We start from the raw sequence: 61048 nt of genomic DNA on the forward strand, positions 1-61048 counted from the left end.
AATGATTTTGGGATATCATCGGAATCGACCATGCAACAACGATATCGGAATAGATCATCGGACATCGACCATCTCACAATCACTCAAGTAAAAGACTCCATCAAATATTAATTTCACACAATCAATGATTTCGGAATTGAACCTCGAACATCGGCTTTCTCACAATCACTCAAATAAAAGAGTTTATCAAATATCAATTTCATACAATCAACGATTCCAGAATTGATCTTCGCACATCGGTCTTTTCACAATCACTCAAGTAAAAGAGCTTACCAAAATATCATTTTACTCACTCAACGATACCAGATCATCACCGGGTATCGGCCATGCATCATGAATAGGAGAGAATGCGTGCAATGCATATGTCAATCAATCAATTTCAATATTGCAAGTACCACAATGGGGTACACCAACAACGTATCATATCACAATACCAATAGTGGGTATGCCGACAATATACCAATAACTCACGTACCAACAATGGGTACACCAACAATATATCCAAGTACAAATACCATCAACGGGTATGTCAATTCTATCCCAATCAGGATGATAAAATGGAATTCAATATCTACCAACTACGCATGGCATCAAGTCAGCACAATAGAACAACTGAAGCACACATAATAGGGTGGCTAGTCCCAACACACATCAATGCCAAACCTAAGGCAATATCCAACTCGACTTCATATCCGAAGGTTCACATGATGTCTCCAATATTATAATCTAAATATGTGCTTCACTATACGAAGTCTAACTAAAGGTAAACCATAACCTACCTGCATTGCCGAACCGCAACACCAACAACTCACTCATTTGCCTTGCCCTTCCGCTGAACTTTAGAACCAAAGTAGTCTAAGCATAATCGAATTCTATATTATAATTCATGAAGAATGATACTAATATTGCTATGATTTCAATTGGGTCAATTCTAACCCTAGAAATTGGAGAAAACGGGCCCACAAGGGCAAAACGGAAAATTTGGGGGTAAAATACCAAATTAAGTACTAGATAATCATAACCCAACCACCAATTGTTGATTTAACTCAAGAATTAGCCTAATTTATGATTTCAAGCAAAAACCCCAAATTGGGTACAAACCCTAAGTCCTTAACTCCGAAATTCAATGCTAAAAGTGGAAGATATATGTTTATTAAGCTTAGATTAGTCAATATCTAATATAAACATCACCAATTAATCATTAATAATCCTAGGGAAAATGTTGTTCCAAAACCCTCTTATATCATGTCCGGCCATTAAGGCTCGGTGTTATCATCATTAGCCTGCGTCCAGGCCTCCCGCGTCCGGGACAATATCATAACATGCCCACTGCAGTGGTGTGCACATCTACGTGCCTTCCCGGCCGACTATAGAGCGGCGCGGTGTGAGAAAATACATACATATATATAAAGCATGCATGAGAGCCAAGTAAAAGCTATAAATACATCGGAGTGACGTAAGGTGGGTAACCTCTGATTGTGTTATGGAATAATCATCGTCGCTTTGTCTCACCTTGAAGGAAAAATTATTATAAGGTGAGACCAACCACAATGAATAAAATTAAGAAAGGTCAAAAGATAGCTCAATATTCTCATATCGTCATTGAAATCATAAACTTGGAACCTTTGAACATAAAATCGTTCTCATCATAGTCATCATAATAATGTAAATCTCATGTACATGGAAATCTCTATGAATGAAAAATTATCTCATAATAACATGAAGTCCGTATGCCTTGGAGTTTGGATAAATAAATCTCTCATAATCATCATCATGGTTTTCATAAGGAATTATTCATCTTTTCCATCATAAAAACTTTAAGAATCATGAATTTCTAACGTTCTTGGAAATGCAAAATTTTTATGGGATTCATACATAGTTTGGTAGGAAAAGAATCATGTTTCTATAAATTCAAGAACCTCATAAGGATCACGAAATTCGCAGGCTTCTAGCATTTGCGGGATCAATGATATTAGGGATACGATACAGGGATTTATAACGGAAAGATCATGCCTTTAGAAAGAAGGGGACTAGCCTTAACATACCTGTTCCACTTCCTATTAGCTATGCTTATTTGCCCGAGCTCGCAAGCCTACATTTAAGAGGATTTACGTCGACATTAGCCACTTTATCGGACACTTATTCTAAGTTGCAAATCAAACTATTTTATATTCTGCCGAAAATCGGACAGCACCTCCCCTGTTTGTATGCCCAGCCCGAATTCTCAATTCAACAACCAACACAACAATAACAATACCAACATCAATGCAATAATTTCCATACCAATATACTTTCTAAAACATCCCACACGATGTTTTCTAAATTTCTCAACTAACCAGCTTGTGATACGCCTATTTAACGACTTTATTTCCATATGAGAACCTTCTTAGTCGAATTAGAATAATTCCAAGTGCAGAAGAAAGAAATATACTGGCTTGAAGGAGTAAAAATTTGAAATGGACTAATAAAGCAAAGATGCGCTAAAGAAAAGTGGAAACAGAGTAAATGCATGTATATTATGAGACAGACATGGGAACGGAGGCATGACAAGATCGTGCGATAGAGGTGTACTATCAGGATGACTCTTTTCTGACCAGCTGTTATATTCTTTTTTTTCAGTGATGCCTCCGAAAAGGCGACAGCTGCCCAGAAAGGCAAGTCAGCAGTGGCCGGAGAGACTAGCCGGGCTCAGAAGGTTACTCGGACCCTTGCTCAGATTATGCGTGATACTGCGCCCCGGCCAACAGACTTTGCTACGTCTTCATCATCAGAGGAGTCTGGAGCACCAGCCGCTGCCACTATGGATCAGGGGGAGGCTTCACCATTAACTCCAGAGGCCCCAGCGCCCGAGCCTCCAGCTCCTCAGCCAGGGGCGGAGGATAGGACGTTGAGGGAGGAAGTGCAGTTATTGACTACTTTGGTAGCGGGACAGGCTCGTAGACGCGGGCTGAGAGGTGATGATGATGATGACAGGCGTGATAGCCTGAGGGTTCGTGATTTTCTGACATGTGGTCCCCCAGAGCTTTTCGGGTCTAAGCCCGAGGAGGACCCCCATGACTTCATTCGGGGGATGAGGCGCTCTTTGGGACTGGTCAGGGCTTCAGAGACCGAGTCCGTTGAGTTAGCCTCGCACAGATTACGAGATGTTGCGGCTAATTGGTATGAGTCCTGGGAGCTGTCCAGAGGTGAGGGTGCTCCCCCAGCTACTTGGGATGAGTTTGTGGCCGCTTTTCTCCGCCACTTTTTGCCCCCGGAGTTACGACGGGCGCGGGTTGATAGATTTTTACAGCTGCAGCAGAGAGGTCGGAGTGTTCGTGAGTATAATTTAGAGTTTGATTCTTTGGCACGATATGCACCTGCTATAGTGACTGATATGGCTGACCGGATGCACCGGTACGTGATGGGATTGGACCGCTACTTGGTTGACAGCTGCATGGCGGTGGCCTCACAGACTGATATGGACATCGCCCGATTACAGGCCCACGCGCAGAGTATGGAGGACCGGCACAGAGAGGACCGGTCGGGTAGAGATCATGACAGGAGACCGCCCAAGAGGGCCAAATCTGCGGGATATTCGGGAGATTTTCGAGGCGGGCAGCCTCAGTCGCAGCAGTCAGGTAGATATCCTCCGTCAGGCCGGGGTACACAGTCCGCCGGTAGACTATTTGACAGTACAAGACCATCTGGGGCCGGTCAGAGTTCCAGGGCATCAGGTTCGCAGACAGCCAAGGGTCCCAGCCAGTCCAGACCATCCAGGCCACGTTGTTCTTATTGCGGGAGATCGCACCCAGGGGAGTGCTATCGGGCTACCGGAGCCTGTTTTACTTGCGGCCGTCAGGGCCATGTTATGCGTGATTGTCCGATGGCGAGTGGTTCTGGTAGTACAGTTCAGCCGACGGGATCAGCCGCGGGTTCATCTTCTACTCCCTCAGCTATGCGCCCTATGGGGCGAGGTTTGCCGACACCGGCGGGCTGCGGTCGAGGCTGTGGCAGTGTTTCAGGTTATAGCGGTCCATCGAACCGCATATATGCATTGGCTACCCGTCAGGATCAGGAGGCTTCGCCAAATGTTGTTACATGTACCTTACTGGTTTTCTCCCGATCTGTATATGCACTGATTGATCCTGGTTCTACTTTATCGTATATCGCTCCACTTGTTTCTAATAAAATTGGGATAGAATCTGAGCCGATAGAGCCTTTTGAGGTAGCTACACTGGTAGGGGATTCTGTTATAGCCAGACGGATTTATCGAGGTTGTTCGGTAGTTATTTGTGGCCGCTGCACTAAGGCAGATTTGGTAGAGCTTGATATGATTGAGTTCGACGTTATTATGGGTATGGAATGGCTAGCTTCTTGTTATGCTAATGTTGATTGTCAAAACAAGGTAGTCCGTTTTCAATTCCCAGGCGAACCAGTTGTAGAGTGGGCAGGTAATACGGCATCGCCGAGGGGTAAGTTTATTTCATACCTCAAGGCAAGAAAAATGATCAGGAAGGGATATATTTATCATCTGGTCCGTGTACATGATTTAGAGGCAGAGGCACCGACTCTTCAGTCAGTCCCAGCGGTTAATGAATTCTTAGATGTATTCCCAGACGAGCTTCCAGGTCTTCCCCCCGAGCGGGAGATAGAGTTTGCAATTGATCTGTTGCCAGATACTCAGCCTATATCTATTCCTCCGTACAGAATGGCACCTGCTGAATTGAAGGAATTAAAGGAGCAGCTGAGAGATTTATTAGAGAAGGGCTTTATTCGGCCCAGTACATCTCCCTGGGGAGCTCCGGTATTATTTGTGAGAAAGAAAGACGGCTCGCTGCGGATGTGCATTGATTACAGGCAGCTGAATAAGGTAACCATCAAGAATAAATACCCCCTCCCCAGGATTGATGATTTGTTTGATCAGTTGCAGGGTGCCAGGTGTTTTTCGAAGATAGACCTGCGGTCAGGCTATCATCAGGTGCGGGTACGAGAGGCTGATATTCCTAAGACAACATTCAGGACCCGTTACGGGCATTATGAATTCAGAGTGATGTCTTTTGGGCTGACTAATGCTCCAGCGGTATTCATGGATTTGATGAATCGGGTGTTCCGGCCGTTTCTTGATATGTTCGTGATTGTATTTATTGATGACATTTTGGTTTATTCACGATCAGAAGCAGAGCATGCAGATCATTTGAGGACAGTACTTGGCACACTCCGGCACCAGAATTTATATGCTAAATTTTCTAAATGTGAATTCTGGCTGACTTCAGTGGCATTCCTGGGGCATATTATTGGAGCGGACGGCGTCCGGGTGGATACACAGAAGATCGAGGCCGTAAAGAGTTGGCCCAGACCTACGACGCCTACGGAGGTGCGTAGTGTCACGACCCAACTAGGGGCCGTGACGAGTACCCGATACTTGTACCGAGAACCCCGTATCTATCATTTTACCTCTATTCCTCAGTGGGCCGTATGAACTAACACATATATTTTTTTTTTCGTGAACATTAACAGTAGTAGCTATTTATAAACATAGGCTAATAAACTTTATTAGCACGTTATACAGCGACGAGGACAATCCAAAGTACAAAACATCTAACTGTACATATCTGTCTACGAGCCTCTAAACAAAGTGCATACATACATAGGAAGGGCCGGGTTCTGCCGTGCCCGATTATATACACAAAAGTAGTACCAATAGGCTGAAGCTCCGGATCAACTGGAGCACTCTCAAGGAACAACTAGTGAAGCTCCTAGGGATTAAACCCGTCTGTCTGTTGACCTGCGCGGCATGAAACGCAGCGTCCGCAAGAAGGGACGTCAGTACGAATAATGTACCTAGTATGTAAGGCATAGAAACAGCATACTAAGTAACATTAAATATAATTAACAACATCATGGGCTCATAGAACGTGTGAGGAGGTAAGAAAGTAACCTGTACATAGGAATGCCTTTTTGGCCAGATACCATGCATGCTTGACTTTTCCCCCTCTAAATTTTCTTTTTTTAAAAAAAAAACATTTCTTTTTCATAGGCATAGAAAATAGAACTCATATCCTGTCATGTCATATCATGTCATATCATATCGTGTCATATCGTGTCATATCATGTCATATCATATCATATCATATCATATCATAGCGCCGAACAACGCCGACTCGCCCACATAGCGCCGAAATACGTCGGCTCGCCCGTATATCCCGCGTCCGGGATGATATAACGCCAGCTGACCAGGTGGCAACGCGTCTATAGCGCAACATATATCCCTTCCCCTCATATCTCCCTCCCTCCCCCCATGTACATATACATATCATATACATATATCATATAACCATGCCGGAGAGCCCAAGGAAAAATCATGTTCATCATAATCATCACAAAAATATTCTCATTAGAATAGTTACAATACTTATCGTTCGATAAACGAAACAATTAAGAAAATCCGGGAATAATGGGCCCACCTCGGGTCAAATGAGGTGGCGCACACAATTTACATACATTACATTTCATGACGTCACTTGTGAGAGTTTTAAGGTAGTCGGGTCCTATTTGTGCAAGTTCTAGATGTTTAGGCAATTTTTCAACATTTCATACAATATTTAATTCAATTCTACTGAATGAAAAAGGGTCAACTTTAAACTCGGATTTCTAGGAATAGGATTGTCCCCGAGGCTCGTATCCACCCTATTATGCCTAAGACATGCCAAAGAAGGAAGGGTGAAACCTTACATACCTTTTCCGCTTCATACACGTCTCCAAAATCAAGTTTCAAATTCGCCAAAATCTACAATTTGGTCACAATTACCAAATGTTAATTGTAAGGCTTTAAGATTTCAATCTTAACCAATACTTGTCTACAAAAATTTGGGCAACATCCCCGAGATTTAACTCGGCTCAAATATCAACAACCATACCAATAACAATATCAATAATCATCACAAAACACAATATAGCATAACTAGTCTCCTTTCCAACATAGTGTAATAGTTTTCATTCCAACTTCACATTTTCAATTCAATACCAACATTCTCATATTCATTTACTAATCAAGATCACTCCAATACAATTTGGAACATTCCATATCATTTTACAAAATATTCACAAAATATACAAAATATACAAATTTTCCACCAAACCATAATCCATCCAAAACTTCTAATCTTCAACATACATATTCATAACATATTTCCACCTTCCAATTTCATCAACCATAATCATAATTTGCACCTTAACAATTTCATTTTCATAATTACATAAATCTACCATAAAATCACAAAACTTCTCATAACAACTTAACAACCAACCTTTCACGCTAATATGGACTTACATCCCTCCAAATCCACCAACCAACATAGCCATTCACATTTAAAACTTCATTTCCATATTTACATAAAATTACATTAAAATCACATGAGTTCCTATAATCATTTTCCAACAATTTTTCATGCCATCTTAAACCATTTTTCCTCCACATTCTACAAGTGAACTACATTTATTTTCATCCAAAATTCTCTTCAAATCTCATTCCATAATTCACAATGCCAACGGACGAATTTATATCGCTATTTTCCCGTTCTAATCCGTTAAAACTTTAAATAAACTTGTTAGCAATGGAAAGGAACCTTATCCATACCTTAAGAATTCAGCCACCACGTTATCACCCTCCTCCTTGGTTGATTTTTAGCTCAAATTGAAGACAGCGCAGCGTACAACACTTTTCCCTTCATGAGCTTCGCGATTCGGGGCTTAGATTTTGGTCAAAATTGATTTCTCTCTAAATTTCTCCTCCCTTTCTCTCTCTAGAATGTTCTAAATGTTTATGGGTGTGCTTTGGTCTGAAATGTGGAGAGAAAACCGAAACTTTTCATTAAATGACAATAGAAATGGGCCTGACCCGATTTGAAGTCGGGTTGGGCCGAATTCACTATTCATCTCGACTTTTCTGCCTTAAAATGTCCATATCTCCTTGTACCGACGTCACCTGGGAACCCACGACCTATGGTTGGAAAGCTAATTCAATTATCTACACCTTATATTTCTTGGTACTTTTCCAAATTCCAAACTTATAATATCGTGCTTTCCCCTAAAAGTCAGATCAACCGAAAACGTTTTCTTAAAAATATTCGTTTGGAAGACTTCCACTTTGATTTGGCCCAAGGGTCCTTCTTGAGTTGTGTTTAACTCCACATATGTGATTCATGTGACTTTTCAGATGTCCTAAAAAAATCTCAATGTGTGGGCCCCACTTCAGCAAATAATCTGACGTTAAAAAATACGGGATATAACACGTAGCTTCCTAGGGTTGGCCGGTTATTACCGGAGATTTGTAGAGGGATTTGCTTCAATTTCAGCGCCTTTGACAAGGCTGACTCAGAAGGGAGCTAAGTTTCAGTGGTCTGATGCTTGCGAACGTAGCTTCCAGTTGTTGAAAGAGAAGTTGACTACAGCTCCAGTCCTGACTCTTCCTGAAAGTCCAGATGGGTATGTTATTTTTTGTGATGCCTCTGGTATGGGTCTGGGGTGTGTATTGATGCAGCACGGTAGGGTTATAGATTATGCTTCCCGGCAGCTCAAAAAGCAAGAGAGAAATTATCCCACTCACGATCTGGAGTTAGCCGCGGTGATTCATGCTCTGAAGATTTGGCGGCATTACTTATATGGGGTTCACGTTGATATTTATACAGATCATAAGAGCCTTCAGTATATCTTCAAGCAAAAGGAGCTAAACTTACGGCAGAGGCGGTGGTTGGAGTTGCTGAAAGATTATGATGTTGATATTCTATACCATCCTGGGAAAGCTAATGTCGTGGCAGATGCACTCAGTCGTAAGTCCATGGGCAGTTTAGCGGACATGCCTTCAGAAAAGAAAGAAATGGTTCGCGATATCTATCAGCTGGCTAGTCTTGGAGTCCGCTTAGCCGATTCTAGAGATGCTGGGATTTCTGTTCGAGGAGTGGCCGAATCCTCTATTCTGGGTGAGATAAAGCGACGTCAGTATGAGGATCCTGTTCTGATACAGTACAGAGACGCAGCCCGTGAAAAGGAGAAGACCCCGTTTGAGATTACATCTGATGGAGTATTATTATACGGGGGCAGATTATATGTACCTGACGTTGCGGCACTGCGGCGACAGGTTATGGGCGAGGCACATTATGCCAGATATTCTGTTCATCCAGGGTCGACGAAGATGTATCATGATCTTAGATGCCTGTATTGGTAGGACGGTATGAAAAAGGATATAGCAGAGTTCGTTGCCCAGTGCCCAAATTGTCAGCAGGTGAAGATTGAGCATCAGAAGCCCAGTGGGTTATTGCAGGAGATGGAGATTCCGACGTGGAAGTGGGAAATCATTAATATGGATTTTATTGTAGGCTTGCCTCGCACTCCACGGAGGTACGACTCCATATGGGTTATCGTTGACCGGCTAACAAAATCAGCCCATTTTCTTCCAGTTCGGACTACATACTCAGCTGAAGATTATGCCAGGCTATATATTAAGGAGATTGTGAGACTTCACGGAGTTCCAGTGTCTGCTATCTCCGACAGAGGTGCCCAGTTTATAGCTAAATTCTGGAGATCATTTCAGGAGGGATTGGGGACCCAGGTGAGTCTGAGTACAACATTTCATCCTCAGTCCGACGGGCAGGCCGAGCGCACTATTCAGACATTGGAAGATATGTTGTGTGCCTGTGTTATTGATTTTAGGGGTAGCTGGGATGATCATTTGCCGCTTGTTGAATTTGCTTATAACAACAGTTACCACTCCAGTATTCAGATGGCACCATATGAGGCTTTATATGGCAGGAAATGCAGATCTCCGATCGGTTGGTTTGACGTGGGTGAAATTCAATTAATCGGTCCAGATGTGGTCTAGCAGGCAGTCGATAAAATGAAACTGATTCGGGAGCGACTGTTAGCGGCCCAGAGTCGACAGAAATCTTACGCTGATAAACGATGTCGACCGTTAGAGTTCCAGATTGGCGATTGGGTGTTCCTGAAAGTGTCGCCTATGAAAGGTGTTATGAGATTTGGCAAGAAAGGAAAACTCAGTCCGAGATATATTGGGCCTTATCAGATTATTAGAAAAATAGGCAAAGTGGCCTATGAATTGGATCTACCAGCCGATTTGGGAGCGGTTCACCCGGTATTCCATGTTTCTATGCTTCGTAAATGTATTGGTGACCCTTCCAGAATCTTTTCTACTGGTGATATGCAGGTCACAGAGGAGCTATCTTATGATGAGCAGCCTATAGCCATATTGGATCGTCAGGTAAGAAAATTGCGGAATAAAGATGTGGCTTCGGTTAAAGTGCTGTGGCAGAATAATAACCGAGAAGAAATGACCTGGGAAGCTGAGGAGCAGATGAAGAAAAAGTATCCTCACCTATTTCCGGTACCTACAGGTAATCCAAATCCTTTATCTGACTATGTTGATTTGCGAATGACTTGTATGTGATGGCTATAAAAGAAACTCCCCCAAATTTTTGGTAAGACCCGTAGGATTAATCCAACATTCAAGGACGAATGTTCTTAAGGGGGGGGGGGGGGGGGGGAGGATGTTATGTCCCGTATTTTTATACTTTGGGACAACCCGGATTAACTATAATAAGTTAGGGCCAAGACTATTCCGGGGTTTGAAGTTGGGGCTTTTTGACCTTTGATTTTATTTTGAGACATAAGTTGTACATGAAATTGTTGGCATGAAAAACTTAGGAAAAATTGGGACCAAAATTCATATAATTGGAAGTTGAAATCTTGCACAAAAAAAGCCTTGTGGTCGTGTGGCATTAAGCTTGGTCCCACACATTGTTGTGGCCAATTTTAATTGGTCCAACACATGTGTGGGCCATGGACACTTGGAGAATTAATGTGGGAGCTTAAAAGATGACTTCTAAGTCATCTTTTCTCATTCAACACATAACAAAAAATCAAGAAGTTGAAGAAGAAGAACTTCAACAACTCACGGCCAAGAACCATGGAAAACCAAATCCAATTTTAGCCACTCCAAAAATATTTCTTTGGTGCAAACCCACTGATTGGAGGTCCCTAAGTAGCGTGGGACTGTTGTTTGGGTCATCCAACTATTCGTTGTGCCAATTGCAAACCCTAGGCAAGTGTGGAGTTGAAGAAGAAAGGTAAGAATTAACCATGTTTTATGTGTTATAAATGTTGTATGCATGTTGTAGTATGCTAAAATGGAAGTTTGCTTGATGGGTGTGTGTGTAAGCATATGGCCGAATATATGTGGGTGTGGGTAGGTAAGGATTCCATTCTTTTGTATTATGGAATAAGCATATATGTTGAAATGATTGGAATTAGATGAGAAGGATAGAGTTGTGATGTGGGTGTGTGAAGCCGTGTGTGTGTGTGTGTGTAACATGGTCGTGAGCCATGGTGTGGTGGAGGTAAAGTTGGAGTGGAGTTTATTTAGTTGGGTAGTTGCGTCGTTATGGTATGTATGATGTAAATAAAGATTTAACGATTTGAGTTAGCATGGAAATTGATTGTATGTTGTTATGGGAACTTATGTGATTTTTATATGATTTTCATATAATTGTGAAAGTAAGATGTTAGAATGTGAGTTATTGTTTTTGATATTGAATTATGAAGGAGACAATGTGATTTGGTAGTTTTATTAAAATTGTGGAGATTTTGGATGGAATATGGGATTGGCGGGAACGCTTGAATCTATGAGCATTGCTTGAAACATTATTGAATTGTGATTGAATGACGTCGAATTAGTAAATGAATATGGAAATGTTGATATTAGTTTGAAATTGTGGAGTTGGAATGGAAGTTGTTGAATTATGTAAAAAGGAAGAATAGTTATGTTATAATGTATTTTGTGATGCTTGTTGATGATTGTTGGTATTGTGGTGTTGTTGTTGTTGATATTTTTGGCCGAGCAAATTCTCGGGATGTTGGATTTATAGGGGAGGTGCTGCCGAAATTTCGGTAGACAAATATGAATGTAAGTAAATTCTTAGAAGCCATAACTCACAATTGGTAAATGTGACCAAATTGTAGATTGTGGCGAATTTGGGACTTGACTTTGGAGACGTATAGGAGGCGGAAAAGGTATGTAAAGCTATCCTTCCTCTTCTTTTGGCATGTCTTAGTTATACTAAGTAGAGATTTGAGTCTCGGGGGTAATTCTATTCCTAGAAAACCGAGTTAGAAATTGGTACTATTCATTCAATAGAATTGAATTACAATATTTATGTTTAGTTGGAAAAGTGATCGAATATTCGAAAGTCGCATAAACGTCACCGAATCTCTTTGAAACTTCCTTAGATGACTTCATAAGGTTGAATGTTCATGATTTACCTCCGCCACCTAGACTTGACCCGAGGCGGGCCCACTAGCCCGAGTCTTCTTTTGTTTGTTTTATTTAATCTATTTTGTATGATGTAAAGAGGGGATTTTCCGCTTATGAATTCAAGGCTTCGTTTGGTTTGTTCCATAAGCTGTAGAAAGGCTCATATTTTTATATACTAATTCCGACAGACTCGTTACTTACCTTGAGCTTTCCGTCCTCAATATATATATATATATATATATATATGAGTATTCATTTGTCGAGTCTTGGAATTTAATTATGTATATGCATTTGGTTTCCGCACTACTCTGCTCGTGTGTTCTGTTATATCTTTCGCCGAGTCCCGGGCCAGTTCTGTTGTCGTGCGCAATTTGATATAGTTTGGTGTTATGCTGTGTTTCCACTTATATTGGGTGTTATGTTGTGTATGGCGTTATGTTGTGTTGTGATATGTGACGGTGATACGGAGATTTGAAACCTTCTGGTGTTATGCTGTGTTATGGCGCCATCGACGGGCGGGCGACCATATTCTTCGGTACCTTATGCATGACTTATATTTTGAAAGTAAACATTTTGATATGTTGGGTTTGTACTTATTTTCTGTACTCCTATTTCGTTTATGCCTCAGATTTGTTTTCTGTATCTTCTGCTTTGCATACTCAGTACATATCTCGTACTGACCCCCTTTCTTCGGGGGTTGCATTTCATGCCCGCAGGTACAGACGCACAGTTTGGTGATCCACCGGTTTAGGACACCCTCTTCTGCTGTTTGGAGTGCTCCTCTTATTCCGGAGCCTACATTTTGGTATATATTCGTTCTTTGTATATGTATATATTTGTTCAGGGGTACGGCGGGGCCCTGTCCCATCATATGATTCGGTTGGTCTGTTTAGAGGTTTGTAGACATATATGTGGGTTGCGCCTACTTCTGTACAGGTGTGTTTGTATGATCCCATTTGCCATGGCAGCCTTGTCGGCATGCATTTGTCTATGTTTTGGGCCGTTGCGCCATTTGATAGCCTTGTCGGCTTTTTGATATATACGTACATATTTGGTTGCGTTTGAAATATGTCTGAGACAGTTTGATATAATGTGAGACAGCGTGGGATATTTGTGTTCGTATACGCTATCTGTATGTGATTCGGATTGGATGAGTGTGTTCGGGTGCCCAGTTCGGGCACTAGTCACAGCCTACGGGGTTGGGTCGTGACACATAGCTAATAGGAAGTGGAACAGGTATGTTAAGGCTAGTCCCCTTCTTTCTAAAGGCATGATCTTTCCGTTATAAATCCCTGTGTCGTATCCCTAATATCATTGATCCCGCAAATGCTAGAAGCCTGCGAATTTCGTGATCCTTATGAGGTTCTTGAATTTATAGAAGCATGATTCTTTTCCTACCAAACTATGTATGAATCCCATAAAAATTTTGCATTTCCGAGAACGTTAGAAATTCATGATTCTTAAAGTTTTTATGATGGCAAAGATGAATAATTCCTTATGAAAACCATGATGATGATTATGAGAGATTTATTTATCCAAACTCCAAGGCATACGGATTTCATGTTATTATGAGATAATTTTTCATTCATAGAGATTTCCATGTACATGAGCTTTACATTATTATGATGACTACGATGAGAACGATTTTATGTTCAAAGGTTCCAAGTTTATGATTTCAATGACGATATGAGAATATTGAGCTATCTTTTGACCTTTCTTAATTTTATTCATTGTGGTTGGTCTCACCTTATAATAATTTTTCCTTCAAGGTGAGACAAAGCGACGATGATTATTCCATAACACAATCGGAGGTTACCGACCTTACGTCACTCCGATGTATTTATAGCTTTTACTTGGCTCTCATGAATGCTTTATATATATGTATGTATTTTCTCACACCGCGCCGCGCTATAGTCGGCCGGGCAGGCACGTAGATGTGCACACCACTGCAGTGGGCATGTTATGATATTGCCCCGGACGCGGGAGGCCTGGATGCAGGCTAATGATGATAACACCAAGCCTTAATGGCCAGGCATGATATTATATATATGACACCGCGCCTTAATGGCCGAGCATGTTACTATGTATATGTATAAAAAATATTTTTTTAAAAAAGGTTAAGCATGCATGACATCCACTCTATGAGGCATTCAGATGTACAGATCTCTCTTATTTCTTGTTACTTTTCATATCTATGTTATATTGTTACTCATGCCTTACATACTCAGTACATTATTCGTACTGACGCCCCTTCTTGTGGGCGCTGCGTTTCATGCCACGCAGATGTATATAGATGAGTAGAGGATATTGCTAGAAGATGTTCCAGCTGGATTGGTGAGCTCCATTTCTTTCCGGAGTGTTGCCGAGTCAGAGTATGTGTGCTAAGGTATATTGATTTATGTTAGAGACTTTGCAGACAGAGTCATGTATACAGTATGTCAGTCTTGTAAGCGGCTATTTAAGCTGATGCATCATTATGCATTACTTTACAGATTCATATGATTACAGATTTTATTTGATTCAAGAAAGACGAAAATAATGTTTACGAAAAGCTTCCATTATGCATTTTATTTCATGACTTAAGACTCCTGTGAGATTTATGAGTATAACGAGAACCAGCGGGTTCGCTCGACTCTAAGTAAGGGTCGGGTGCCCATCAGGATTAGGGTGTGACATCACCATGGGTTTATTAAGGGAACAGGGGAATATAACATGATAATGAATTAAAGAAAGAATGAAGAAATGGGCAAGATTTACCTCCAAGATTCTCCACCAAATATTCCTAAAACAGTTTCTTGAAGCTCAAATATAGAAATGGGAGATAATGAGGGTCTAACGGCTTTTAAAACTTTATTAATATCACTAACTACTCGTCACTCGCTTTAGCAGTATTGTGAATGGCCCAGCGGTGCCGCTTCATCGGTCACCTGACCGCTTCTACAGTAAAGACTAAAAGTCATTGACCACTCCAGCGGCAGGGCTACCGCTCCAGTGGTGCCGTTGCCGCAGTGTTGGTACTGCCAAAGCGGGCACCAGACACCAGAAAACTCCTAAAGTTTCACAATTTGATCCGATATTCGGACTAGTTTCCGTGGCCATCTACTTATATACCAAATACCTAGACACATATAAAAATGTCGTGGCCTCAAAATTTACAATGGAGATCTCCTTGACCGAGTCAACCCCCGATGCCATAATTCCAATTTCCGAACCCAAGTCTCGAAATGCATCCAAGTGCATTGGGAACTAAACCCAACACACACACAAGTTCTAAACGACCATCCAAACCTCTCGAAGTCTACGGAATTTCGAAAAAAGTCGATTTGCCCAAAATTCAACTTTGGGTCAATCATTTTTCACTTTAAGCCTATATTTTACAAAAGTTTCCCCAATCCAATATAGACACCTCGAGAAGCATGGTAACAATCCCCTCGGGTCAAAAGTAAGCTAATCAATGCTCGAGAAAAGCAAAAATGCCTAAAAGACTATAACGACCAAATGGGTCGTTATAAAAATTGGCAGCCATGACCATTCATTTTTAAAGGAATCAGTGGAATACGTGAAAATAAATTTTTATAATGTCATGTTCTATTGTTGGGTACTTTCAGGAATAATGGAGAGAAATAACGAGCCGCTAAAATTAATTTGTGATGTTTTCTCTTTGAGATATGTTTGTACTCTTAACTTCGTGGTATTTGAGATACGAAAAATGGACATTCCTAAGTTAATTTATGGATCAAAATTGACTAATTTTCTGGATATATGGCCCTTAGGTTATGGGTCAAACGATTTTTCAATAAAATTTCAATTTTGCCCTTGTGGGCCTGAGGTCACTTTTCGTGCTGCGTTTTGAGTTTCGAATAAGTATAGAATTATGGGTATTCTTAGATTCGTATTCTAACGTAGATAGTATATTTGATAGACTTCGATCGGTCAGAGGCTCTAACAAAGAGAAGGCATTGGCTCGATTGTTTGCGGCACCCGCTCGGCATTAGGGTAGATTATGGCTTACTCTAGTTAGACTCTAATTAGAGAATCGTATGTAGTTGTAGAAAGTGATGTGGATTGTATGATAGGCCTTCGGGCATGAAGTAGAGGTGAATTCCAATTAGGTTGGTTCCGTCAGCTGTTACGTGGGCTTGTCGTCATATGTGTTATTTTCTGTGATTATCACCTACTTGTATCTCTGTCATATACTAGCTTACTCATCACATGAAAGGGAAGTATAATATTAATAATTGAATCGTGAACAGTAACATGACTTCTACTTGTTAATTGTATATTGGTGATATTGTTGAGATTGACATCATGCAAGGCATGCTTTTCATATTACTCTTATGTTGCCCTCATGGTGAGGTGAGTGATTGAGAGACCCCGAGATCTTTGCCGGAGATTGAGAGTGATAGAGAGACTCCGAGTTCTTTATCGGAGATTGAGATTGACAGAGAGACACTAAAAAAAAGCGACGTTTAGCCACGGATGTTTTACGACAAACCATTTTCTATAACTAATTAATGACAGAATAGTAACGGAATAGTAGACGCGTCGCTAAATAAGTAAGAAAAATGTAAATAGCTAATGTAGCGACATATTTTTTATTAAACAACAAAGTTATATTTAAGCGATGGATTTAATATCAGTTGCCAGTTTTGTTGCCATGATTTAAATTTATTTCCTAGGGCACAAAACTCTAAATAGTATCGCCTGTCTTCTACAATAGAAAAACGCACAGAAGAAGCGCGCAAAATAGCCGTTTGAGGGGAAAGAGAGTTCAAGGGCACAAACTTACTCTAGGGTATTAATTAGTCCCACTTTTTTGCTTTTTCACATTTTGTATTCATTACCCGATCTAGGCCAGGGTTTATCTCGTAACTATACAGAAGCATGAGTTTGAAATAGGATAAACATGCTTGCTTCAATTAGCAGGGGTATTTTAGTCATTTGCATTTCTTGAGTTATTCAATACGTGGCCACTCCATGCTCACTTCGGTCCAGCTGGCTTAACTCCAACAGCCGTATTATTAATCTAGAACATTCAATTGTATTTTTGTAGCTTCTTTGGACTTTTTTAGTGAAGTATGCAATTACCTCTTTCAGACTTACAATTTCATAGGTATTGCTGTTTAGTCTTTTGGAACTCCAGCTAGTAATTGCATACTTGTATCTATTTTTTTCTAAGCTATTCTTTATTTTTATCAAATTATTGTTATTGAATTTTGGTGCTCCCGTAATTATGATTTGCGGTTGTAATTTAGAGATGTCACTGTGCTATTAATAAGCAAAGAATCCTTATTAGTATCAAATTCCAAATATGTGCATATGCAATAAACATCTATGTCCAGAATTTTCTGTGCATTTAGAACTTGTGAGGTGTTTTTTTTTTTTTTTTGGTCTGCAGAGGAGATAGCAGGGCCTGTTATCACAAGGATTCGGAACAAATGGCTGGTTTGGAGAGCACAATAGCTAAGCCAGGGGTTCTAGGTTGACACAAAAAGATTCTTCTTTTTTTTTTTCTATGCCCTGTATCCTGTTAATGTAGGGTAATTTTCTATGCCAAAGTTAATGTTTTCGTGTTTATGAATTTAGATGCTTTCTCCATTTTGTTGGAAACAGTAGTAGTGATATCTCACATTACTGCGCACTAAAGAATTGTATAAAGTTTCAGTTTTTTATCAGCATTATTGAACTTTCAATAAATAGTTGATGAAACATGGGAGGTCATTTCATCAGCCGCAGTAGGAGTGCTAATCTTTGTTCCTACAAAGCAGGCAATTGCAGCTAAAAGTGCATAAGAGAAGGGGGGAAAACAAACCTTTTGTTCGATCGTATCGACTACTTCCGTTTACAGTTGGATATCTTTGTAATTTACAATTTGTAGTATTGAATTTAAAGCATCTTATTTGAAGTAGGATGCTATTTGTGGTGTTGAGTTTAAAGTACCTAATCTAAAGTATGATTTGTAACTCTTTGTCTTTTCACGTACATGGGAAAAGTGTAAAAATGGCATCTCCTTTTCTGTGATATATGTTTGAGAAAGACAGTAACTTAAATAAATGGAGGATATATTATGGATTTCAAATGTGTTTTATTCAGTAGGAACATTGTTGTTGTTGTGTGTGCTATAAATTATTTCAGTTGGTATCATATTAAGTGCAGCAATATTTATAATATGCAACTTATTTTGCTTATTTGACATTACATAAAGTCTATATCAGTTGTGCTATTGTTATGGTTCAAACTCGAGACACTTTACTAAGTTAAAAACTGAAATATAACTCAATAAGTATGTTCTTCATCTAAGTACTAGCCAATAATAATTAGACAACAGAATTATGGAAAAAAACGTGTCATTTAATCTCAAACTGAACAACCAGTGCACACTCTTGCCCCTCTCTCTCTACCTTTCTCCCAACAGTTCTAGATTTCTAATTACTCACTTGATCAAGTATTCAAGTTTCAGCACCTCCTTCGACGCTTGCTACACCATTCACATCCATCTTATCTCTTCTATTTACTTTGTGTAACTCGCTCTTATTTCTGGCCTTGTGAATGCTCACATATTTAGTTTGCAGATTGTATTGGAACTAGTTGGGTTGGGGGGGGGGGGGGGGGAGTGGAAAACCATCACCAAAAGATTTGGTCAACCCTTTCCTTCGAGCATAGTGTTTGTGAATTGAAAGGTATAATAAATTATTGAAACTGAGTTCATATGCGTTTATAGTTTCATAGACTTTAATCTTTGTCGGCTTTTGGCACCAAGTTATGTATTTTCAGGTTTGCAATTTTATTGACCGACTTTGAACGGTATGGAGTAACGATTTACGGTAGCTCCTCATCTCTGCAGACTGAAATTCTTCGCTTTGACTTTGGTTTCTTAATTTCTAATAGGTTTATCGGTAGTTTGTATCTGTAACTTAAACTTGATGATTAAAACCAATTCTATGTCTTGTAAGGTAATTACATCGACCTTTCATGTGAATTTCATATTGGTTTGAATGTTGGGTTCTAATTTTCAGTTAATTATCTTTTACTCAGTTAGTTTGTAACTGTTTTTAGTTATTTTGGCGTTCTAAGGTTAATCAAATTATGTGGAATTAATTGTTGTTTTCTTGAAAATTGTAATGGCTTTGATATGTATACAACCAGCATTTGTTACAACATTTGATTTGACCATTCTTTGGGTGTAAAACCATGGTGGAATATAATGGACAGCGTTGCATTGCAAAATGTCAAATTACTTACCATTAGCATGTATTCAAGTGGTTATACATAGTACGTAATGGTATGCGCATCTCCAGTTACATGTTCTTTTAATGTAGTGCTCTAATAAATACTCAATTGAAAATGTTGTAGGTTAACTCTGTGAAAATTGTGTAGATAAATAGATATTTAGAAGGCATGATTTTGTTGTGCTTTAAAGCTGTAGTCACTGAAGTATTGGAACATTGTCAAGATAATTTGCAGAGGAATAGTTTCATGTTAAGTAATAGATGTTATCTTTGTGAAGAGGAACTCAAATCAGTCAATCACCTTTTGTAACGATCCGCTCGGTCGTTATTTAATACTTCGGGAACTCATGCCCAATCTAGGCCTATGATATTAAATGGTAAGGCCCATGGGGTGTTTAAATGATTAATAGTGGGAAAATTCAGTTTCGGCAAGAGTTAAAAATTATGGGCCCGTGCAAAAGTTGGTCCGCTACAGCGGCCAGAGTACCGCCGCAGCGGTCCTGCTATAGCGAACCCGACGTCCGCCGCAACGACTTCACGGACCAATGGACACGTTTTTCTATACTCATTTTTATATTTCACCCTCTTATTTAATAAAAGACCTTCCAAAACTGCTATTAGGTTTTGCCTGAAGAAAAACCCTTGACACTAAGAAAAAGAGGCTCATCTAACATTCTTCATACCCTTCCCTACAATTACCATCTCCCGCGGATTTCGGATAAAGGCTAGAAGGGTGAATGCTTCATGGAAGTTCGAATAATTGTTCGTCATCGAGGTAGGTTACGGTTTACTTGAATTAAACTTTGATTAATGAATCGTATATATGTATAGAATTGACAGGAGAATGCATGATTAGGTCTCCGGACACAGATCTTGGATGAGTAAGTTCTTAATGTAATGGAAGTTTTGTGTGTATATAGTAACTAGGATAACAATAAATATATGATTGGGTACTAAGTTCTACACCTGTTGATGTTTTGTGCGTTACGGATTAGGAAGTGATTAATTGTCATGGTTAAAAAGAGATATCCCGTTGTTTAGAGTAACTATTCCTAGGTATGATCTCCGCATTTATTGTCAAGTAAATTGCAATATTCATATGGTTGTTCATTCTTATTAATAAAGAGGATTGCATTGGGTGAGTTGAAGGAAGACATAATAGTGCTACGCCCATTAAGGGCATATTTCATGACATTGTTTTCATTCATTGGTATCGTTGCATATATTGCATGTGGTTACGAGGTAATGCATGGAGCAGGAAGTCTGAGTAAGCATCAGTTGCGCTACCCGACTTATGGCCGAGTTAGAATGAATATGTGGTACTACTTGATAATCGAGCATTGGAGATTATGTAAAGTTAAATATATTTACATATATAAAATGGCATATTTGACCAAGGGTGAGGATGTGGCCTTGAATGTGGCCTTGATTATGACTAGGGTCTGAGGAGTGAGTCTGGAACGAGTGGTACATAAACACCATGGGTCCCCTGCTAGTCATGACTACTGAGCAATGACATCAGTTAGCTTGTATGTACAGCGTGTATTTGGTCTTTGCATCGCATTTGCATTGCATTGCATTTCATACTTCCATATCCTCATATTTATGTGTTGTCAGTTTGTCACATGGCATTGTCCATCTCCTATAATTGTGTTGTACTGTGCGAGGTGTTGATCATTATGAAGGTGTTGGTGTAAGAGTGAATTAGTAAATGGTAGAGTTCTGCATTTAGTCAGATGGACGTGAGAGTCCCAGTGGTTGGTGGGAGTGTGGTGAGTATGTTTCCGTGGATGCATCATACCTTAGCGAGTGAACTGGATAGAAAACTCTATGGCTAATAACCAGGAAGTAGACATTAGTGTAAAAGAGAACATAAGACATAATTAATTGACCTAAAGAAATGCGGAATAGGACTACATTTGACTGGTTCGATGACCGATAATACTGTGGAAATAAGAGGAGTGAAATAACTGGTTCGGTTCTCAAATGCTATTCAAACAAATGTAAATAATTAAAGTTGAAATAACTTGGCCTTGTGTCTTGCGAAGGAATTATTCACGGGTTTGGATGTCATTTATGAAGACGTAGTTTTAAAAAACAGATTAATAGTGAATATATGTTTCTTAATTCTACAACTGTTCTCTTCATTCCTCAAACGAATGCAACTACTATTAGGTTAGATCTCAATAAGCAGTTCGAACAATGAAACAAAGCAACATGTGTTGTGCTTAATAAACCTAACTTAGTTAAACAGAAAATTAGAACAGCAGCACCCAGATGAAAATTATAGGACAAACAAAGTGCTTGAACTGGGGATAGAATTGACTAAATGAATTGATGTATAGGGTAATTAATCACATTGTTTGCTGATGCATTTCACTATACAATTTAATGTTCTAAAGAGTATTATTTTGTGGGATTTGCTCTCCATCATAGGAATGCTAACAATGACAGCAAAAAAAAAAAAAAAGAGAGAGAGAGATTATGAGTAGTGTATCAGTAATTAATATTGATAACAAATCAAGTGTATGAAGTTTCTGCAGACAAAATGAAAAGTACATTCAACTGTTTTCTATATTGTTTACATCTGTGAAAAATTATGTGGCATCCTCGTATAAATATATCTCTCTTATTTTCTTGGGGCAATATATTATAATTACCTTTCAAAACAAATGAAGTATGCAAATAAACATACCAGCAATGTCAAACGTCAAAGTGTCTAACAAAAAACATACCAAAATGAAGTCATATCTCTTTTCAGCATCAAAAAAGAAAATAACTTGACTTTCTAGTTTACCTAATGGTGTCACATTTCAAAAGATGCTTCTCTCTTTATCTCCAGCCAAAATGAAAAGCAAACAGTGAAAAGGCACCAAACAGTAATTAAGGTTTTGTTCTCATTTTGAAAAGGCACACAATAATTAATATTTGAGAAGCACCAACAGTTGGAAAGAAAAAGTGGAACCTTTAGATAGATATCGATATTATGTACGTATAATATATACTCCTCCCGTTTCAAATTATTTATTGTGGTTATAAAAAATTAATTGTCCCAAATTATTTGTCGTTTTAGAAGTTCAAGAAACAATTAATTATTTTTTTCTCATTTTATCCTTAGTAGAATTTTTTTATTAAGAAGATAACATTAATCGAATAAACATTTAATGGAGAGAGATTATAATTTAGACATAAATAAGGGTATAAATAGTCAAATACACATCCTAATTAATATTCTTAAAGAGCATGTAAAACAAAATAAAAATGACAAATAATTTGAGACGACAGAAATAGTTGATTAGTGAAGTGCAAAATATACCATTGATTTCCGTAGTTTATATATCTTTTTCTTTTTGGTTCTTTAATGTGTGGAAGCTTTCACTTTGTGTGATGTAACTGTACTCTTTAATATTTGTTTGGAAATGTATTATATATTCCCTTTCTTCCCTCTATTCCAAGTTCCAAGTTGTTAATTGACACCACAATCTTTTTGATGAAATCAAACAGTTTTCTACAGTTAGACTACTTGTTTTTGAGTACTTTTTCGTTTCAATTTATGTGAATTTTTTCGGATATGATGGTCAAACTTTATAACTTTGACCGTAAATTTTGATATAAATTTTACAAATTTGTAAGAATAAAATTTATATATATTTAGAAATTACATAAAAAGTATTATAAGTCATGATAATTTATAATTCAAATAATCAAGTAAAATATAAGGAAAATGTGGTCAAAGAACCACCTCGTAGACTCTCCAAATAGTAATAGATTCACATAAATTGAAACGGAGTATAATTTTTGAAAATTTGATTTATAGTTGAACAAACAATCTCTCTCATCCAACACTGGAGAAAGCAAAGTTGTAAAAATAAAAAAGGTTGGAAAAGAAACGGGAAAGTGGAAGGGTCAAAAGGTCAATGATCTTGTCTATAAAATAAAAAATAAAAAAAACATAAACCTGCTTATTTTTGCAAGATATTCTAAAACCGCGATAAAAATTAAATTGATACTACTTTTTTTTAATTTGGAAATTAATTAAAAATTTAATTAATGACATGATTTATCCGGAGTCATTTGATATAAGAATTCATTCTTCTAATGGGAGAAATAAAGCGTGCAATGTTCACACATACCAGTGATACCGCTCATTTAATTATTGACACGAAGGCAAATTTTGATATTTGACATTCTTTCTTTATCCCAATACTAACCCGCATCGAGTGTTTACACTAAATTTATGAATGTATGTAATCTGTATGAATATACACAATTATCACTTAACCAAAGTTCTTCATTAAAGCACTTAATTATAGTAAATTACTTTGGTTTGTTGTAAACACTCTATGTGGATAAGTTTTTATAGGTATGTGACATACCCGTTTCTATAACTCCCATTTTTTGCAACCTCTTTTTTATCCGTTTTTGGTTGAACAAAATGCATTTTAGCTTCCAGACTTTGACTTCTTTAGACTCATTTTGATATACGAATTCATTCTTTTAGTGGAGGAGATAAAGCGTGCAACACTCACACCACTCATTTAATTATTGATAGTAATTAAGAGCAGTTTGGATACTTTGCATATGCTTTAACTCGTGTTAAATGCTAGATCTTCAAATAAAATAAGGATGGGTATGTTAGAGATTATCATGATTGCTGTCAAGCAGTACAAAATATAGCACTTCCTTTGTCCATTTTTACTCGACCACTTTATTAAAATAGAGTCAGCCTTAGGGTCAAGCAACTAAAGCTTCGAGCTTTAGGCCCCCACCATATTTGTGTGTCCTCATCTTTTTTGCCAACAATAGGTTAATTAATTTATTTATTTATTTATTTTTTTGGAAAATAATGAGTACTTGTAAGTAGAAAAGCATAATTTTTAAATGAATATCAAAAATAGATTTTCATTTTACTTGTCTACTTTCGCTTATTTAGATAAGAATACTTTATTTTTGATCATTAATTACTCATTTCAAATCATTTTGTAAGTCTATTAAAACTATATACCAATTAATATGAGCATCTTGATAAAATATGCACTTCATTTATCATTTTTTAAGCAAAATCCACAGTGGACAAGTAAAAGTGAACGGATGGAATACATTTTTATACTATGCTCTTTCTTGACTTGTCCAGAATGTCGATCTCTTATATAACATTTAGACACTCGTATACTATCTTTCTTGCTTTTATGAATTCCAATCTAATATATATATATATATATATATATATATATATAGGTTAAGACTACTTTTGTACAAATATATTGCATTCTTTTATGTTTTTTCTTTTGTTTCAAAGAGGAGTTATTGAGCAGCCAAAAGATATTTTGGAATCAAATTACTGATTTTCGTTTTTAATCAAATTCTTAGTCTAAATTTTGAAGTGTTATTTTTATCTAATAGTTTATGTTTCTGTTAGTTTACTTCATAGTATTTAAATATGTCAACTTGAAAATATGAATTCGAATATATAGTTTAACGCCTCTCATCGAATGTTAGCTTTAGGTCATAAATACCGTCACTTTTACTTGTCCAATTTAGTAAATCAAGACAAAATTTATCACTCAGTTTCAAATGTACCCTGATTATTAAATAAAATCATTTCCCAAAATATTAAATTTATTATATTTAAAGGGTGATATGATAAATTATTATTTTATTAATTACTTCTTAAAGAGTATGCCAAGACAAATAGAAAAGGACGGATGGAATATCTTCAAACATATTCGCCTAAAATATGGAGGGATATATATGTTAAAGATTAGTATCATAATTGTTGCCAGGTAGGAGTACAAATTGTGGTATTACTTAGGAAGAAAGGAAAATGTATCTAATCAACTTCTTAGGTGTAATTTTTTGAGGGCCCATATAAGGAAAAAGAAGAGGCAGCCTTCGTGATTAAATCGAAATGGCAAGTTCAGATAATGATCTTAACACACACATAGAAGAGGTTGAGGTTGAGGTTGAGGTTGTAGAAAAGAAGAGCAGTAATGGGCAGTTATTAAAAGGTCGCAAAGTGTCATGGGCAAAGTTACGTCATGTTGATTCCCTCAATTTGGAAGCTGGAAAAGTTTCTTTTACTCCGTTAGGACACGCGTCTCAGGTACGGATTTAACTTATATTCAGGGGCGGATTTATAGCATGCCGAGGGTGTTTCGCAAAAAATTGCAGTGTATAATTAGAATAAATTTTCTGTATTTTTGTACATATATTAACTTTTGAGCATCTAAATAAATGCAAAAGGCTAACTCAAGCGGTCCAGGATATTCAAAATTGTCACGTGTCCTAAGTTCAATTCCCATTGACAACATTATTTTCTAAATTTAGCTTTTGTTATTTTTTTTTTAACCTCCTGAGTGAAACCTTAGATCCGTCACTGAATTTTAATTAGGGGATTCAAAAAGATATAAGAGTTCGATAGTTGAAACTTTAATTTGTGGCATAAACTAATTTCTAGCCATCTTTCGTTTTTTTTTTTTTTTTAAGATTGCCATCCATAATTACCACTTCATTAGAAAAGATTTTGTTTTATAACATTTGCTTATTTCTTAATTCGGAGGGGTTTATTTGAATTTCTTCGGCGAGGGTTGTGTTTTGTATGGAGGTTTGGGGGAACAAGTTCTTCCGTACATAAGTGATATTCCAAGATCCTTATACTGTTATTCTAATTGATTTTTATATTGTTGATCAACATCGATGGCATAAATATTCTAGTAAAAAGATTCAAAAACAATTACAAGAATTTCAATTGTCAAAGCTAGAAGTCCAATTACTTGTAATCTATGAACAACTTTTACCACTTCATCAGAAAGATTTTGTTTTACGACATTTGCTTGTTTATACAATTATAAAATTCGGAATGAAGAGATTCGTTTGAATTTCTGAGGGTATGTTTGGTACGTAGGTTGATAAAAATGTTTTGAAAAGATTTTTTAGGAAAAAAGTTCTTTTAAAAAATTAGGAAAAACAAATTTCAAAAGTATCATTCTAAGATTACTGGGTCCTTCCCTCCCCCACCCCAACGACGACCCAACCCCTATCCCTGACATCCCTTGACCATCCCACTCCCCCTCATCTCAACCCGCAGTATTTTCCTAGATTACATATGAATACTCTTGACAAAATATCTTTTGCATACTTCTAGGTCGAGCTTGTCGCACAGGGTTTGTCTAGTGCGAGTTATCTCTCCTGTATCATTTGAGGAATATTGCACAGGATCGGAATTTTCTCTGTGAGCACCCACAGGATAGCAGCTACGGGTTTTCTTGTCATAGAAAAAACATATTTATTTTTGCATACTTACATTTAATAGAAAAACATTTTCCTTCGTGCCAAATACACCCTAAATGTAGTTGTGCCCCTTGTTGATACATCTTGACTTCTTATAAAAATCATTTACATTATTTTTTTTATTAGTAAATCATGCTTATAGTAGAGAAAAAAAATAGAGATTATATGCCCTCTTTATTAGATGGCGTAAAAAATTAAACTCCCAATTAATATGTATACTTCACTTTTATATAGTGCTGACCGTGTGAAAACAAGATTAATATTCAATACAATAAGGTCGCTATAAATGTGGTTATAACTTATAAGTAACTGTCTATCTTAAAAACGATATAATGAATATATAGTAAGTAATAACTTTTTAAATTTATACTGATTATTATAAAATCAGTCTAAATTTGCGTTGTCACCCTGTGTAAATCAAAAAATTTGGTACATATTGCAGGCTGACTGGAAGACAATATTGAGTTTAGCATGGCAATCGGTAGGAGTTATCTATGGAGACATAGGGACTTCTCCTCTCTATGTTTTTCAAAGTACATTTACTCATAAAATTGAAGACAAGGATGACATTTTGGGAGTATTGTCACTCATCATATATACAATAATTCTCGTACCTATGACCAAATATGTCTTCACTGTCTTATGGGCCAACGACAATGGCAATGGTGAGTAATAAGAGTACTAGTTAATTGTTTTTCAAATACCATTTTATGTAATAATATTGCTTTTTGGAGAGTCAAACTATTTTGCCTTTACTTAAAGAAAAATCAACTTTTCTTAAATATTTTACATTATTAATTATGTAGACTTATGAATAGTATTTTTCACGTAATTTTTAAATATATAAGTTTCTTCTTAAAAAAAATAACACTTGAAAAATATATGCCTGGGTTCACACAAGAACTTATTTTTCCGTTTCACTTTGTTTGGCACATTTACTATTTAGTCAAAGAAGTTCTTCTTTGACCACATTTACTTAAATATTTTTCGAATTATCAACTATTTTGACTTTATAAATAGTACTTTTTTATGTAGTTTTCAAATGTACAAATTTTGTCTTCAAAAACTTGAAAAATCTATGTTTGAATTCACACGAAAAATTAAGTAATTTAAATTCGTATACTTCCAAACGTGCCAAACCAAATGGAACAAAATTAAGGAGTAAATGTTTTAATCGTCAGTACTTCGAATACCTTCACATCTCATTAGGTGTAGATACTGTTTGTGTTGATCTCCTCCTTGCCCCCACATGTTTAATTATTTGCTTCTTTTGTGCACACAGGAGGAGCATTTGCATTGTATTCCTTAATATGTCCATATGCAAAAGTGAGTCTCTTTCCAAATCAGAAGCCAGAGGACAGGGAGCTTTCACTTTTGGACAGGGGCGGACCTACGTGGTTGCAAGCGGATTCAATTGAACCCACTTCATCAAAATATTTTACATTTTTGTATATGTGAATATCCGTAGAGAACCAAAAATATGATTAAGTAAATAAAAATTGAACCCTCTTGCCAAACTGAAGATTGTGGCGCAGTGGTTCAAGTGGATTCAATTTTAGTTGACGTCTGGCGTTCGAAACTCGATTCGATCATTTTTCTTAATTCTTTCTATACCTCTTTTGTATGACCTCCCTCTCTTTTAAGGGAAAGAAACCATCTACATTACTCATCTGTCTTTCAAACTGGAACTGGAGAGGGCATAGTTTCATAATTTTATTTCTTGGCTGACTTTTTGTCTTCCCTTTTTTTTTTTTTTCCCTTGAACATTTCCCTCCCTTTTTCATTAGCAATTATTCGTCCTGTCTCAATTTATGTGGCACACTTTCCTTTTTAGTCTATCAAAAAAATATCACATTTCTATAATTAGAAATAACATAACTTTAATTCCCTTTTTACCCTTAATGAAATGATTTACAGCCACACAAATGTTTAAGGTTTGTTTTAGATCACAAATTTTAAAAGTCTTCCTTTATTTTTAATTTTGGGTCAAGTCAAACGGTGTCACATAAATTGAGACGGAAAGAGTATCTTTTATGAAGACAATCAGCATACACGAACCAGACTTTGTTGCGAAATTCAAAAGTATCTTCAAGTATATTAGTTGTTTATAGTTTAGTTTATTTTGGTTTATACTATAAGTCTATAATGTTTGTTTTATTGTATATATAGAACTATTTTGAAGCAGCTATTTAATTTGAAAGGTCATTTTGGTTTAAATGTTTGTTTTGTTAAGTTTGTCTTCTGAAGTCTATCTTGGTTTATAACTCTTTTGAGGTTCGTTTATATAACTCACTAGAGAATTTGTCCGCGCTTCGCGCGACATGAGAAATTTCTTATTTATGAAATGAAAATTTTAATGTATTCAAATATAATTTTAGAGATCATTTGAGACCTTGAATTGTATATAATACTCCTATTGATTGTTATTTTGTTCTGATCATAAAAAAATAAAAAAAATAGCTCTTCCTTCAATTCATAAACTTTTGACATGATTCTTGGATCTTCAATTTTATTTTATAAATAAATATTTGGTTACCATAGACAATTAATTCTTTAATATTTATCCCAAGTGTAATTGCGTATCATATATTTACATACATAATGTTCTTGGATATAAAACCTGTATATATTGTATACCTTTTCTTGAAATCTTAAAATTCTATACTAATATTACCTTCTAATATTTTTAAAAGTCAATTTTACCCTTCAAACTATACAAGCATCATTTTTAATTTTATATAATACAAACAAAGGAAACAATGCTACCGGTATTCTGATTTGGAACCGTCACCTAACAAAAATAAATTTAGTTAAGTGTTTTAGGTCACCTAAAGAATTCTTTAGAAATTCCAATTTAATTTTTATAAATTAAGCACAAGAAAAAAGAAACAATCTATACAAGATATAGGAAATTTCCCGAGACTTTTTATTTACATGAATAAACAATTTAGAAAGATGTTATTGTGAATTACTTCATTTGATATTTACGATTCTATACTGATTATACCCAATCAAAAAATATTTACGTGTAGCCTAAACTATAACAATTTAAAGTGAAATATGAAAAGCCTATTTCAAAGATAGACTTTTATAGATTCTTTTTGTTTCAATGTATAGACAAAGAATATAAGATATGAATTTTATCGATTCTAAATTGTATAACTTACTTGTTTTAAGTATTCATTCACAAATCGCAAGTTAGATACTGCAAATGCATAAATTTATATTTGCTCTACTAATTAGAAATATCTTTTGATTTCTTTTCCTATTTTTTTTTTCTCTCTTTCTCTCTTTATTTCCTTTCTCCTCCATCCTTATGACCCGCTACTTATAGGAGAATTTCTTATTCTCTGCATGCTAAATATCTTAAAAGTATTCATCTAAGAAAATACATCTTTGCCGATCACAACTTTCACTACCTTCTTCCAGATAAAACCCAGAGGAACAAAATTAGAGCCATCATAGTTAAAATTTTGACTGAAAGAGTAATTAAAGAGAGTATATGAGAGTATAGAGAGAAAAGATTGACTTGCAAGACCCGAATTTACACATTCATATTATTTATTACATGCAACAACACTGACACTAAGATTACCAAAATGTCATGCGGGATAACCAATCGTTGCTAAACCTCCGCTGTTTCGCCTCTATCACACGGCCTCTGTCATCATAATATTATTGCTTGTGAGGCTCTCTTCCACGTATTGTTCATCTAGTTTGTGCGACAATGTTTGTTTATATAGTGTACATGTTCTTTACTCCTAAAAGGAAGAAAAGAAGGGTCTGTTGATATACCTTCACTGTTACTCCTAAGAAAGTGGCACTTTCTCTATAAAAATCAATGTACAATTTAATAGCTGGTTTTGATTTGAAACGGCGGGGTCATAAAATGATTTTGAAAATTGTACGTTTTGTCTCTTTCTTTGTTTATATTACTAATTACTGCTGTTAAAGAGCTGCAATTAAACCTTGCTATTTTTTTAATGAGATCAAGAGTGAATAATTGAATAAAAAATGAGGAGAAAACCCAACAAATGCCAAAAAAAGGAGAAAAAAGATAATTGTGAATGCTAGTCATAGAGAGGTGCCACATCACCTTGTCTATGCCTAGCTTTATATTATATATAGATTTGTTTACACAAGCGAGGAGAGTTATTTTGTTTGCCAAATTGTTACGTATAATAGTTTATTAAAATAATACTTGTTCAAATTTTAAAAAAAAAATTATGACCTTTAGTAGATAAATTGTTAAAATAAATAGATTTTTGTTGAACTTTTATCCAAGTCATTTGAAAAAGAAAAAAAATAGTTTCAAATGACGTTTGAGGCTACTATATGAACGTAAAAATAAGTTCGGTTGGCGCGTTTACTGCCGCTCTTACGAATGATCATCGTGGTGGTTCAGTCTTAGTCTCAAACTGAACCCGCTTGTAATAAATTCTGGGTCCGCCACTGCTTTTGGACATACCATCCAGTCCATTTAAAAGGGCCTAAAACATCAGACATAAATTGGAGAAGAGTATTTTTGCTAAAATTGTTCTTTGCTTCCTTGCCATTCTTGAAACATCTATGGTCATTGGAGATGGAGTGCTCACTCCTTGTATCTCAGGTTCCTATTGAATTTTTACACTATTACAATGCCTAAAAGATAATTAGAGGTAATTGTATACGATTAGTGAAATTAAATCATATTAGCATTATAAAAATTATTTATGTCATTATCATATATTAGTATCATATTACAGGTCAATCTATAAATACTGAGTGACTTAACTCTATTACACGTTGTTGCTAAAAGGAGAGGGATCGGATTTCTCTCTTATTTGGCATAAGAAAGCCCCTAGTAGGAGGCCTGTGATTTAGGCTCCTTAGGGCCCGTTTAGCTTAGCTTAAAAAATACAGCTCATAAGTTGAGAACAACTTATAAGTCAAAAAAAATAAGTTGGACTACCCCAACTTATTTTTTTGAGCTTAATTTAAGCACAAAATAGCTTATATGCTGACCAGCCAAACACTTAAAAAAACTGAAAACAACTTATAAATTATTTTCAGCAACTTATAAGCTAAGCCAAACGGGCTCTTAGTTGATTTACCTCTTATTACTATTTCATTTTAATCAACATTTCATAATAGTTAAAAAAAAAAAACTCATCATCTCAATACTAATACAAACAACATCCATAATAGTTAAAAATCCCTTTTCTCGCCTCCATGTTGTCATGGGGTAATGTGGGGACGTAAAAAAGATGGTCCTATTAGCTCGTTTAGTTCATAAGCTAATTGTCTATAATAAGTAAAACTAATAACTTAAAAGTTAAGACAGACGGCCGACTATAACACAGTATAAATTAAACTGATAATGCAAAAAATTATTTACTTCATCAATGTAGATATAATTACTTACATCCTCATTTAATTTGATGTTTTTTGGCATGCAGTTCTCTCTGCCGTAAGTGGGATCAAGCCTTTAGGCCGAGGTAATTATACGTAGTTCTACAGAAATTAAAAGGATGCCAATTAATTAGTGTTTTTCTATTATTTCTTTTAACCATACAAAAACGTTTTTTTTTTTTTTTCGGGGGGGGGGGGGGGGGGGGGGGATAATGATCCTTGCAGAAGCAATTATGTGTATTTCTATTGCAATACTGGTGGCCCTCTTCTGTGTTCAACGTTTTGGTACACACAAAGTGGGATATACATTTGCACCAAGCGTTTGGTTTTTATTAATAATTGGCACTGGTCTCTACAACTTGTTCAAGTTTGATGTGGGCGTCTTACGTGCCTTTTATCCCAAATACATTATTGACTACTTCAAAAGAAATGGTAAAAAAGGATGGCTTTCCCTTGGTGGAGTTATTCTCTGCATTACAGGTTAGAATTTTATTTACAGTATAACATGTTACTTTATACTAGGAGTATATGTTAAAAATTCACTAGATATTAGTAATAGATTTCGAACCAAATAAATAAAGTGGAAAATTTTGAGATCGAACCTATAATGTTTAAATCATAGACCGACAATTGTCTTTAAATCCTAGATCAGCAATTGTCTTTAATTAAATTTTCTCGTCTGTGTTTTGAAATATTGTTTTCTGAAACTATATATATAGGATCCGAAGCTATGTTTGCTGATTTGGGTCACTTCAACGTGCAGCCTGTTCAAGTAAGTCTCCTTAATTTTCTTCCCAGTCTTTGACATTCTCAACGCTGAGTAACAACAAAAGAGTCTGGTTAGGAGTACTTCCTCTTTAATAAGTCTTACACGATGCGAATTTGAATTAGTTGGACCAGTGAATTTTGATTATCGAATCAAAAGGATGTAATTTTTCTATGTAAAATTATTTACTTCATCAATGTAAATATAATTACTTACATCCTCATTTAATTTGATGTTTTTTTGCATGCAGTTCTCTCTGCCGTAAGTGGGATCAAGCCTTTAGGCCAAGGTTTATACATAGTTCTACAGAAATTAAAAGGATGCTAATGAATTCGTGTTTTTCTATTATTTCTTTATTTAACCATCGAAAAACTGATTATTAAAGAGGAAATCTCCTTAATTTTCTTCCTAGTCTTTGACATTCTCAACGCTGAGTAACAAAAAAAGAGTCGGGTTAGGAGTACTTCCTCTATAATAAGTCTTACATAATGCGAATTTGAATTGGCTGGATCAGTGAATTTTGGTTATCGAACCAAAAGGATGTAAATTTTCTATGTAAAATTATTTACTTCATCAATGTAAATATAATTATTTACATCCTCATTTAATTTGATGTTTTTTTGCATGCAGTTCTCTCTGCCGTAAGTGGGATCAAGCCTTTAGGCCAAGGTAATTAGCGTGAAGTCAAATTAATCAAACCAACAAATTTCGGATACCAGATGCATGCAATGTTTTTATTACTACACAAATAATAAAGACACTATTATCTATATGCCATTGGTTGATTAAGAAAAAGCTCTAAGGAAAACCTTTAAACCTCATAGTACCATTTTATAGCCAAGAAATATTGAGGATTAATTTGTCCTTTGCTTTCTCTAATTTTTCTTTTTGTCAATCTAAGTGAACTCACCATGTGTATTTAATATATATCGCAGATATGCTTCAGCTGCATCGTATTTCCATCTATCCTCTCTGCTTACATTGGGCAAGCTGCTTATCTCTCTAAATTCCCCGAAAAGGCGGGCAATGCTTTCTATGCCTCTGTTCCAGGCAAGTCTCCTACCTGCATATATTTTAAATATACCATATTACCTAATTAAATGCGACAATTTATAAATTCATTACACTTACACTTTTGTAATGCTAATTGCACCAATTATTTGGGGAAATGTAGTTGAATAAACTTGACCCTCAATAAATTTTGGAAACAGAGAGTACAGTACTATATGATTAATGTAGTCCATGTATTTTTCTTGATCAAAAATAAAAAAAAAATAAAAAATAAGTAGTCCACATACCTCTTTTATTCTGTATTGCTCTTCTCATTCTGGAAACCCGTTACCACATTAATCTTCTCACTTTGATGATATAAATATTACTATGTTCATTTTATGGTGTTATATATTGATGATGTTAAAAAAATACATATACAATCGGATAAAGTAAAAGGTACACTTGCAAGCAACACTTAATAATAAGCATTCATAATGTCATAGTCCAGACCCAACTGTCAAGGTATTGTTTGCTCTACCCAATCTTTGGAGCCCATGTGCTTTAACTCAAAAGGCACCTCAACCATTGGATCCTTAAGTCACACTTTTAACTAAGGCAAGTTTTCTAATGAACCTTCTCGAGTTCATTGCCAGCGGAAGGGGTTCGCCATAAAACTTAGCTTTGGCAGATCCTACATATATGTTATATAAGCACGCGTTTTGGATTCTACTGTTGAGACACCTTTTGGGTTAAAACCCAATGGGTCATCCAAAGTTTGGACATCTGCAAACAATACCTTAACAGTTGGACCTGGACTGCAACAGATAAACTAATCATAGAATCATTTATATTTTCATTATCTATAACACCACATATAATTGGTCTTGTTCGTGCTACTTACAGGTCCACTTTACTGGCCAACTTTTGTAGTGGCTGTTGTCGCAGCCATTATTGGTAGTCAAGCAATGATATCTGGAGCTTTTTCTATTGTGACTCAGGCACAAAGCCTAGGTTGTTTCCCAAGAGTGAAGGTAGTTCACACATCAGCAAAACATGAGGGACAAGTTTACATCCCTGAACTCAATTACCTCCTCATGGTTGCATGTGTTCTGCTTCAAAACCACCGAAAAATTGGGCAATGCCTACGGTATTTGTGTGGTTATTGCTGAGATAATAACCACAAATATGGTGACATTAATAATGCTTCTTATATGGAAAATCAGCATATGGCGGATAGCCCTGTTCTACGCGGTCTACGTTACCATAGAATCTACATATCTATCCGCTCAGCTGACAAAATTCGCAGAAGGTGGTTTTTTACCCTTGGCTTTCTCATTTTTGCTTGTGATCATCATGGGAATTTGGCACTATGTTCAAAAACATAGATACCAATTCGAGCTCAATAACAAGGTCTCGAGTGACTACATTAGGGACTTGGCCAAAAATCCGGACATCCAAAGAGTACCTGGAATTGGACTACTCTACTCTGAATTAGTACAAGGAATTCCACCTATTTTTCCTCATTTTGTCTCTAATATTCCGTCTGTCCACTCTATCATAGTTCTCGTGTCAATTAAATCCATTCCTGTAAGTAAAGTAGCACTCGAGGAACGTTTCTTGTTCAGATATGTTGAGCCTAGAGAATACAAGGTATTCAGATGTGTAGTCAGATTAGGGTACAACGATCTACTTGGGAATCCAGAGGACCTTGAAAACCAATTGGTGGAAAATTTGAAAAAGATCATTCAAGACGAACATTATTTTCTTGCAGCTCAAAATGATCAACAAGTGGCTCGAAAATCATCGTCAAGTGGAGTCCACGCGGAGGAAGAGGTGCAGCAACAAGTAGATTCTAGAATATCATCATCATCAGGTTCGATTCGATCAGTTCAGTCTGATCATTCATCAAGGAGAATACAAATTGTGTCACCAAGTTTGGAAGAAGAGATGCAATTTGTCGAGAAAGCTAAGGCGCAAGGGGTGTTTTATTTGTTGGGAGAAGCAGAAGTGGTGACTAAACAAGATTCTTCATTATTGAAGAAATTTGTTGTCAACTATGCGTATACTTTTTTGCGCAAGAATTTCAGGCAAGGGGAGAAAGTTATGGCCATTCCTCAGACTAGGCTGCTAAGGGTTGGCATGACATATGAATTATAATTGTGATATGTCAGACAGTGAAGATTCACTACCAAAATAGAAGAAATATGTTTCTGGTACTTCTGTGTGATCTTTCTATGTATGTATTCAGGTACTACAATTTTTAAAGATCAATGAATCGAAGCAGGAATTCATACCGGAATATGCAACACTTTTCTTTTTGAGAATCAAACTTCTTAATCTTGATCACATTTGAACATAAAATCTTTTAATTTTCAAAATAAAATTTACATATTTAAAAACTACCTAAAGAGTCTATTATAAGTTACAATAATTAATGATTCAAAATATCTAAAAGACATATGAAAAAATTACGGTCAGAGAGTAATTCATTTGACTCTGAAAATTCTAACATTATCACATAAATGGGACGGAAGGAGTACTATTTAATGGTCTGTTAGCTGGAATAATACAGGTATTATGCTCGATGGTAAAGGCATAGTAGAATTTTGAGTTTAAGAATTCTGAATTCTAGAAAACACAATCTTATTGAATTCTTCATAAATTATTTATACTTATCAATTGGATGTTTATACACAAAAAACAATGTCAAAGCCAACGCTATTGAATTCTACCGAAGCGGTGAATGGGCTCTACCCTGAATTTATGCTCGTGTTGAATCATAAGTTGCAACTATGTGTGGAATCATAAATTGCAAGTATGTAGGGACCTCCAGTACATGAGAGGCTGGGCAAATTTATTTACCTTAAATCCTCCTCTTATTTGCATTTTAACTGGTACTCCCTCTGTCCGAATTTACGTGAAGGGTTCGGATGGTAAAAACACTTAATTTCGACCTTGAATTCGAATACATATTTTTTAAAATAAATTTGCATATTTGAAAACTAGATGAGACTACTACAGGTCAATATAAATAATAATTTAAAATATTTTTTAAAAAGTTAAAGAAAATTATATTCAATGAAGAAACTATCCGACTCCCCAAGCAGTAATACCTTCACATGAAATAGGACGAAAGAAGTTCTAATTTTCCTATTTTTAACACCCAAACTTTCCTAATCCTAAAACTATACTCCTATTTACACATTTTCTTTCTTTCTAGTGACTCTAATATAGCAATAAACAGCAGCAAAAATAGCAGTAACAAGTCCACCAATAATAACCCCTCCTCCAGCAACAGACTTATCAGCAGAATGATGATGCTCCATTTTCACAATATTATTATTACTCTCCGGACCTTCAGCACTGATATATGGTCCTTCGCCAATTTCATTTTCTCCTTCTATTAATAACTCTGCAATTCTACCTTTCGAAAATGGTGGATTTGCAGTTCTAAGCTTTCTTGGATATGGCCGAGAAATATTGGATTTCTCTGCCATTGCTTGCAAAAACAAGATTGTAAGTAAAATAGAGCAAGAGAGAATAAATCTTAACAATCTGGCCATTATTTCAATTGAAAGTGTATGAAGATATTAGTAGAAGAATCTTTGTGGTTATATTTTGAAAAGTGTTAGAAAAGTGTTAAGAAGAACTGTGAGCTGAGTGTATATATACAGGGGAATTATGAAATAGTCCAAGTGCGTGTAGATCTGGAAAATATATTGAGGAAGTGGGGTATATGTGGGGGTACTTTTTCACTGAAAATGAACCTTAATGACCAAGCAGTGTTGCAGTCGGAAGTAACTCGTTTAGTTGTCTCAATTTACATGACATAATTTAAATTGGTATAAAATCTAAATGTAAATAATGATTTTTAAAATTTATGATCTTAAATATGTCATAATATTTGTATGATTATAAAACCTTCTTACTATTGGTAAAATAAGGAGGAAAAAGTTGATTGTTCCTCTATTGTTATTGGATGAGTGATAACTATAATTTTACTTAAACTTCATATTTCATTTTTAATGAGAAATTTTTATAACGACACTAATATTATTATGAAGTGTTTTAAAATCACAAATTTGAAAAGGTTTATAACCACACAAAAGTTATAAGATATTTATGGATAGAAGTTTCAAAAAAAAATTATTCTTTCTTAAACTCCGTCTATATTAAAATTTTACTCTCTCCGTTCACTTTTACTTGTCCACTAATCCAAAAATAAATTTTCATTTTTACTTGTCCGTTTTTACATATCAAGAGACAAACAATTTATTTTTCTTATTTTACCCTTAGCATTAATAACTCCTTCCAAATCATTTTTCAAATCCATTAAGAAGTCATACACCAATTAATATGGGTATCATGGTGAAATATGCACTTCATTTATTATTTCTTAAGAGCTGTGCAAAGTTCATAGTGAACAAGTAAAAGTGAACGGAGGGAGTACCACATATACTGCAATGGAGAGAGTGGTCAGGAATTTTTTGAGTTCAATTAATTTACAAAGAACATTCTTTTCCTTCTTAGAGAAGGTTGTCTTAAGAAAATTAAGGAGGGGGGAATTAAAGTGCATGATGGTACTCCTTTAAGTACGCTTGTAAGTTTTGAGGTAAAAAGAACCTTGTTAGCTCTGGGCATCTTACGTTGAGAGTCACCTTAGCTTAGGGATTAAGTTTGCAACATATTGGTTTGATTTCACCTTATAAATCACTATTAATACAATGTAAATTAATATAACCAAGATTCCCCCTTTTCGTCTTTTCCCTACTTTTTAATTATTCACTTTACCACCCCTCCTACGGGAAAATATTAAAATGATGTAGAAAGCTCAGGTATAATTGCTAGGAAGAGTCCAATAAAATAGCAATAAAATTTGATTGCTGGCTCATTACTCGAGGAACACAAACTGCACTCTGAGTCAAAGCTCAAAGACCATGCACGACCGACTATTTAGTTTTAATTTGAATAAAATTATAATCCTCTAGCAGACAAACAATGATTTGAAGGTGCGACCAATTGATTCAAATATTCAAACAAAACAGATAAATAAGATGAATTTATCTTACATGATACACAGTGACGCAGAGCCAACGGAGATGGTAATTTCCATATAATGTGCACAAGATGAATTGAATTAAAGCTACAAAAACAGTTAATGATTATGCCTAAGAATTGTTAGAACAGGGCGATAATTCAAACCTACACAATAATTTTTACTTATGTCCTATATTTGTATAATTAGGAAATCAATTAAATATGTATAAATATATAATCGCGAACTTAGTAACTCAAATAAGTTATATATATATGAGTTCAGCGGAAAATTCAACTTCATATATACAATTCAAATTCTAATTCCGCCTCACTTAGAAGCATGAGCGGAACCTACAATATTAGATACATTTGAACGAACTCAATAATTTTGGTTTAAACCCTCTATTTCTACGGTCAGGCCCCTATAACGACTATCCTCTATAACAACATCAACTCTAACTGTCAAGTTTTTTTTTTTTTTTTGAACCGATTTTCATGTTATGTTATAATATATGTTTTCTATAACAGTATTTTGCTATAGTAATAAAACAAAATATGCGGACATGATGATACCGTATTAAGAGCTTTATTGTATTAGAAATTCAGTTATTAAGAGTTTTATTGTATTAGAAATCCAATTAAATGTGCATGAACATTTAATTATAAATCCAATAATTAAAATGAACTATGAATCCAGTGACAAATTCAAAATTCATAAACCTCTGATCCTGGCTTTGTCGTACGCAAAAGCTCCAGGTTATTGAGATTGTGATGCAGCAATCACGTCACAGTGAAGTAACCTCCTATCAACTAGCTGCCTGGAACCATTGCTGGGTTTCAACTGGATCAAATTAGGCAGTTAATCCGTTCTACTCATTCAAGTATCTTTGTACATGTGGCTATAATTTAGAATAGTTGGGTCTATGGTTCTAAAGAACTTGAACGGTCATCTTCGTCCTAGCCTATCTTTACCTACTTAATTTTCTGGATTTAGGTATAGGCATCTAAGATCTTTTACAATATTAGATTATTTAAAAGCAGTGTGTAGTAGACTTCATAAGAAAAAGCATGAGGTAGATCTCGACTCGATTTCACTAATATTACACACCATATATTTTTTTTATGGTGTCTGAATTAGTTTACATGCACCTCGGCTATTTCACTATATTCATAATAGGACTCTCATAAATATATGCGCCAAGTAATAGCGTAAAATTAAATAAAATTAAGCCGAGAGTGTACAATTCTTTATATTTTTAGTATATGTAACTTAAATTTAGAACATTTTCTAGAACCGCACTTAAATTTAGTACATTTTCTAGAACCGCATTAATATTTCATCTTGCATTTCTTGAGTTAGGAAGTTTCAGAATGTTGCACGTGAATTTAATTTCTATAGTAAAGGAAGGCCTCTTAACTTAATATGCCATTTGATGGATTAAAATTTTGTGCTTCTCATCACTAACCACCATCTACTGTCGTGCTAACATGCTAACAATATTAATGAATTAATTAAACAAGACAAGACTAAGGGTGTGTTCGTTTGGTCAAAAATTTTGAAAAACATTTTCTTTTAGTAAACATTTTCCTCAAAATTAGGGAAAATAATTTCCCTAATAAAAATAGGAAAAACAAGTTCACAAATTCATTCCACCAACCACGCTACCACCACCCAACTCAACCCCAACCACTCCCAACCCCCACCCACCCCACCACCCAAACCCCACCCCACCATGCCATCCCCCCCCCCCCTCGCCTAAAAATAATTTTTTTTGAACAAAAAGTTGACATTATTTTTGGTTTTTTGCACCCCCACCCACCCAAACCCCGTACCCTCCACCCCCCCCCCCCCCAAAACAAAAAAATTACTTTTTTGAAAAAAAAAAGTTTTGACTTTTTTTACACCCCCCCCCCCCCTCTTCTCACAAAAAAAATAATATTTTTGAAAAAAAGGTTTTGACATTTTTTTTGGTTTTTTGCACCCCCAACAACATTTTTTTTTTTTTTGAAAAAAAAAGTTTTGACATTTGTTTTGGTTTTTTTCTCTCTCCCCCCCCCCCCCCCCCCCCCTCCCAAAAAATTTGTAGTTGACAATTATAAAAATTGAATGTTTGCGTGGTTAAAAATTTAAACTTTTAGAGGGGGTGTAGAAACCCGCAAAAGGCAATAAAATACTTCAAAAAAAAATGTTGGGGTTGGCGGGGGGGTTGGTGTAGTATGGGTTCCACACAAGGGGGGAGGGGTGATGGGGGATGTGGTCCTGTAGAAAATTCAAAAAAAAAATTAAAAACTTCAAAAAAAATGTTGGGGGGGGGGGTGGAGGGTAGGGTGCGGAGGGAGGGGGTGTATGGGTTACAGGAATGGTTGGGGGTGGGGGTGCAAAAAATAAAAAAAAAATAGAGGGGGGCGTAAGGGTGGGTGCGTAGGAGTGGGGTGGGGTGGGGTGGGGGGTATGGGATTGGGTTGGAGTTGGTGAGGGTTGGGGTGGGGGTGCAAAAAACTAAAAAACAAAAAAAAAGCAAAAGAAATTTTTTTGAAGGGGGGTGGGGACGTAGGTGGGTGGGTGGGAGTGGGGTGGTAGGTATGGGGTTGGGTTGGAGTTGATGAGGCTTGGATGAGCATTTTCCGGAAAACATTTTCTTTCAACCCAAACGAACATTTGGAAATTCACTTATTTTCTAGGAAAACATTTTTCTTGGAAAACATTTTCCTCCATACCGAACACACCCTAAGTGGAAATTCCCGCAAGCTGAAGCAGAAAATCACAAAAAACATTTTGTTAATATATCATTCATGTTATGTGTTCTTGCTAAATTTTATTTAAATTATTGGTTGCATTCAGCTGGAAATTGCAATCTAGACCAATTGACGAGAGCAGTGTTTTTGTTAATTATTTGGTCAATTGGTTGGACGGTGGTAGTTAGTAGTTTAGACTAACTTGTAGGAGTAATTAGTAGTTGAAAGTAAATAACAAAAGGACACTTCCACTGGCACAACAATTTTTTTTTTAAATAACTATGGCAGGTAAAATTCATTTAAGTGTGAACCCAATTAAGAGACTAAAGTCAATTCTGACTTGGAAAAGGTCAAGTCAACTCACCAATTTGAATTTCTTTTTTCTATTTTTCTGCTCATGTAACGAGCCAAAATTTTGAATTTATAAGTTTTGAACTTTTTATCAAAGTCATTATCCCATTTAGTAGTTGGGTTCATGTGATACGAGTTAAAAAAACAGCAGCTGTGGGAAGTAGTACTTTTATGTTTTCGGAAGTGTACGTGGGTGTTGAGTTGGTTATTTGCCTATCAATTACTAGATTTACATTTGAGTCAAATAAGTAGTTATTTTATTTCTCCTAAGTTTCTTTTATTATATTACTTTGACCCCAAGGTCTTATTTCCCTTATATGTATCGAGTTTGTCATTTTCAGAGACTATCAATGAAAAACTATCTTTTAGCTCTCTTAAGTATAGTTTTAGCTTAGTCTTAGTTAGCTTTTTCTTCTTTGAAATTCAGTATTTATATCATCACGATTAAATATTTATACATGATATTTAATGAATTTTAAATGTAAATACCCGATTTAAATAAAATTATTGAATTTGTTCGAGCACATAGCTAATAGTGTAGCTCCAACGCCATGCACTAGCCGCCCTACAGTTAATAGCTAGCTCGTGAATATGGTGAGAGGAAAAACTGAAAATAAATGAACTGATGCATTGAACCCTTATTTAAACAAAGATGTGATAAGTCAAACTTCACATGAAAATACATAACTATCTTTATATATATATATATATAAAGTTAACAAGTAATTAAAAGTATGGGTTAAAAATTTAAATTGGTCGGTGATGACTTTTGACCAAATACCTATTGGTGTCTGCTTCGAGATCTACCCTTTTTCTTTCTCCAATCTTTGCCTCTTAAAATATTGCCTTGGACCATAAAATGTTGCTTTTCTTTTAGGGAAGAAGGCCAAAAATGCTTATCAATTATGGAAAGATAGAATAATTTTGACCTCTTTTGAATTTAGTTCTAAATATCCCTTTATTATTGATGAATGACTCAGATTTAATTTACTCCTTAACTATTGTTCTAGAACAAATTTGCGCTCCGTTTAAAGGTCTCAGTCATGCTCTTATAGTTGAAGAGCTTACTCAAATTTGTGCATCAAAATAAACTGGTCCTCAATATCTTATTTTACCCATTTAAACATACTTTATTATTGAAATGGAATGCCACCTCGAAAGACAATAATCTCAACCCACGTAATCCCTGCAGATCCGCTTCTGCTGAGGAGAAATTCGTAAGTATCTTAATTAATATTTACGATTCAAATACTACACTTATAACATATTAAACTATACTAATTTTGCAAAAAAAAAATATTCAAACTATCCGTTTATGTAATATAAATTCATAAAGTTATCCAGGAAACAAACAAAAAAAATTATCAAATTAGAGGTACTGGCATTGTTCTCATTGGCCTTAAGAGTCTGCTTGCGTATATTTTATATACATCCACTTTCCCTCGTGCATCTGTTTGCCCCGAATCACGGGTAACAATTAAATTTGTAAGTGGTGAAATAAGATATGTGGATGAACTTTAATCTTTTTAGTTGGTACGAAACGTCTATGAATGTGTATATGATTATATTTATATATATGTGTGTATAAATAATATATTAGTAGATAATACGAGCCAAATATGCCCAAACGATGAAGATGGATTAGACCAGTTGTTGATGAACAATACGAATCCGGACCAAAATACTTTGAAGAGAGCTTTTATATTTCAGATGGTTATAATGATATGTTATGAGAAAAAAGCTAACCTGAAAAAGGAGAGGGTTGCCCTCTATTTATAGGTTTTCCTTATGGGCCTTAGTACAATACAAAAAGCCTTTATGAATAAACCCTAGAAAAGATAAGGCTGATCCGTACGGTCTAACACCCGTACGGTTGTCAGCGCAAATGGCAGAACGATTTTATGACGCGTGATAACCTCACAACAGGTTATCCGGACCAACGGACACGCTCATCTGGGCGAAGACAATCCGGACCAACGGACACGCTCACCTGGCTAAGAAAATCTGGATCAATGAACACGCTTATTTTGGTTTGGGTCAACTGTGTCCGGTACAACATCCCCGGTGTGGAGCAAAGATTGAACGTGCTCGTACCCATTTGGACCTATCTTTAGCTCCGACATCATCGGTCATGCGTTGACCCGATTTTTACCGTATATAATTAGTCCCCACACTTTCTGGATCAGAGTTTCACCGGAGTGACGGGAAGTGGAAGAGTCTCAAACCGGTGGTCTCATAAGTTCATTCTTATCTTCAAAATAGGCGGGAACCGTGACGCCACATCCTTCTGACTTCAGCGACGTGTCACATTCCAAATGGCCAACCTCGGAAACCGCCTCAACCCACATCGCTTCAAGTCACGTCTCAATAATTCTCGAACACGTGCCGCCTCTCGGTTGGCCGACTTCGGTAACCGCCTCGGTGAACTGTCTATATAAAAGTTACAGTTGTACTTTTACCTTTCACTTTTCACTTCTCTAAATTTTCGACTCCTTGGTTAAAATTCAACTTGCTCGTTCTTCGAATCTTCATCTTTTTCTGAATCGTAACCTTCATATCTTCAACCCGAAATTTCAATCCTTCAAACCTTCAAGCTTATTCCTTCATCTTCGCCTTCAAATCTTCATCTCGATCTTCAAATCTTCATACCAACTTCTTCATAAATTCATAATTGACTAAAAATGTCAGCCAACACCGACTCTGCTTCCCAGGAAGTACCCTCGGTTTCATCTCCGAGTGCCGAGCCAATTTCTAAACCCAAAGGTAAAACCCTTGTGGAGCCAACTGTCATGGATATAATACCAGCCAAACCCAATTATAACCATGAATTTTCAGTTGAGAAGGCAGTACAAATTGCGGATAGGGGTTTTGATGTGAGACGGTACCCCTCGTCAATTACAGAGGATCTTTTTTCTCGGGTTCGAGCCGACTGTGGATAGGACAAACAATCGGTTCAAGTATTTGCCCCCGCGCTGACGAATCTATCATTGATTACAAGGATGGATTTCTGTACGTTTATATATACCCATTCACACTCAAGCTCGAACCCCCAATCGATCCGGTTATTCTCGAAATATGTCTGACCTACAATATGTGCTTAGCCCAAATTGGGTCGATTATCTGGAGGATCGGGGCTTGCCTCCGTCTACTGGCAAATAATGCCAAAAAGGAGTTCACGCTGACACACTTTATCTAGTTGTATTATCCGAGAATTTTTCGAGAAGGCGTTATAAAGGTCCCAAAACGAGGTCGAAACCCGATCTTCTCCAACCTCAATGAGGATAGAGATCGAGGGTGGTTGGAACATATGTCCGGTTAAGGACTGCAGACATCATTCCTGCCGAGTACATGCCCTTTCCGGAAAAGTGAAATAATAGACGTAAGTTTCTCAAACGTGTTTCCTCCGCCTGTGTTCAATCTTACCTGTTTCTTTTCTTCTCTCTTTTTTTTACTTGACTTTGTTCAATATTTTAGCCGAGGCATGATGATCGAACATGGGCAGATCTGTCCCGTGGCCGATGGGTTGCATAGAACCACGATAATCCTCCCCTTGATTTGGTACTCATCGCGTCCTCCCGTTTTTCTTTTTCTTTTTATAACTCTTTTGATATTCAGGTTTTCCCAAGGGATCTGTGGAGCCACGAACCGTACCAACAGCTGAGCCTGCCACACCGGATTCTGACTTTGATACGGCGGGATCATCCCAGCTTATTGTCGCAGCCGAAAAGAGGCAAATAAAACCCTCGACGAAGGGGCAGAAGCAAAATAAAAGGTCAAGGACTGATGTTCGGACCCTGAGGGACGAAACCAAGCCCGACATTATTCTTCAAAGAGTTGGTGTGGGTCCCTTCACCGCCTCTGTTCCCGAGGAAAAATCTACTATTCCAGCCTTGACTATAGGGGTGGAGGATGAAGTTCCTTTTCCACCGGTTACCGAGTATGTCCAAGCTGCGATTCTTCTAAGGTCAATTGAATTTATTGACATTTCAGGTAATATTTCACCCGAGGCGGCGCATTTGGTGAAAAGGCCTAGATGGTCCGAAATAACCTTGGAATTAGAGCCTTCCCAAAGGGTTAAAACGATCCCAGAAGTTGAAGTTACTACGACAGCCGACCCGTCATCTAGTGCCGACTCAGCCACTGCAACTGAGGTACCTCCAACTGCTGACACTGCTAGAGATGTTTCGGCTTCTCCTCCTACTCCTTCATCAGGGCCCGATAACCTTGATGATATGCTCGACGGTACTACTCCTGCCACGGCCGAAGCCTAAGGTTTTGGCCATCTTCATATGCCACGATCTACGAAGGTTGCCAACCGGTCCACTGAAACAGGTGCGCGGTCAAAACCTGTTAACATTTTCCTAGCCCCGAGCGTATAGCCGAGGAGGACTAGGTCGGTTGTGGTCATCATCCCCAAGGACTGCATCTTTTTATCGAGTCCCGTGGGGGTTGCAAGTTACCTAAAACTTCTTATTTCAGATTCAGACAAGGAAAAGATGGAGGGAATCCCATGGAAATGCCTTATAAATGAGAGCATGCATACGAGTAATCGGGTAAGTGTTCTTATGCATTTTTACAGCATTGATGTGCGATTGTCCGTTTTCGCTAATAAATTTTATAACTTCACTACTTCTTCTTTTGCAGAGTGTTGTGCTTATAAATGAAGGCTTCGATCGAGCCTAAATCGAAGTAGAGGACTTGAAGGGTAAGCTCAATGCTTAGAGCCGGGAAACTGAGAAGTTTAAGCAGCTTTTGTAGGAAAAGGAGGACCAGTTGAGCCGGGTAGTCCCTCCTCCGAACTTTCAATCCGAGCTTGGGGCAGCTAAAGCTGATAACCTCCGTTTAAAGGCTAAACTTGATGAGGCGGTTGAAAACAACCGGCTCCTGGAACAGGATAACATAAACCTTGGCCGAGGTAATGCCAATTTTGCTATGAGGCTCGGGGAATTTGAGGCTACTATCGCCCATCTTCGAGGTGATCTTAACTCCGTCAAGGCTGATGTCGAAAAGATGGCAAAAAAAATCACCAACTCGAAACCGAGAGAGCCACCGAAAGAGAGAACCTGAGGGTATTAGAGGAGAAATTCAAGACTCGAGCTCGGGTTGTTGATGAAATTAAGGGCAAGCTCGAGGAGGCTACTGTGGCCAATGATCTTCTTCAGACCAAGCTAGAATCCATAAACTAGGTTCAAATCACTATACTTGAGGCGAAGTTCATATTGGAAGAGAACTTGAAAAAAGCTGAGGCCGATCTGGAAGAGTCTCTCAAAGATATGGAGGTTGCCGAGGCTCACATTACGCTTTCGATCGAGTATGAATGTTGAAAATCCCGGCGAGTTACCCTCGAGCAAATAGAAAGGGGTTTGGGGGACATCCGGGCTCGGATACTTGAAGCCAAAGCTATCGAGGATAAGGACAAAAAAGCCCTCGATGCTAGCTCCGACGACGACTCCGAGAAGACAGTTTATGAGGATTCCGACTCCAATCATACTGGGTTGACTGGGGCCTGCACGGGCCTTCATTTTGTTTTTGTTTTTTATCATGTAAAAATCTAAGTGTAAAGCTTTGGTTTATATATGAAATGCATATTTCTTTTTTGGCCATTGTTTTCTTCATCTGAGTGTATTTTTTGATACTTCCCTTAAAAGTTTTTTTTTAACTCATTGGTTATTTGGCTTTATTTCGTTCGGTTTGTTTTTACCCGAGGATTTAATCGAATGATTTGCCCGCAGGGCTTATTGATGCTTTGTGAATTCAGACGTTTTCGAATCACCTTAGGCATTTTGGGTCCAGGTCTTTCAATAATGTGAACCTTTTTTGACCGTTTGTAGATTAGGTTCGGATACCTGAATCCATGCCCTTTTGTCAATCTTATGACGGCGGTCCCCATTCGAGAGTGTTAAAAGATTTTGGGCTCGATTCAATGTGACCTCTTTGCCTATGCTGAATTTCGACAATAGTCCCCGGTATAGGGTAGCTAATGAAAAGACATATTTAAGACGCATTTTTTCATAACGTTTCTTCATGTTGCAAATGTCTATACACAATTTAAGGATTTCATCCGACTCCTTCTTTTCTAGCCGGACACGATTCGTTTGATCGTTTGTTCCTTACATTGAAGCCTAATACAGAAGGTTCGGGTTTACACAAAAATAGGAAGCACAAATTTCGAAGACCATTTCAAAGTAGACTTTGTTTCTTCGTTTCTTCATTTGCTTCGGTAAGCTGAACTCTTTTTCTAGCCTCGATGTGAGTATGATTTTTTTCTAGCCTCGATGTGGGTATGATAGTCCCCTTGTGTTTATCCGTGAAGTATGAGCGGGAAAACACTATCTAGTCCCCAGTGAATGATAGGCCTTTGGCTTTCGGACACTCTGCCCTGTTTTCATAAAGTAACACGTTGTACTTGTTGCCTCTTAAAAACTTTGTCGGAAAACCCACTTTGGGACAAACCCGAACTAAGGAAAAAAGTGCAACACATGTCTTCAGACCTAAATCTAATCCCTCGGGATCTGTCTTGATATTAATTCTTAGCAGTAGTTCTTCTTCAAACGAGCTACGTTCCAGTTGTTGCACAACTGTTGCCCGTCTATGGTTTTCAGTTGGTACGACCCTTTGCCCGTTACTCTGGTTATCTTGTATGGTCCTTCCCAATTTGGAACTAATTTCCCATCATCGGGGTTCTTGGTATTCAAGGTAACTTTTCGAAGTACCAAGTCTCCAACTTGAAAATGTCGAAGATTGGCCCTCCGGTTGTAGTATCTTTCCATTCGTTGTTTTTTAGCTGCTAAACGGACCAGCGCATTTTCGCGTAGTTCATCCGTTAGGTCAAGTTTTACGGCCATAGCTTCCCCGTTTGAGCCATCGGTGGCGTACTGGAACCAAAGCCTCGACTTTCCAACTTTTACGGGGATTAGAGCTTCGGCCCCGTAGACTAACGAAAATGGTGTCTCCCCGGTGCTTGATTTTGACGTTTTTCTATAAACACATAATATTTCCAGCAGCATTTCCCTCCATTTGTGTTTTGACGTTTCAAGTCGTTTCCTCAGATTTTGAATTTTGGTTTTGTTCGTGGATTCCTCCTGTCTATTTGCACTAGGGTGATACGAAGTAAACACAATCTTCTTGATCTTCAACCCCTCGAGGAAGTTATTAACCTTGTTGCCAAGGAACTGAGGGCCATTATCACGTGTTATTTCGGCAGAGATGCCGAAACGGCAAATGATATGGTCCCATATGAAGTCAATAACCTCTTTTTCTCTAATCTTTTCAAATGCCTGCGCTTCAATCCATTTCGAGAAGTAGACAGTCATAAATAAAATAAAACGAGCCTTACCTGGGGCCCATAGCAGGAGACCGACTATATCCATTCCCCATTTCATAAACGGCCATGGAGATAGCACTGGGTGCAACAACTCTCCGGGTTTATGAATCATTGGTACGTGCCTTTGGCCACCATCGCATTTCTAGACGACATTTTTTGCATCTTCCTCAATTCGATTCCAGTAATAACCTGCTCTGATGATTTTTCAAACCAAGGCTTCCGCTCCAGAGTGATTGTCGCAGGTACCCTCGTGGATTTCTCTCATCACATAATCTATTTCTTCGGGACCCAAACATCTGGCCAGAGGTCCAAAGAAAGACCGGCGATACAAGTGGTCATCTACAAAGCAGAACTGAGCTGCTTTGGTCCGGAGTGATCGTGATTCTTTTGGGTCGCTCGGGAGCTTCCCATCTTGCAAGTAGCCGATGTATCTATTGCGCCAATCCCAAGTTAGACCTATTGTGTTTATCTCGACCTACCCGTTTTCTACCGCCGCGTTCAACAATTGGACTATGGTACCGAGGTTGAATTCCTCTGCTTCTACCGAAGAGCCCAAATTGGCCAATGTATCGGCTACGTTGTTCTGCTCCCTGGGTACATGTTACATTGACCATTCTTTGAACCGGTGTAATATCACCTGAGTTTTCTCTAAGTATCTTTGCATTCGCTCATCCTTGACCTCGAAGAAGCCATTTACCTGGTTGACGACCAAGAGAGAGTCGCATTTTGCTTCGATTACTTCGGCTCCCAAACTCCGAGCTAATTCCAAACCTGCAATCATAGCCTCATACTTGGCTTCATTGTTAGTCAATTTTATAGTTCTGATCGATTGTCTAATGACGTCACCTGCGGGGGCCTTAAGAACAATGCCCAACCCGGAACCTTTCAGGTTTGATGCCCCGTCTGTATATAGAGACCAGATACCCGAAGCCTTTCCCAAGGTTAAAAAAAGCTCTTTCTCTACCTCGGGAATCATGGCGGGGGTAAAGTCTGCCACAAAATCGGCTAAGATTTGAGATTGAATAGCTGTTCTAGGCTTATACTCGATATCATACCCACTAATCTCTACGGCCCATTTGGTCAGTCTACCTGATAAATCCAATTTATGCATGACATTTTTTAGCGGGTAAGTAGTTACTACACATATGGGATGTCATTTAAAGTAAGGTTTTAGCTTTCTCGAAGCACTTACCAATGCCAAAGATAACTTTTCGAAGTGCGGATAACGGGTCTCCACATCCCCTAAGGTCCTCCTCACATAATAGATTAGAAATTGCATACCTGCATTTTCTCAGACCAAAACACCGCTTACCGCTACCTCGGATATGGTAAGGTATAGAACTAGTTGTTTGTCTGCCTTCGGTATGTGCAGCAGGGGCGAGCTCCATAAGTACCTCTTCAATTTCTATAAATCCCTTTGGCATTTCGGTGTCCAGACGAAGTCATTTTTCTTCCTCAGTAATGAGAAGAAACGGTGACATTTATACGAAGACCTCGAAATGAAACGGCTCAGATCTGCTATCCTTCCGATGGGCCTCTATACGGCCTTGACATTGTTCACCACTTTAATATCCTCAATGGCTTTGATCTTGTCCGGGTTGATTTCAATTCCTCAGTTCGACACCATGAAGCCCAAGAATTTACCCGATCAGAGACCAAAGGCACACTTCTCCGGGTTCATTATCATGTTATATTTGCGAAGTACATCAAAGGTATCCTGCAAATGTTTTAAATGGTCCTCTGTTTCCAGGGACTTGACTAGCATGTCATCAATATATACTTCCATTATTTTCCGTATCTGTTCTTCGAATATTCCGTTAACTAGGCGTTGGTAAGTTGCACTGGTATTTTTCAACCCAAATGGCATGACATTGTAACAATAAGTCCCATACTGGGTAATAAAAGAAGTTTTCTCTTGGTCCTCTGGGTTCATCCGGATCTGGTTGTACTCGGAATAGGCATTGAGGAAACTTAACATCTCATGCCCGGCTGTCGCATCAATCATTCGATCGATGTGAGGCATGGTAAATGAATCATTCGGGCATGATTTTTTTAGGTCTTTATAATCACACACATTCTAAATTTATTAATTTTCTTTGGCACCACAACTACGTTAGCTAGCCAATCCGGATATTTTACCTCCCGGATAGAGCCTATTTTTAAAAGCTTTGTTACCTCTTCTTTTATGAAGGCATGTTTTGGCTCGGCCATTGGTCTCTTTTTTCACTTCACCGAGGGAAATTTCCTATCGAGGCTAAGCTTATGAGTTGTTACTTCTGGTGGTACACCTGTCATGTCTATATGCGACCACGCAAAACAATCGAAATTAGCTTAAAGAAATTTAATTAACTTGTTCTTGAGCTCCGAGGTTAACCCCGTGCCTAGTTATACCTTTCTATCTGGTAGATGTATGAACAAAATGATTTGTTCCAGCTCCTCCACGATAGCTTTGGCTGCATCCGAGTCATCCGATAATACAAATGATCTAGGCACGCCGAAATCGACCTCTTTACCAGTCGGGTCCATTTCCTTCTGCTCCACTTTCGAACCCGTATTCTTTGATTACTATTTAGTGTCCTTGCCTTTGATTGATTCATCGCCTCTTTGAACCGGTTTCTTTGTAAAGAGGGGTTCTTCTTCGACCGAGAACAATTCTCTTGCTGTAGGTTGTTCGCCTCGAATAGTTCTTATCCCTTCCGTGGTTGGGAACTTTAGCAACTGATGTAGTGTCGATAGTACTACTCTTATGCTATGAATCCATGGTTTGCCAAGTAAAGCATTATACTTCATATCTCCCTCGATGATGTAGAACACGTCTGCTGTATGGTGTCGTCAATGTTGACCGGCAAGGAAATTTCGCCCTTCGTAGTCTCACTTGTCATATTGAACCCGTTGAGTACCTGGGATACCGGAATAATCTGATCCAGTAACTTCAATTGCTTCATTACTCTCCATCGGATAATATTGGTTGAACTACCTGGGTCAATCAAAATACGTTTAACCTGTGATTTAAAAATAAGGATAGAAATTACCAATGCATCATTGTGCGGTTGAATGATGCCTTCTTCATCCCTGTTACTGAAAGATATAGAGCCCTCGGGTCATTGTCCCGGGTCCACTTTTTTCGCACAATTGAGACCTTTGTTCTTTTCATCACCGGTCCTTGTGGTGCATCCATTCCCCTTATTATCATATTGATCACATGTGAGGTTCCACCGGCTCGGCTTGTTTGTGACTCTCCCTTTTTTTGTAATGGCTCCTGGCTCGTTCACTCAGAAATTCTCAAAGGTGGCCATTTTTCAATAAACGAGCCACCTCCTCTCTTAATTGACGACAATCTTCAGTTCTGTGCCCATGGGTCTCATGATACTCACACATCACGTTCGGGTCCCATTGACCCGGGTCAGATCTTAAAGGCCTTAGCCACCTAGCCTCCGTGATATGGCCGATAGCCGAGACGAGGTCTGAGGTATTGATGTTGAAGTTGTACTCCGATATCCTTGGTATGTCTTTATTGCTAGCCAAACTGTCGGCATCACTTCTAAATAACAGGCCTCGACTGTTTGACGGGCGCTCAGCTCGTTTATCGCCCCTACTAGAGAAGTGATTGGGGCCGCTCCTTGATTTATCTGACCTGAAGCTAGGCTTTTCTAATTGAGAATATGGTCGGTACCTTTCCCTCGATGGTCTCATCTCCGGTTCATAATTTTTTCTCATCTCTCAGAGTTTTTGCTCATATTTATGGGTCCCGGGGAAATTCGAGTTCATCATCCTCTACCTGAATCTTAGATTCGTACCTATTATGGACATCTGCCCAGGTTACAGCCTCGTACTCCAAGAAGTTCTCCTTCAATTTAAATAAGGCAGTCGAGCTTCGGGGATTGAGTCCCTTGGTGAAAGCTTGCGCTGCCCATTCCTCCAGAACCGGGGGCAGTTCCATTCGTTCCCTTTGAAAGCGGTTCACAAACTCACGTAGTAGTTCATCATCTCTTTGAGCCATTCTAAATATATCCGCCTTCCTGGCCTGCACCTTTTTGGCTCCGGCATGAGCTTTGATAAACGCATCTGTGAGCATTTCGAAAGAGGTGATAGAATGCTCGAGCAGGTGGTCATACCAAGTTAACACCCCCTTCGAGAGTATTTCTCCGAACTTTTTCAACAACACAGACTCAATTTTATCTTCTTCGACATCGTTGCCTTTTATGGCACAAGTGTACGAAGTCACGTGTTCCTGCGGGTCCATTGTACCATCGTATTTTAGAATATCCGGCACCTTGAACTTCTTGGGGATTAGCTTTGGTGCCGCACTCGGAGGGAAAGGCCTTTGAATATATCTCTTTGAATCCAGCCCTTTCAAAATCGGTGGAGCCCCCGGGATCTAGTCCACCCGAGAGTTGTATGTTTCCATCCTCTTCTCCGTTGAATCCACTCGTTTTGCCAAAATCTCGAGCATCTTCAAAACCTCGGTAGACGAACCGGCTCTGGATTCGTTGCTCTCGACTATCCATGCTTCCTCCCGTTTTGGTTCGGTAGCTCTTTGTGGCCTTGCCGGCGCTACCTTATCACCCTTTCTCTGAAGCTGAGTTATGGTAATCCCTTATTCGACTATGGCGGTCCCTTGTTCCTACAACATTTCAAATATTAAACATAAGTTAATCTCATCCGGAGTGTCTGGTGTTTTCCGGCCTTGAGCCCGAGACAAAGTAATTGAGTTATGAGTATTCAAAAGATCGGTGGCCGGAAAGGCAGCATTTTCCTGATTAACGGTATTCTGTCGGTTGAGGCCTTCTCTCGAGTCGACAACATTTGGATCGGCTGGATCCGCAGGTGGGTTTCATAACCCAGTTCTCGTTTTCAGCTACTATCTCGTTGTTGCTCACATGACCGGAGTAACCGCTGCTTGCCATTTCGTACGTTTTTTGTTTAAATCCACAAATTTTTTGATCAGCAGGTGAAAAAAAAGTAGGAAAGATTAAACCACCACTATTATCCTAAGCCCCACGATGGGCGCCAAACTGTTTACCCCGAATTACGAGTATCAATTAGATTTATAAGTGGTGAAATAGGATATGTGGATGAACTTTAATCTTTTTAGTTGGTACGAAACGTCTATGGATGTGTATATGATTATATTTATATATGTGTGTATAAAAAAATATTAGTAGATAATACGAGCCAAATATGCCTAAACGATGAAGATGGATTAGAGCAGTTGTTGATGAACAATATGAATCCGGACCAAAATACTTTGAAGAGAGCTTTTATATTTCAGATGATTACAATGATATATTATGAGAAAAAATCTAACCTGAAAAAAGGAAGGGTTGCCCTCTATTTATAGGTTTTCCTTATGGGCCTTATTACAATACAAAAAGCCTTTATGAATAAACCCTAGAAAAGATAAGGCTAATCCGTACAGTCTGACACCCGTACGGTTGTCAGCGCAAATGACGGTACAATTTTATGACGCATGGTAACCTCACAACAGGTTATCCGGACCAACAGACACGCTCATTTGGGCGAAGACAATCCGGACCAACGGACACGCTCACCGTGGCTAAGACAATCCGGACCAACGGACACGCTTATTTTGGTTCAGGCCAGCTTTGTCCGGTACAACATCCCCGGTGTAGAGCAAAGATTGAACGTGCTCGTACCCATTTGGACATGTCTTTAGCTACGGCCTCATCGGTCATGCATTGACTCGGTTTTTACTGTATACAGTATCCTATTGCAATCTTTCCTTCTCAGCTAAAACGCTTTCTTTTTCCTTGCCAGAACTTTGCAAAAAACTGGGACTCTTCCGTATTTCTGTTTTTGGTCCATACCTTTCAGTACTGATCCATCCCCCCAAACGCCAACCCAAATAGAATCCAGGAGATCTTTCAAAAGATTTACTTCCACACGAACTTTGGCAAGGTGTGGTCTTGATTTAATGATAGGATGTTTCGAACTCTTGTTTACTCTAGACGTTGTTCCCATCCCTTGTGGTGCCTTTTCACTCTCTTTTTAAAGAGTTGTAATCTATTCAAGCAATTATTTCAAATAATCCCACTTAAAGAGGTGGTAGAGGAGTTTAGGCTACAGATAGGGGCTAAAGAGGTCTCCTCGAGCTCATTCAGATCAAAGTTCGGAGACAACTTGAACATTACGCATTAAAGACCCAGTAAGTGCTATAAATCTTTGAAAGAAGATGAAATAGAAGTCTACTTCATTGTTAAAATCAATAAAGCCATGTTGATAATCATAAGCCTTAATACTTACCTTACCCTTCAAGGGAGTCTGTTCGCAAAATTTTGATCGAATTAGTTCAATGCAAGGTTTACCCATTGTAAGTTTCTCGACAAGCGCCCGCTTACATTCTTTAGCCATCACGTCATAGCAATACGGGGCTTTAAATATTATAGCTGAATTGCCGTTATGAGTAGTCTACCTGGCGATTACAGAGTTCTCATTAGATTTTCTCGAGCTGGGAACACATGTTATAGCATCAATGTAGAGCCTTTTGGAATTTTCGCTTATTTCTTGGTGTTGTGGTCTATCGGCGGATCCTTTGGCTGCATGATACTTGCCGATTCTCTGCCAATTTAGGGTCCATTTTGGTGGAGCTTAGAGTCACTCCTTGCACATTATATTGTTACCATTGGAAGCGATATTCTAGAGAGGGAAATTCGAGGTCTCTTTTTCTTCTATTACTTTTATAGTAGATTATATTAAGACAATACTTCCTCCATCTCAGTGATATTCTTTCCTTTTCAATTAGTAAAAAAAGAATGACATATTTCTCTCTTTATCTCTCTCTTCATATTACTACTATATATAAGAGAGAATACATGTTTTGTAGTCTTCACATGATTTTGTTTTTATCTTTTTTACCTCTAATTGAAGCTTGTATTACTTTGGGAATTTCTCACACATTTTGGTAAATTTTGAGAACTTTAAGAGCTTTTTTTATGCCACAAAATATGATCATGTCATGGAAAAGATTAGTGGTTCCCACAAAGCATGCTTATACATATTTGAGTATTTTATGAGAAAATATATTAAATTTGTTTAAAATTATATTTTTTCTCAAGAATCTATTATAGACACTTAAAGAATATATTATCATGTCATTCAAACTCTATCTTAATATAGGCTTAATTATTGAATTAAAATATTATTCTTATAATACTATTTATTAATTGTTGATGTTAATTACCAATTATCATTTGCTATTTTAAATTTTTATTCGTCCGGTTATACGTAGAGTTTTTTATTTTCTCCTATAATTTTGTGTTGTACATGCAGGCAAAAATAAGTAATTAACAAAGATTTTACTTAAGGTAGGATTAAGCTTTAAGTTAAAAGAACAGATACAAATAGAACTATAATTGTTAAATATACTTGAAAATGAATCAAACTTGTAAATTATAGTCCGAAGTACGTTAGTTTATTAATCAAATTCTACGTGCGCACCCTTTCAACTTCAAAATTATCTAATAAATTACTATATTAAAAGAGGAACTATAAAATGTTATATATATATATATATATATATATATATATATATATATATGTGTGTGTGTGTGTGTGTGTGTGTGTGTGTTTGTGTTTGAAAAAAACACTGTATTTAAAGAAACCAAACAATAATAATACCAAACAATTGCAAAAAGTGGAGTGTATTAATTAAATTTTTAATATTAAAATATTTTGTAAAATACTGTATAATCAAAGACAAGATAGTTAAATTCAACGTGAAAAGGTTATTGCAATGTAGATTTCATAAATTAATTTATTAAATTAAGAAGAATAGAAAAATGTTAATCTTTAACATGCATCTTTTGGAAGGAAAATGAAAGCTTAAAGTAAGAAAAATTCAATTTATGGATTTTTCAATATTTTTTCGTGTGTTTAATTTGAGAAAACATCTACAAAAATTTCTTGTAATACCAAGGCTTTTAATTATTTATATTTATTTATAAGAAAAATTTATTGATTTCATCATAGAACAATATTTTCATAGTATATATTTTTGACGTTAATCGAATAGTGTAATATTTTTTGGTCAAAAATAAGCAAGTTCAATTCAAAAAAACAAATGAAATTAATTTAACATATGAAAAGCCGAGTGGATCATCGGAGATTTAAATCTAAAAAATGTAAGTAACATAGCAATTAGAAAAGCCAATGTTTGATTATTATTTTTTAAATCTAGTATAGAAACTAAAAAAATGTTTTCCCTTAACTTTCAGATACAGTTTTATACTTTAATATTTTAGAAGTCTTTTAAAAGTGTCAAATTGATGTTAGAAAAACAAAGAAGCAATAGCAGAGAAAATTTACAAAATATCTACATACTGAATTTTGTAAGATCGGTTTGGCACGGGCAAAATGACACTAATATATATACTAGTCTCTTAACACGTGTGTTGCACGTGTATGTCAAGTTACGTATTATATGGCTTAAAAAATTAAATTATATCAATATCAAATTTGTAATTAGCAAACAATAAGATCGTTTCCTTGGAGCAATTAAACTACAAAGAAAACCTTTAAAAATAAGCAGCAACACTGAATTTCAAAGCAACAAATCCAAAAGTCGTATGAGCTTTGCAAGCCATGACTTGTAAATATTTCAAAGTATCGTAGTTAGAGCAATCAAGTAAATGTACGAAAATGAAATTTTCTGCCTCTTAGCTTCCAAGAATACAAAACCATTATATAAGATCTTTGGATGGAACTGTACATATTTGTATTATATTTGAAGAATGAAGGAAACTGCTACAAACAACTCCAACTCCAAACAAATTATTTGAACTTAACTTAGATAAGGGTAGCTTCATTAGCTTGAATAAGAATTGAGTTAAAGAAGACGATCAAATTCTGAAATGAATCTTCTCTATATACTACCTTATAAAGATCAATGATGCAATCACAAGTATGTGTTGAAAAAAAAAATCACAAGTATGTGTTGTAAAAAAAAAAAAAATCACAAGTATGTATCGATCTCGTTCAGGCATTACTTCTAATTACTAATGAGTAACATTACCAATTGTGTGAACCATCATGTATATCATCTTTGACATGATGGTGAAAGCAGGCTTCAACATACTAGTGGATGCCCAAAGGTTGCTGTGCATTTTCTGAACTTCTGTTGCCAGAACAATCCCTATTGCCAAAATCAAGATGCATCTGATAGAGGACCAGATATAAAATCTTCGAGATTTGAATAAAGCCCCAATTACGTAGCACACGATGGACAATGCTGTCCCTGCAGATATAGTTGTTGTTAGGCTAAAACAGCCCAAAGATACTCTTAACATGATGTGATATTGTCCGTTTTGGGCCAATCCCGCACGGTTTTTCCCAAAAGGCCTCACATCATTAAGAGTATCCAACTTCTTATAAACAACTCCCTTTTCTTTTCAACTATCAATTTGGTACTTTGTTCGCACACCTAACAATCTCCCCCTCGAACTAAGTTCCACGTGGCTCATTATCATACCACGGGTCAAAGATTCAACATGTCTGTGTGCCACCCACATTGTCAGAGTATTTACGGTCACTGAAGCCCAAAGGCTGTGAATGCGTCTTCAAAGCTACGGATAAAGGTCGTAAACCGGCCCATAGACGGGCAAAGGCACTAAGCTGGGCCCCACGCCACACTCCGTCATCTTCATACTCGTCCCGCCAAACCATTGGCTCTGATACCAGTTGTTGGACTAAAACGGCCCAAAGATACTCTTAACATGATGTGATATTGTCCGCTTTGGGCCAATCCAGCACAGTTTTTTCCAAAAGGCCTCACATCATTAAGAGTATTCAACTCCTTATAAACAACTCCTTTTCTTTTCAGCTATCAATATGGTACTTTGTTCGCACGCCTAACAATAGTGAAGAGTAAGCAATGGTCCATTCCGCTTGTCTTTCACAAAAGTTTGACAGCCACCACGCCCGTCAGGAACGTCTTGACACAAAATGTTAGAAAGAAGAGGAGTACATTTCTCACAAGAGTATATGCTTCCACCGGTGGTGAATACAGATAATTAATGTCCCAGCAAAATAAAGGTTGGCACCACGAAGTAAGCTGACGGGTTACCGTGCAACTCCGCCAATCCTCCCCAAGTAACAAGTACAACGCCAAAAATCATCATCACATATACCGTCATCAAATACAAATACAATCGATTGGAACAGTCCTCTAGAACCCATCGGAAGAGGGACTGACACCCCAACCACGTTCCGTGAAAATTTGCATCTTGTTGCAAAGAGAGATTGCGATCGAGAGAGCAATATTATTTTCGTGTGGAACGCAATGTGTTTTTGAATTACAATAACTTTATTATTTTCATGTGGAACGCAACGTGTTTTGAATTATAATAACTGAAATATTGAAATCTCTGAAAAAACTTCTGATTATAGCTCTTGGTATCTTCGATTTGAATACTTTGGATCAAAAATTTTAGAGTGGTGCATTAAGTAAAACATCATTATACATGAAGTCTGTATTGTGATGCTCCAGCAAATGTCCATAACTATTGTCATGATGATCCAGATATGCGTGCAACATATTCAGAATGGATTCTCTTTCCTGCGTTAGTTCTTCTTCTTGAATTCCCTAGACTCTCATTAGAGTAATCTCGAGAATAGGAGCCCGTTTGGATTGGCTTATAAGTTGCTTATAAGCTGTTTCCAGCTTTTCTAAGTGTTTGGCTGGCCAGCTTAAAGTCATTTTGTGCTTAAAATAAGCTCAAAAAAATAATTGGATTCATTTAACTTAACTTATCTAAAGCAGCTTATAAGCTGAAAATAGCTTATAAACCAAAAAAAATAAGTTAGACTACACTAACTTATTTTTTTTAGGCATAAGCCCATCCAAGCAGGCTCTAAATGTCTCTAAGGACTTAACGCTTCAGGTCTGATAGCATCCACGGTGGCATACTTTCCTTAAAGTTTGACGGGTTTTAATGGGAAATCAAGAAGATATACTTATGATTGAAGAAAAGTCCAAGAATGAGTTCAAGAATTATTGTGAAGAGTGGGCTAAGTGCTATCGTATTTAGCGGCCCAAATCCAAATCCAAGAAAAGAAAGATTAGACCCAAAGGAGAGTCCAAAGATCTGAGAATCAAGCCCACAAAGGGGCAGAAATTCTGCCAAAAAATGGGCTGCAACTCACGACCATGGTGGCAGCAACTCAAGCCCAAAACATTGATTGTTTAGTGGCTGAAAATTCTTCCCAAAATATGAGTTGAATTCTCACCCAAAATTGGTGGACAGTCACTACCAATTCACTTGGAATAGGCGTGTGATTTTTGGTCATAAGTTGTCACCTTTCCTTGTTTTGTAATTGAGAAATTTGACATTAATTTTACATGTTTTCCTAGTTTTAAGTTTTCTAGTTAGGTTTTACTATTTATTATTTCTATAAAAGCAGAATCCGAATCCCATGCTATTTGCTGGATAGGTTTCCATATAGGGGTGGATTTTCTTATGTTTTATTAGACAACATTATTTTTATTTAAGAGTTTGTTTTCTTCATACCTTTACGTGTTGGCTACTTGATATTTATCTTGCAACCTTATAAGACGATTCTTCTAAGTGGTAAAATTAATTCTACTTGATATCTTCGGTTCTTATTCGTAAATT

The 61048-nt window shown here is 37.2% G+C and overlaps 1 protein-coding gene and 1 pseudogene across 1 annotated transcript; one reads left to right on the forward strand and one right to left on the reverse strand.

Annotated features, from left to right (window-relative positions):
• The first annotated feature begins 25408 nt into the window (after positions 1 to 25408).
• On the forward strand, positions 25409 to 36236 carry LOC132638678 (potassium transporter 5-like; annotated as a pseudogene).
• A 694-nt stretch (positions 36237 to 36930) lies between these two features.
• Positions 36931 to 37624, reverse strand: LOC132638679 (uncharacterized). Its single transcript, XM_060355480.1, has one exon. The coding sequence runs from the start codon at positions 37531 to 37533 to the stop codon at positions 37168 to 37170; it is 366 nt and encodes a 121-aa protein (XP_060211463.1). The 5' UTR covers positions 37534 to 37624; the 3' UTR covers positions 36931 to 37167.
• Between the last annotated feature and the right edge of the window lie 23424 nt (positions 37625 to 61048).

Source organism: Lycium barbarum, chromosome 4 (assembly GCF_019175385.1).
Source record: "Lycium barbarum isolate Lr01 chromosome 4, ASM1917538v2, whole genome shotgun sequence".
In the NCBI taxonomy this organism is placed as follows: domain Eukaryota; kingdom Viridiplantae; phylum Streptophyta; class Magnoliopsida; order Solanales; family Solanaceae; genus Lycium; species Lycium barbarum.

What these genes read in the sequence shown, in the direction of transcription:
- LOC132638679 (XM_060355480.1), bottom strand. Translation starts at nt 37,533, where the DNA reads ATGGCCAGATTGTTAAGATTTATTCTCTCTTGCTCTATTTTACTTACA.